The 70708-nt window shown below is 34.4% G+C and overlaps 3 protein-coding genes and 2 pseudogenes across 4 annotated transcripts; 3 read left to right on the forward strand and 2 right to left on the reverse strand.

The window, feature by feature from the left end:
* Nucleotides 1–19520, forward strand: part of LOC112005458 (cytochrome P450 704C1-like) — a 24241-nt pseudogene extending 4721 nt beyond the window's left edge.
* Nucleotides 19521–34372: 14852 nt separating this feature from the next.
* On the forward strand, nucleotides 34373–37973 carry LOC112031822 (cytochrome P450 704C1). Its single transcript, XM_024064532.2, has 6 exons — nucleotides 34373–34771; nucleotides 35765–35980; nucleotides 36064–36354; nucleotides 36437–36757; nucleotides 37091–37294; nucleotides 37551–37973. Exons 1-6 carry the CDS (start codon nucleotides 34472–34474, stop codon nucleotides 37737–37739), a joined length of 1521 nt encoding a protein of 506 aa, XP_023920300.1. The 5' UTR covers nucleotides 34373–34471; the 3' UTR covers nucleotides 37740–37973.
* A 3059-nt stretch (nucleotides 37974–41032) lies between these two features.
* Nucleotides 41033–43550, forward strand: LOC112031816 (cytochrome P450 704C1-like; annotated as a pseudogene).
* Nucleotides 43551–51089: 7539 nt separating this feature from the next.
* On the reverse strand, nucleotides 51090–52361 carry LOC112027182 (bark storage protein B). The gene is made up of 3 exons (XM_065774711.1): nucleotides 52347–52361; nucleotides 51728–52015; nucleotides 51090–51616 (listed from the first exon to the last, which is right to left on the reverse strand). The coding sequence occupies exons 1-3, from the start codon at nucleotides 52359–52361 to the stop codon at nucleotides 51281–51283; spliced, it is 639 nt and encodes a 212-aa protein (XP_065630783.1). The 3' UTR covers nucleotides 51090–51280.
* Nucleotides 52362–55902: 3541 nt separating this feature from the next.
* LOC112027173 (uncharacterized) lies at nucleotides 55903–62899 on the reverse strand. Of its 2 annotated transcripts, none has more exons than XM_024059844.2 (10): nucleotides 62761–62899; nucleotides 62019–62113; nucleotides 61823–61937; nucleotides 60722–60758; nucleotides 60516–60585; nucleotides 60185–60289; nucleotides 58038–58188; nucleotides 57823–57905; nucleotides 56514–56607; nucleotides 55903–56382 (listed from the first exon to the last, which is right to left on the reverse strand). In XM_024059844.2, exons 2-10 carry the CDS (start codon nucleotides 62047–62049, stop codon nucleotides 56292–56294), a joined length of 777 nt encoding a protein of 258 aa, XP_023915612.1. In that variant the 5' UTR covers nucleotides 62050–62113; nucleotides 62761–62899; the 3' UTR covers nucleotides 55903–56291. The 2 variants fall into 2 exon arrangements, with proteins under 2 accessions (XP_023915612.1, XP_023915613.1); XM_024059845.2 differs by lacking the exon at nucleotides 62761–62899 and adding an exon at nucleotides 62624–62690.
* Between the last annotated feature and the right edge of the window lie 7809 nt (nucleotides 62900–70708).

Raw genomic sequence — 70708 nt, forward strand, 5'->3', positions numbered from 1 at the left:
TTACAAAACCCTATGGTGCAAATACACAGCAACTTCTTGATGGAAGATGAACTAGGTCAAGAACTTCGTCTGTTGATCACAATTTGCTTAAACAGAGATTGCTCAATGATAATGCAACTTGTGTCACCCAAAACGGCTCTTAAAATAATCCTTTTATATGTTTAGGGTTAGAAGAAAAGAAGACCCAAAAACATATTCACGGATCCCAAGAAAATCAGATTGGAAATCTGACTTTTTAAATCTCGACAGATAGCAGGTGTCGAGGTAGCTGTCGAGAGGTGTCGAGCTTTATAAATTTTGCACTTCAACTTGCTTTCTCTTGGACAGACTTGATGACTTCAACACTTGATCTTGAAACATTGTTTCTTGAAGTATTAAAAACACCTAGAACTACCCAATTACAAGCAAAATGCGTTTTGTCAAAGGATTAGCCAATTTACATAACTAAGTAACATATGTTCTTAAACAAGTTAAAACATATATGTCCTAACAAATGCATCATGGGTTTGTTGGACATGCAATTAATTTTTTCACTACTCTTAATTGGTTGCGTGTTCGAACGATCATTTACTAGTTAAATGTTCATTATGGTCATTTCTTAATGATTGTTCTTGTATGATCAAGCTATGCTATATGTTCTCATATCTCTTGTTTTATCTTGATCGAATTTTACTTGTTCTTTATACATGCCTTATATTCTACTTGTCTCGTGCTTAATGAAGTTATTTGTTATGTGCAAGTGTTTCAAGATACAAATGTATATGGTTCAAGTGCTTCATAGGTTTTAGATTTAGGTGTGAGTGAGTTTTGCCTCTGTTCTTAAACTCACGTTTAAATCTAGAGTTTGTTTAGGTGTTTTGTCATGGAATAGACAAAGGAGGAGATTGCAAAGTTGTGATTCCAACTAGCCTTAGTTGGCTTTAATTTCGTGCCAAATTTGGTTGTAATTCAGTCAATCATTTCCCTATATTTATGAGGGTTTAATTGTAAGGGATGAGTGTGAGAGATTGGTAAAGAATCAAGCATGCAATGAAGATCAGTGTAGTTTCACGACTAGTTTGCGAAAAGCTTGTGAGTAAAGGAACTTGCAAAAAGGCCACATGTGAAGCACATGACTAGAAACTGAAGAATCATGCTAGCTGTCATTTCGCGAGTACTTCGCAAGAAAGGCCATTTCACAAGGTACTCGCGAAACTCTCTGTTTGGCAAAAATAAAAAGGGCTTTCCTAATTTCTTTACACACACTATATATACCCTTATTACTCACGAAATTGTAAGGAGTCATTTTCAGAGAGAAAACCCTAGCAAAACAGTTAAGAGTTAGAGATTGTCATACCCACAATCAACTACACAAATTCTCTTAATTTTCCTCTACTCCTACCTCTCCATTTCCATATCCTTGAGAGGTTCTTAGCCCAAACACTTACCTCACACATTATGAGTGTTCAGAGAAGTTTTGGTGCCTTTGGGAAGCATTGGAAAAAGCCATTGAGTGGCGGATGCAATCAGACAAGATTACGAGATCCGAAAAGCTAGTGAAGACAAGATTCCGAGAAGTTTGTTGGTACTAGGAGCTTGGAGGGTTCAAGTACATTGGGTAGATTAGGCTTGAAGAATTTTTTTTTGATATTCATATACTCCAACTTATTCACTAGTAGATCGATTTTAGCTTGAAGGGCTACGGAGAGGTTTTCACCCAATAATTCGGTTTCTTCTTCGATAACACATCTTGGTGTTATCTTGTGTTTGTATCTCTCTTCCTTACTCTTTAAGTTTTACATTTATTGCTTATTGTAGTTGCTTATGGCTTAGAGTAGTGTTACCGGTTTATTGCATGTGCTTTACTCTTGTTCCGCACTTAGATAAGTTAAAGTAAAAACAATTAAACCGTAATTTAAAATTGCGGGTCTAAACAAGTATTAGTGTTTTCACACTAATTGAGCTTTCTTTTATGATTTTGCATGCAAGCACATTTTATTTTATTTTTTATTTATAAAATGCATGCAAGCACATGGTATATATATGCCTAACAGCGAAAAACTTGAACTGACTTTAGACTAAGATTATTTGCCCCAATACATTGATTACATCATTCTAGTTGGAACCTTAATTATGGTGTAAATTAATTGCCACCCCTTGGTTTTGCTTTATAGAATTCATAAATCCCACAAGGAAAAAAAAATTATTAACATGTTATAATTGTGAACCCGACCTTGCCATAATTGTCAAAGTTTGTCTTGAGTATATACTCAATATTTGCAGGATCCGAGGTGCAAATCTCGTTTCGAAATGGGCTGAGCAGCCTGTAGGTCTTGTACTTTGGCAGCTAGACAGGGGTGGCACCACCTTAAGGCCAGGGGACCACCTTGACCTTAATTTATATATATATATATATATAATAATAATAATATAAAACTTTTTATTTGTCTACCCTTCAAAAAAATTTTGGGAACACCTAAACATATAAAAGGATTATTTTAAGAGTCGTTTTGGGTGACACAAGTTGCATTATCATTGAGCAATCTCTGTTTAAGCAAATTGTGATCAACAGACGAAGTTCTTGACCTAGTTCATCTTCCATCAAGAAGTTGCTGTGTATTTGCACCATAGGGTTTTGTAACCAAGCATCTTCCTGCTATTCATCAGAAAGGATGATCTGAAGAACTTTGCAGCCAACCATTCTTCCTCAGTTGGTGTTCTGAAGTCGCGTACTTGGATCCGTGCATTGGTTAGTCACGTACTTGGGAGCCGTGCATCAAAGGTGGAGACTGTCACTATAGATCAAGTCTAATTAGGTATTGGGGTAAGGGTTCAACTGTAGGTTGGTAAGGTACTTGGGATTCCTTTACTTGTAACCACTTGATTTGATAATAATGGAGTTTCGGGAGTGGTGACCTGAAAATCACCCGGTGGGGTTTTTGCCATTAGGGTTTTTCCCATTCGTAAACAAATCACCGTATTATTTATTTTCCGTTGCATATTTAGTTGATTGGTGATTTGTTTGTGCTTCCATAAAATTGCATGATTAATTGATTAATTAATTACTTGGCTAAATTAATTAATTAGGGTTAATCACAAGGGGTCATTCAGTTTGTGACCTATCAGCATTAAAGAAACTAAGGCACAAAGCAATAGAAAAATAAAAGCATCAAGAAACAGCTATAAAAACCAAGGTACACATAGTACTAAAGATAAGCTGAGTTTTAATCTAAAGTATTGAAAACTTGAAAATAAAGCACTATAAATAAACCACCAAAAATGAACTAATGAACCAATGGTTTCTACTCCCCCTTAAGCTGTACTCCCCCTCAAGTTGTACTCCCCTTCAGGCTAATCTACTCCCCCTTTTTTACCGGAATCGCCAAAGGCCCTAGAATGTATCGGATTTTGAGTCTTAGTTCTACAAATCTTGGATTTAAGAAGATAGGGAGGTGATTTGCCCTTGGAGGTTCGTAAACTGGCTCCTAGAGTAGGCAATGTGCTCACTCAATAGACTATGCATTTGTTCTACCCTATCTAGTAGATAATCAAGGTAGTCTAAAGCTCTAGCTAGTGCCTAAGAAGATGACCGTGGAATGTCTTCCAGTCCATGTGTGAACTGATCAATCTCATCTTCGGTGTTGCCACCTTCAACTTCAGCTTCAGTTTCTTCCCTTTAAGCTTGTGCTTCACGGGCTTCTCTCTTTTGACCTAGGATTTGAGCTTTACTCTTGATCATAATGTAAGCATTGATTGGATCTTCCCTTGACAGCACAGGAAGTCCACTAGGAAGTTTCATCCTTGCCTTGAGTTTAATGACATGATGAGGCTGAGGAATGGAAGAGTTATCCTAGTCTTCCTCTTCCAAACGCAATTGATAAGAAGGTGGTAGATGTGACCACATATATCAATCTCCTTGTAAGTGAAGAGACCATGAAGAAAAATGGTCCTTAGCTATGACAATGTTGTCAAATTCTTCATCGAATAGAGATTGAAGATCATAATGTGCGCCAATGCTCTCATTTGAGGAGAGAAGTCTATTGTGTGCAAGGACTTCTTCTTGATCTGGCCTCCAAGGATTGGTACAAGAGACTCAATTTTATCCTTTTTCTTATCATAGTGCAGAGAGGAATCTGGAGTCATTGGATGTATCTCAAGAAGCTCTTGGATTGACTCCTTAGATATGGTGAACTCTTTTCCCTAGACCAAGCAGTTGAGATGATCATCTTCTACAAAAGCATTTGCAAAGAACTCCTTGATGATATAGTCATACACATCCCCAGATGGATTAAGCAATTTGGTCTATGTCCTCTCCCTGAACACCTCCAGAATGAATGTGTTCTTCAAGGATTCAAGGTCCACACCCTTTCCACAATGATTTAGACGGTATTAGCATCCTCATATTTGAATGAATCAAAGGAATGGCGAGGACACTTTGATGTTTTCTTGGCAACTGTCTTACGAGGAGACATCTACAATAATGAGCAAACACACAAACCATACACAGAATGGCAACAAACTTGATTGGATGCAAGTTAGTCCAATAATAAGCGAAAATAAAAGAAAAAAAATGCCCTAAAATAGAAACAAACAAGCATAACATAGACACAAGAACATGTTAGATGAGATAAAAGGCCTAAAAAGACTTAACTAGCATGAATGAATGCAAAACATGTCAAGTGATAGGGTGTGCGCATCAAGGGTGCATCAAGTGTGCATGTGCAATGCATGACCAAGCACTCATGGGCCAAAGTGTGTAAAACACAACCAAGGATCAAAACATGTTAAACATGTATAAATAAGGTAAACCCCAAAGTTTGGTACTCATCGGAATCCAAAAAATTGAAAAAAAAAATACCATAAAGGCATTTTATCAAACACCTAGTATGCACACACTACAAATATGTGATGAACAATGCATGAACATGTAAAAATCTTGCCTTAATATATATTATTTTGCCACAAGGGGCCAACATTTTCATCAACAAAACAAATGGGACACAGCCCAATCTAGAAAAATTCAAAGATTTTGACAAAAGTTAAGTTTTCTCAACCCTATTCAAAATCAGCCCAACCCTAGAAGTTTTAGGAATCTAACACTTAATCTAAGGATTTGAAAGATGAAAAGAGTTAAAACATAAGTTAGAGAAGTCTTAGGGATGAAATCCAAGAAGATTTGGTTGAGGTTTGAGAGAAAATGATATTTTTGGTTGAGAGAGACACGAGGGAGGCAAAAACAAAATTTTGAAAAACTGTCATAGTGAGCCTCTTTTAAAAACTGAAATTTCGCTCATTTCGCGAGTTAGTGACTCGCAAGTTACTTGTGAAAAGCCTCATTTGCACAGGGCAAATTTTGTGGGTAAGCATAAATCGCAAAGGACTTATGAGGGAGTCAAAAGATTCTATGTGGAGTTATGAGACTCTTTGTGTAAAATTGTGAAAGAATTGGCAATTCACTTCCTCATTTATGCAACTTGGGTATGGGAAACCTTACTTGCAAAGCACTTGCGAAAATGTTGACAAAGAAGTTTTTCAACAAAACTGATTTAGCTTTTTGGAAAAACTTTCAAAACACAAGTGACAAATAAAAACTCTTCCAAAACACAAATAAAATACTTATAAATCTTTTTGAATTTGATCATCAAGCAATTGAGCATACACAAATCACATTTGAACATGTACAATCACACAAATGAAATAAGTATTCATTGAACATTAGACTTGTGTGTTGTGTGTGAAACAAGTATGAACTAGTCCATTGTCTAGTATGAAATTTCAATGATCAATTCAATCAAGTCATACACAAATAGTATGAAGTCGAGTGACCTATCTCACTAGTAAAAATGAACATATATAACCCCTCACCAAAGTGTTTACAATGATTGAAAATTTTTCATTTGGCTTCCATTTTTCATACTTTTTTATCAATACAACTCAATTTTTGAGTAATTTTTTAGCAATGATGCCATGAAATTTTTTTATATTTTTTTGAGGAATAAGTCTTGGCTTTGGCATCGGCATCATACATTTGGAATACATTTTGCTCCACCTTTTCCTAGTCAAATTAGTTTTCGAAGTAAGGCTTTTTCAGCTCTTTCTCTTTTTAGAAATTGACATTTGAAGAGCTTTTTAACATAAAAGAATAAATGTGAGGAGATATATAGGATCAGATCTACGCATGTATCAAGATCAAACAAGACTATTGGCTAGAAATTCATGTCAAGCTTGAAGATCAATTTACAACAATTAAACATAGATTTCTAGATTTCGCTCACACTTAAAAATGTGCATACATAACAAGTTAAGCTCGTAAATGTATTACGTCATTAGTACGAAAGTACTAGGCCAAATTCAACATGTGATATGACACAACACAAGCAATCAAACTTTTTGAGATTTTATACTTTTTATGAATTTTTGAATTTTTACTCACTCAAAACAAAACAATAAAGTAAGATCAACAAAACAAAGCAAACAAAGCATAAAGCATTATAAGAAACATTATAATGACATGAGTGACCCTTTCTAAATGAATGCACCAATGATAGAAAAGTGAGGGCCACACTAGAGAAATGAGTCAAGGAATGATACCGACATTGATGGTCTTACAAAGAGACACCGAGGACCATTAAGGGGTTTAGTGAATATGTCAGCCTTTTGATTATTAGTGTTCATGAACTCTAGCCATACTACTTTCTCTTCCACCAAGTCACAAATGAAGTGATATCAAATTTCGATATGCTTTGATTTTGAGTGTTCAACAAGATTCTTGGATAGGTTAATAGCGCTTGTATTGTCACATAAAACGCACATGATATCTTGAGAAATCTCATAATCATGAAAAAGCTTCTTCATTCATAAGAGTTAAGCACAACAACTACTCGCAGCAATGTACTCCTCTTCAGCAGTTGATAATGACACTGAGTTTTGTTTCTTGCTCATCCATGACACCAAATTGTTTCTGAGATAGAAACATCCTCCCAATGTGCTTTTTCTGTCATCTACACACTCGATCTAATCAGCATCCGAGTACCCGGCTAGGCAATCATTTGAATCTCTTGAGTACCAAATCCCATAGTCGAATGTTCCATTGACATAACGAATGATCCTTTTAATTGCCGTCATATAGGACTCCTTTGGTCTTGCTTGAAAATGAGCACATACTTCAACATTGAAGGCTATGTTCAGCCTACTTGCGGTGAGATATAAGAGGTTGCCAATAATGCTCCTGTAAAGGGTTGGATCAACTTCCACACCGGCTGGATCGGAGCTAAGTTTGATGGACGAACTCATTGGAGTGGATGCAATTTCTTTGAGTCTAAACCAAATCTCTTAACTAGATTTTTGGTATACTTCTCTTGAGATATGAAAATCCCATCTCACCATGCTCATTCCAAATTCTTTCTTCATTTCTTATGAAAATTCTTGAGCAAGTGCATCGATTGATGAACCAAACACAATGTCATCAACATAAACTTAAGCTACAAAAAGAGATTTCTCATCTCATTTAACAAAGAGAGTCTGGTTGGCTTGACCTCTTTTGAAGCCACGATCCAAAAGATATGACATTAAACAATCATACCATGCCCATAGTGCTTGTTTCAACTTGTATAGAGCTTTCTTCAATCAGAGAACATGGTCCGAAAAATGAGGATCTTGAAACCCTTTTGGTTGCTTAACAAATACTTCTTCTTGGAGAAGCCCATTCAAAAATGCGCTCTTCACATCCATTTGGAAAAGCTTGAAATTCATGATACATTCTATGGATAGAAGAATCCGAATGGACTCAAGTCTTGCTACTAGAGCAAATGACTCATCAAAGTCTACACCTTCAACTTGAGTATATCCTTGAGCCACTAATCTTGATTTGTTTCATACAACCTCACCATCCTCATCGGTCTTGTTCTTGAAAATCCACTTTGTGCCAATCACATAAGTGTCTTATGGTCTTGGAACCATTTCCCACACATCGTTTCTAATAAATTGATGAAGGTCTTGGTGCATGGAGTTTACCCAATTTTAATCTTTCAAAGCTTCTTCCACATTTTTTGGTTCAAATTGAGCAAGGTAACAACGATAAGTCACATGATTTACACTATAGCTAGGCCCTCTTCTTAAACGAAGGCCCTCATCCAAATCTCCAATTATATTACTTTTGGGATGATTTAAACTCACTCTTGACGATGGTTTCTTTGATATAGAAAGTTCATCATCACAAGATATTGGAGGTTGCACTTCTGATGGAGTGAGTGGACTTGATGGCACTTGGGATGACCTAGTTTCCTTTCTTGATGTGATAGGTGTAGTTTCCTTTTCTAGTGATTGTTTCTCAACATCATCATTTTGAGAGGTGAACGGTTTTGGACCCCTTAAAACAAAGATTAACCTAGTTAATTAGCCAAGTGATTAACTTAGTCAATTTAAGCAATTCTAGGTTATTACAAACATACAATCATATCAAAAATATAAAGCAGGGAAAATATAAAAGACACAATGATATGATCACCCAGGAAACCACACGGTAAAAACCTGGGGAGGATTTGACCTAGCTATCCTCAAGGTAAACCTGAATCCACTATGAAAGAATCAAAGTTCACACAAAAGGACTTACAAGTTCCCCGCTTGACTTCCTAATGCTACCCACCAGTAGAACTTACTGACATGACCACGTGCACGCTCCGAATCTATGGACTTCTTCTTTCTTGGATTCTCCAATCAGCTACAAGCACCCACGCTTAATATTCTTTAAACTTCAATGGTAGCAACCGAGTTGATCATCAAGATGTTGAAGTAATCTCTACCTTGAAAACCCTAAGTTTTGTATAAAGGAAAGCTCATCTAGATCTCACAAGAGATTTACACAAAACAGCAAAGTATGAGCAACAATACAACTGAAGCAACTCTAAAAACGTGGCTAGGGTTTTTCTTTATATACCTAGGGTAAAGAATGTTTTTCTGTAGAATTTTCCAGCTCAGCCTTAACTCATTAAACGTTTTGGGTTTTTCTTTATATACCTAGGGTAAAAACATAAAACCCAAAACGTTTAATGAGTTAGGGCTGTGCTGGAAAATTCTACAGAAAAAACATTATGCCCGAGATTCGATCAATTGAGCCTTTCCTTCGATCGATCGAGCCAGGCCGAAATGCACAAATGCATCTGCAGCCTCTCGATTCCAACTTTACAAGAAAGACCCAACTTTGAGCAAGCCTAAACAAGACTAAACAACCTGTTTTGATCATAGTTTGCCAACAATACAAATTAGAGTTCTAAATACATAAAATCCTAAATCTTTAGAACCTAACAAACTCTCCCTTTGGCAATCCGTGACAAAACACAAACACTAAGCTCAAAGTTTACAATTAAAAAACCCTTTACAAACATAATGCTCATAAAACCAAAATTCAATCTTAACTACTATCCATCAATTGCAAGTGTAGACAGCAGCTCAATTGAATTAACTTGTATATTCCTAAAATACTTAACAAACGCATAAACGCATGTGTGACAGAAAATAGTATACAAACAGGTATAACATTCTTGTATGATTCACATAACACATAATAAAGACATATATCAAATGAATAACTCATAGAATATAAATCAATAAACAGTGAATCCAAAGAAACAATAATCAAAAAGAAAACATGTATATTAATCAATGTTACTCCCCCTAACATGAATATCCCCAAAAAAATGATATACAAGGTGAAGCGCCTAAATACAATCTAACAGCTCCACTAGCTCCTCAAGAAAAAAAAAAAAAAAAAACTCTCCCTAACTACAAAACTCCTCTACAAACTCTACTCCCCCTTTTTGTGACGGAATGCCAAAGGGCAATCACAATCTATCATCAAAAGGAGGTGGTGAGGGTGAACGATGATGTGCTAGATCAGCTTGCAACGCACGGATCTCGTCAAAAAGGTCCACCAAAAGCTGACCATGAGCCGCCTGAACGGTCATGACAGTCTCCAAAGTACGACGAATATCAAAGTCATTCGATGGAGGTGGAGGAATAGCAGCAGCAGTAGCAGCATCAGGATCAGGAACATCCTCACTAGTAGGACCTGTAGAAGAAGATGAAGGAGGTGCAGACCCAGAAGGTGTAGACCTAGGGTGTTTAGAGCCAACTCGAAGGTGAGCAGCCCTCTGTCATGCACAGGCCAAGGTGTAGACCTAAGGTGCGGACCAGGTGTAGACCTAGGGTGCAAACCAATGACATGCACAGGCTCCGAGGAAGGGAAATCACTAAGATCAAGATAAAGAAGAATCCTATGGATAAAAATAGGATGAACAAGGGCATGAGAAAAAGATGAACTCCTATACACTTCATTCAAAGAACGAAAGAACAAATGGGGAAAACTAATAGGAGCATCAGTAACTAGAGCATACAAAAATACACACCTCTCGAGAGGAATGGTGTGCAGATGAGAAATGGGCCAAAAACAATGACACGCTATCCTAAAGAAAAGTAGTATAGCTCAGAAAGCTCAGCAGTGGTGATCCTAGGATCAGAATCGCACTGGATAGATGACCCAGTGATGTAAGACATGACATCACTCAAAACTGGAGACTCATCATAAGGGTAGACAGGGTGCTAGACCAAGGGTACCCCTAGAGCATCAGCCACTACTGTAGGAGTAATGGTGTACTCTACGCCTCGTATCCAACTCTTTACTAAAGTATTGGAATCATAGACGTGGATCGAGATGTTCAAGTAGAACTCTCGAATCAAGGTAGCAGGTGGAGGAGGATCAGAAATATCCACCAAGGGTAACCAGCCCCTACGCTCTAAGTTTGCCCTAATGGCAGGATCTAACTCATCTAGAATGACAGACCGCTCAGACCATATCTTACGCCTAAGGTTCAGCTTCTTAAAGATTTCCTGGTTTTTCTCACTAAGAAATTTCTCTTGGTCAAAAGATGGAAGGGAAGGAGTAGGTGCAGGGACAGACTTACGAGCCCTAGTTTTCCTAGGCATGATGCTAAGGAAATGACAGAGACACAAGAGAACACCAAAAGAGAAACAATAAAAACCAAGGGCGGGCTGCAAGTTAGCACTAAAAAATATAGAGCAAAAACACTATATGATGCATAAATAGTTAAAATATCATGATGCATGTACTAATGCAGTAAACAAAGTTCAATTTTAAGTTCAATTGCACAAAATTGGCTCGAGTATAGAGTTTCTAACCAAAAACCCCAAAAATTTGAAAACCACTTGAAAATTTTTGAAGCACATTGATGAATTAAGCATTACAAAACACAATACAGAGATTATAATGTCTTATTACATCCAATCAACAAGCCAATTTCATCAATTTCATCCTAATTGAACAAAATCCCCAATTCGGAACAAATAAAAACCCTAGAAATTTCAATTTCTCACAAAACCCAAAATTGATCAAATTAAACTATCAAGATCATGTTTATAGCTTGTCCCCATAAAAACCCATTGATCAAGTTCACAAAATTGGGCTTGAAACATCAAAAATCCCAAAAAAAGAGAGGTCCGAAAATATGAGGAAAAATGCAAGAAAAATGCATGAAAAATGCAAATAAACTCTAAAAATGAAGGGCAAAAGAGACTTACCGGCTTGAGGAAAGAGAAATCTTGCTAAAATTTTGAAGGAAAACGACAAAAAATCACTGTAGATCCTTGCCTAGTTGGAGAGAGAAAAGAAAGTTTGAAAAAACTTTTGAAAAAGTAAGTTGAATTAGTCAAAGAGTACTGTTTAAAAAAACCTGATTCACGACTTTCGATTGATCAAAAATTACTTTTGATCGATCGAATCACTCCGAAATTTTTAAAAGGAATTTTAAATATTTTCGATCAATCGAAAATCAGAATGGATCGATCGAAACAAGCAACGGATCTCAGTATTTTGAGAAAAATTACAGTTTTGAAAAACTCAAACCAAATTTTTTGTTTTTTGTTTTAAAAAAAACTTCTCAAAGTATTAAAATCAATGAACCACAATGCATGAGTATGAGATGAAACGGAATGCTTTTTCAAAAACCCAAATTTGTAATCTCAGTTTCTCCAAGGAAAGTTTCAGCTAGTTCTTCCTTTAAATTCACAAGCAAAAAAAATGTTTTGCATCATACTCAAGGTATTTTCAAACTTGGTTGGTCAGACCAAAAACACACACAATAACATGTACAGTGTTTAGCAAAGAGTAACTTGTGTAGTGTGTGCAAACTAACAAAAACTTGAGATACATGTGAGGTGATATGTGAATAGAAATCAATCACAAAGTCTACAAAATTCATCACACAGAATTTAAAAGAGACTATCGCCTAAAGAATTACATCATATAACTCCCACATCTCCTAGAACATAAGCTTGCAATCATGTAAGTTTCTTGAATTTTTGCCTCATAGTTATGTGAAATAGCATCAAACCTAATAGTACACACCAATTTTAATTATGTGAGATGGCATCAAGCCTAATAGTACACACCAATTTTAAGCATTAAGCAATTAAGCCGAGGCATCACCTTATGTTCTTTTTGTGCATGTGTAACAAGTACACAAAATCTTATGATATGCACTAAGGTGTTCATGATTGGCTAGTGAACAGTGGTGAGATGGTTATTTATGCCTTTCTCAAAAGGATTAAGTCCGATAATCAAATAACATGTGACTTCAAGATTAAGACAAAAAGATCAAAAATCATAAACATCTTTCCCACACAACATGCACTACAAAGCTTTAACTAGTCAAGTGCAATAAATAAGCTTATCAATGCTAAACAAGGTACATAAGACATGTTATGTGTAAATAAATTGACCAACCTTGTTTTCAAAAACCAAGAAAGCTTGGGGGGGGGGGGGGAAAAAAATAATTTTCTCTAAACAAATAAATTCTAGAATGAAATGCATGAAAGTAATGCAATGCAAATCCTAGAACAAAAAAAACACAAAAAACACAGAAAACCAAAGAATAATGGTCACAAAGGAATGAGCAATGAAGCACAAGGACCATGTCAAAAAGACTCAATTAGATCGAGTCTTTTGCATCCAAAACCTTTTAGATGCACCACGAGCATTTGAGTTCTTATTCACATTCAAGTGATTTTCAACTCCAGAATTAGAATAAAGGTTCAATGCCTTTACCAATTCACCAATGAGTGCCATAGGATCTTGTGCTTGAGGCACATGCACCTTTGGTTTGTTTGCTCTCTTAGCAGCTTGAAGCTTGTAACATTTAGGACGAATGTGTCTAGACTTTCCACAATAGTGACAAACCCAAGCAGGTTTACCATGTATCTTGTCCTTAGAAATGGTAGAATCCTTAGGTTTAGACTCTCCTAGATCAACCCTATTCTTCCTAGATGGTGAAACTTCTATGGATTTAACTACCTCACTCACAGGGGGGTTAACAGTTTCACTCACAACCTCACTCGCAAAAGGTTCAGAAGAAGATTAAGGAACAAAGTTTGTGGAATGTGGTGCAGAATCAAAGATGCTTTCAACATATCCTAAACCAGATTTATCAGAAGGATACTTTTGAACATTCAACATTTGATCAAATTTAGAACTAATAGATCTAGCAACAGATAAATCATGTTTCAAAGTTTTAACTTTATCAAGCAAGAGCATGTTCTCAGATTTAACATTGTTCAAAAGATCATTAGCATCAAACAAATTAACAAGCAAATTCTTCTTTTCAAGCTCAAGAGATTCAATTTTCTTCGGGTCAAGTTCAACATTCATAGCATCTTTTGCAGCAATTTTGCAAAGTTTATTGTAGGCCTCTTGAAGATCTGCATCCTCAGAGAGTTCCCCATCGGAAGGGTTCTTTTCAACAGATATACTTTCATTTACTACAGCAGTAGTAGTGAAAGCAATGAAGTTTTTATCCTCGTCACATCCAGACTCATCATCAGAAACCTTATTATCACTAAGGGTTACAGCCATAGCTTTACCCTTAGATCTCAAGAATGTAGGACATTCAAATTTCACATGACCATACCCTTGACAGCCAAAACACTGAGCACCCAAAGGATTGTTTGAAGATTGACCAACTTTTTCTCTAGGTTTTTCAAAATTATTAACCTTAATGGGATCATTGTTCCTAAAGTTTCTAGGTTCAACAGTGTTTGTACCTCTTGCCTTTCTATTGTTATTCCTAAGAAAGTTTCTAAAGTTCTTGGCAAGGTATGCAATCCTATAGCAGAGAGTTCATCATCAAATCCACCAACATCAACATCATCAACTGACTTAAGAGCCATTGATTTGGATTTGTTCACTTTGGGTAGGTCAGACTCATAGGACTGAAGAGATCCTACAAGCTCATCAACGGGGATGGTGTCCACATCCTTGCTCTCAGTAATGGCAATCACTTTGGGTCTAAAGTCTTCAGTTAAAAATCTAAGTATCTTCCTAACAATTTTAGGTTGATCATAGATTTTACCTAAATTAAAATCAGAATTAACAATATCATTTAATTTAGCATAGAATTCATCAAAAGATTCATCATCGGACATTCTAATGCTTTCAAATCTAGAAGTCAATTGCTGTGGTTTATTAATCTTAACTGCATTTGTGCCTTCATGCACAGTTTGGAGGATTTTCCAAGCAGTGTGAGCAACCTCAACATTAGAGATTCTCTTAAATTCCTCCATAGAAACAGCATTAAAGATAGCATTTATAGCTTTGCTATTGAAGCCTGCTGCTTCTTTTTCAGAAGTTTGCCACCCACTCACAGGAGTAGTGGGCTTCTGCCATCCGTATTCAACGGAATTCCAAACCCTCTCATCAATAGATTTCAGGAATGCTTTCATCCTTACTTTCCAATAAGCATAGTTGTTCCCATCAAAGTGAAGAGGAACAACAAGAGAGTGTCCATGCTCTATAACAACAGGGGTCAAATATCAGCTCAGAGATCAAAAAATCTCTAACAAGAGAGCTACCCGCTCTGATACCACTTGAATGGTTTTAGACCCCTTAAAATAACAAGATTAACCTAGTTAATTAGCCAAGTGATTAACTTAGTCAATTTAAGAAATTCTAGGTTATCACAAACATACAATCATATCAAAAGTATAAAGCAGCGGAAATATAAAAGACACAATGATATGATCACCCAGGAAACCACACGGTAAAAACCTGGAGAGGATTTAACCTAGCTATCCTCAAGGTAAACCTGAATCCACTATGAAAGAATCGAAGTTCATACAAAAGGACTTACAAGCTCCCTACTTGACTTTCTAATGCTACCCACCAGTAGAACTTACTGACACGACCACGTGCAAGCTCTGAATCCACGGATTCCTTCTTTCTTGGATTCTCCAATCAGCTACAAGCACCCATGCTTGACATTCTTTAAACTTCAATGGTAGCAATCGAGTTAATCATCAAGATGTTGAAGTAATCTCTACCTTGAAAACCCTAAACTTTGTGTAAAGGAAAGCTCATCTAGATCTCACAAGAGATTTACACAAAACAGCAAAGTATGAGCAACAATACAACTGTAGCAACTCTAAAAATGTGGTGAGGTTTTTCTTTATATACCTAGGGTAAAAACAGAAAACCCAAAATGTTTAATGAGTTAGGGCTGAGTTGGAAAATTCTGCAGAAAAACATTCTGCTCGAGATTCGATCGATCGAGCCAGGTCGAAATGCACAAATGCACCTGCAGCCTCTCGATTCCAACTTTACATGAAAGACCCAACTTTGAGCAAGCCTAAACAAGACTAAACAACCTGTTTTGATCATGGTTTGCCAATAATACAAATTAGAGTTCTAAATACATAAAATCCTAAATTTTTAGAACCTAACAAGAGGAATTCTAGTCATCATCATTTTTCTTGAGGCTTGACGCATCTCCACTTTCATAGACACTCTTTTTTGGAATAGCATCATCTGTGACCACATTTATTGACTCTATGACCCTCTTGGTTCGTTTGTTATAGACTTTATACGCTCGGCTATCCATGGAGTACCCAAGAAAAATTCATTCATCGCTCTTGGCATCAAACTTCTCAAGATTTTCGCTATCATTGAGAATGAAATATTTGCTACCAAATACCCAAAAATATTTCACCTTAGGCTTTTTTTTTTTTATTACATATCTCATACGATGTTTTCTTAGTACCTGCTCGAAAGAAGATTCTATTCCCAATATGGCATGATGTGTTCACGGCTTCACCCTAAAACTTTTGAGGGATATCCTTGTTGAGAAGCATTACTCTTGCCATTTCTTGTATGATGTGATTCTTCCTTTCGACAACTCAATTTTGTTGAGGAGTTTTTAGAGCCAAGAATTCCTTCCTTATTCCATGTTCATTGCAAAATGCTTCAAACTTTGCATTCTCGAATTCCTTCCCATGATCACTTCTTATTTTGATGATAGGAAACCCCTTTTCATTTTGAAGCCTCTTGCAAAATTTCTCCATCTTCTCACATGCTTCTGATTTCTCTCTAAGGAATTTCATCCAAGAGTATCTTAAGAAATCATCAAACACAACCATGATGTACCTTTTGCCACCCAAGCTTTCCGTCCTCGTGGGGCCTATTAGATCAACATGAAGTAACTCCAAAGGTCGAGATGTAGCAATGACATTCACCTTAGGATGACTTGACTTGGTTTGTTTTCCCAATTGACATGGTCCACAAACGTTCTTCTCAACTTTTTCGAACTTTGGTAAGCCAACCACCACTTTATGCTTCGAGACTTTTGCCACTTGCTTGTAGTTAGCTTGCCTAAATTGTTGATGTCATAGCTCTAACAAGTTGACTCGAGCACTTCAACATGACACATTTGGTTTGAGAACCACACCATAACAATTGTCGGTAGTTCTAAGTCCCTTCAACACTTGAACACCATCTTCACTAAGAATGACACACCATTTCTTTGAGAATTGAGCAAAAAATCTTCATCACAAATTTGAGCGATGTTCAACAAGTTAGCTTTAAGCCCCTTGATGTACAAGACATCGATCAATAATGGTACTCTCAGAATATCAATCGTTCCTTTTCCAAGAACTTGAGAATGACTGCCATCTCCAAACGTGGCATATCCATCTTCCTTTTCTTTAAGACTTTTGAAGAGAGATTTATCACTGGTCATATGCCTGGACCATCCACTGTCAAGATACCACAAACAAGAGTTAAACACTTTTAATTCAGTATGAACAAAAAGGAAAGCATGAGATAAGCATTCTTGTTTTTCAAAACAAGATTCATCTTCCTTTTTATTGTGATCGGATGAGTGAAATTTTCTTTTCAAACTATCAAGCTTATCATACAAGTGTCTATTCATTCTCTTATATTTTTCAATCAAGGAATTTGACTCACACAAACTATTATAAAGCATGTGATTCCTATGCTCTAAACATTTTAGCATGTGTATGAAAATTCTAGCATGTTTCTTTGATTTTAATAACTCCATGAGTTCATTACTAGGACAATCTCTAAAAATGCTCATAGAGTCATTATCACAAACACATGAATCACAATTCATGTTAGCTTTTTCCATTGCCATATCCATAGCAAGGAGGGCTCTAGGATCATATAAGGATAATGAAATCCACAAAGTGTACCTACTCTGATACCAATTAAATGCTTAATTAGTATGAAAACACTAATGCTTGTTTAAACCCTCAATTTTAAATTACGGCTTAATTACTTTTACTCTAACTTATCTTAGTGCGGAACAAAAGTAAAGCACATGCAATAAACCAATAACACTACTCTAAGCCATAAGCAACTACAACAAGCAATAAATGTAAAGCTTAAAGAGTAGAGAAGAGAGATGCAAACACAAGATAACATTGAGACGTGTTATCGAAGAGGAAACCAAAGTATTAGGCGAAAAACCTCTCCGTTGCTCTCCAAGCCAAAATCGATTCACTAGTGAATAAGTTGGAGTACACGAATATCAAAAAGACCCTCCTTAATCTATCCAATGTACTTAAGCCCTCCAAGTTCTTGCTACCAACAGACTTCTCGAAGTCTTGTCTTCACTAGCTTTTTGGATCTCGCAATTTCACCCGATTGCATCTACCACTCAATGGCTTCTTCCAATACTTCCCAAAGGCACCAAAACTTCTCTCAACACTTAGAATAGGTGAGGTAAGTATTTGGGCTAAAAACCTCTCAAGGATATAAAGATGGAGAGGTATGAGCAAATGAAAATCAAAAGAATTTGTTTAGATGATGGTGGATATGACAATCTCTAACTCTCAAGTGTTTTGCTAGGGTTTTCTCTCTAAAAATGACTCTTTACAATGTTGTGGGTAATGAGAGTATATATAGTGTGTGTAAAGAAATTAGGAAAGCACTTTTTATTTTTGCCAAATAGAGAGTTTCGCGGGTACCTCGCGAGATGGTCTTTCTCGCGTAGTACTCGCAAAATGACAGTCTGGCATGATTCTTCAGTTTCTAGTCATAGTCATGTGCTTCACACATGGCCTTTTCGCGGGTTCCTTTACTCTTAAACTTCTTGCGAGCAAGTCGTGAAACTGCACTGATCTTCATTGTATGTTTGATTCTTCACCAATCTCTCACGCTCATCCTTTACAATTAAACCCACATAAATACAAGGAAATGATTGACTAAATTACAACCAAATTTGGCATGGAATTAAAGCCAACAAAGGCTAGTTGGAAATCACAACTTTACAATCTTGACCTTCATAGCCTTCTCACTATTCCTTCTTTTCCTAAGCATCCTTATTCTTGTACTCAAAGTTTTCACTGAAAAATCAATCAAGAACCTAAACTACCTACCCGTACATGGCACGGTCTTCTACCAACTCTTTTACTTCAGCAAAATATATAACCACCATACCAAAACTGCAAAGAAACATCGAACCTTTCGACTCCTTAGTCTGGATTAAAGCGAGACATTCACAGCAAACACATGAAACATCGAGCATATCTTAAAAACCAAATTCAATAAGTATTGTAGAGGTCGTAAGTATAAGAAGAATGTTGTTGTTGATCTTCTTGGTCAAGGGATATTTAACGTGGAAGGGGACGAGTGGCGGCAGCTGAGGAAAATTGCGAGCTTGGAGTTCTCTACTAGAGTGCTTAGAAATTATAGATTTGCTATGTTTAGAGGAAACGCTACTAAGCTAGTTAGAATTGTTCACAACTTATCGGATGATGGTTTGGCTTTTGATATGCAAGTAAGTACCTTAAAAGATTTAAGGAACATTCCGAACATACAAAATAGCCTTTCAAGTGGAACACAAAAATTGATATTTTTGCTTTCGATTTTATAGGAAATACTAATGCAATGCACTTTGGATTCAATTTTCAAAGTTGGGTTTGGGGTAGAATTGAATTGCTTGGAGGGGTTAAGCAAGGAGGGAACTGCATTCATGAAGGCATTTGATGATTCAAATGCCTTGGTCTTTTGTCACTATGTTGATCCATTCTAGAAGCTGAAGAGGTTTCTTAACATTGGCTCTGAAGCTGCCCTTAAGAAGAAAATCAAAATCGTTGATGATTTTGTGCATGGAGTAATTAGCATTGTTATTAATACCGTTCTGTTTTGGGGAACGGCCGGAAAATTTCGTACCAATCCTTAAATCAGTACAAATCACCCTCTTGTTCCACCTCGAACCAAATTTCGGTTCGTTCTGGCCCGTTCTCACCATTTCGGCTTGTTTCGGTGAAATTCGGCCGGTAAACATATTTCAACCGGTGCTGAATCTACTAATAAATGCAGAAAAATTTTACATTTTCAAGTTTTAATAGCTATTACCTAAATAGAGCCACCCATCACAGTTCATCTCACTTCGTCAGTAGCATTAGCAACTTGGCCTTCTTCAGTTCTTCTTTTCTTCTGCAATTTGTCCTCTTTGTTTTCTTCTTTTCTTTGTACATTTTCTTAGTTGTCCGCCCATTTGTTTACTTAGTTACCCTCCACTTTTTTCATTGAGCTTTGTATTTTGGCATTTCTATTCCAATTTTTTTAGTTTTGTGAGCCACTCCACGTGAGTACCATTATAATAATACAATTTAAAAGGAGAGTTAATAGGTTGTAGGCTTTGTGTCTTTTCCATCCTCTGTGAATTTTTTTTTTTTTTTGGGGTCTTGTAAATATTATTGTTATTATATTTTAAAAAACTTGTTAGTTATTATAATAATTATTATTAATATTAAATATGGGCTTATAACTTTAAGATTCATAGTAATTTTTATAGGTTTGACCAAAAATATATATCAAAATGGTAAATATATATATTATGATCGTACTTTCGAAATAGTACTCCGGTATTTACCGGTATTGACCGGTATCGAAATATTTCATTTCAATAAACAAACCAAAACAGGATCCAAAACAGTATTCATAACATTGGTAATTAGTACCAAGAGGAAACTACAAGAAATGCAACAATATTGTGAAGTTTTAAATTTGTGACAATAATGGCTAATTGGGGAAATCCTGGGATGTATTCGACTATTTGTAATTTCCTATGCTATCTATCTTGAAAATGACTTTGGTACAACTGGATGTGCCAGTTGCTTTGATAGTCCGGATTTTTGATTACTTGGATCTTGATGATTTCCAGAATGACAAAGAGGATATACAAGGGACATAATTCTGATGGAAAGCAAAATGAATCCAGAGAAAATGAATGATCAATATCTAAGGGACATAATTCTGAAAAAGATGGTTAATACTTAGTATCTTAAGCATTTTCCTATGTTTATTAATATGTAATTACCAATTAGGGATTCTTTAATAAGATCTAATTTACTTTTTTATTATATTCACCTTTCCTTTTCTTTTTTCCCCTACTTGGTCATCAACTCTAAAGATGCTTTTCATGATAATAATACTTTTCTTTTTGCTGAGCCATGATGATAATACTTTTGATAGATTGTAATGTGATCCCTTTGGTGTACTTCATGGATGGGAGGTGTACAAAAATGGATGACATTCTTCCCGACCGGCATAGAGTGAAGAAGGGGGATGGGGTATACTACATGGCTTATGCCATGGGCAGGATGCCTTATAATTGGGGAGAAGATGCAGAGGAATTTCGTCCAGAAAGATGGCTCAATAATGGAACCTTTCAACCTGAATTACCATTCAAATTCGTAGCATATCACGTTTATATCATCATTTAGTTGAGTGCTTACCACTTGTAAACGTGGCATCATTTCTAATATTTTTACTTGTGCTTATATATGCAGGCTGGACCACAAATTTGTATAGGTAAAGACTTTGCTTACATGCAGATAAATAAGTCTCAATTGCTCTTCTCTGCTTCTTCCGGTTTAAACTAGCTGATGATACGAAAAATGTAACTTACCAGACAATGTTCACACTTTAAATTGATGGAGGCCTCCATCTTTGTGGAACTTCTAGGACACTGTCATAAACTCTAATAGGTGAAACAAAATTACAAGCACTTGCACTTATATAAATAAGTCTGTGCTGTTCCTGAAATGTGTAACATGGCGCTTGGATTGATTTAGAGGTGATTGGTACTGGAAAAGTTTGGCTTTTCAGTGCTTTCTTGCTGTTGTTGAGAGATGCTAGTCTGGTGTTATTGTGAACAGTTATTTGCTGCAGGTTTTAATTGTTGCCCTGCTGATGCAAGATATTTTCTTTGGTTTGAAAAAAGCTACGTGTTGATCCAAATAAAAAAAAATGTTAATAATTGAAATTTGTAAAGAATACATTTCTACTGATTTAAAAACCATCAATTTCTATCATTTGACCTTTTTTCTCCTGCACATTTTTATAGTAATTTGGGATGACTGGCATGATGGGGTTTAAGTTTTAACTACATCATTTTCTTCAAAACTTGACTCTGTATTGTTGACCATCTTTTCTCAATGTTGAATGTTAAATTGATCAATATAATTCCTCGTGTATGAACTTTTCAATTAGTAAGCCTGCCAGTTTGGCTTGTGTATAACAATATCACATCATAATTAAAGGCAAAAAAGAAAAAGAAAAAAAGAGAGAGAGTCAATTGTAAGCTTTTATTTTATTTTTTATTTTTTTCATCCTTGGTTACGACTTACGACCAAATTCTATCTTGACGTCATTGAATTATATAAAATTATGTTGATTCCCACCAACATAAGGCATTTCAGACAAGCTTATACAAAATGAATTTAACTTTTCTCTCCCCAGAAATATCAAATATCCATTTGACCAACTTTTCTCTCCTCAAGAATATCCATGTAGTGAAAGAAATCATCTAAATCAAGTAATCATCAATAAAATCTTCCTCATAATAATTATCATCAAAAGTTGCAATTCTTTCAAAAAAATTATAATCCTTATGAATAGTATTAGTACAAAATAAAATGTGCTTACCATTGGTTGCAGGGGCGGAATTAGGTGGGACCCAAGGGGTACCGGGGCCCCTACTCTTAAGAAAAAAAAAAATATATATATATATATATATTTCAATTTTATATTTGGGCTCCTCTTTCAAAACTTTTGAGAACTTCCACTCTAATTTTACATTGATTTCAATGTAATAGCATTTGTATTAATTGCCAAATTTGTCAAATCAATCTTAAAATGCACTCAAGTATCATTGTGCAAAAATATATTTGTGTGCAAAAATATATTTGTGGTATAATAACTATGTAAATTTACACAATTACTATAACACAAATTTATTTTGCAAATTTACACAATTACTATAGGACAAATGTATTTTTGTGCAATGATAATATGTGTATTTTGAGGTTGATTTGAGAAAATTTACACAATTACCGTAAGGTCCGTAACTATACAAATAAATGTTTTAGAAATTATTTAGACTAGCCGTGAACCCGCACGTTGCGCGTGATAATTATTTTTATGGTAGTTTTATTAAATTTTTTTTTTTTACAATTTAAACTAACCTAATAATGAGTAATGTATTTCATAATTATATTTTTATTTATTATAAGAACAATCATAAATGTAATATAGGATCAATGCAAAGCACCAAAAAAACATAAACTAAAAAAAATTAATAAAACTTAACAATGATTAATTGAACCAATATTAGGATAAAATTTTGTTTTTGATAATCTATTAAGGTTATTTTCTTTGTAGAAATTATAATTTCAGCCGCCCAAAACATATGATCAAATAAACAATTATTAGCAAAATCTAAGAATTAAATTTCTATACATGCATTGTTATAAAATAATAATAATTAAAATAAAATTGCAAAAGTTAAAATTTGTCACCTATCCGATTACTTTTGTTTGGCTAACCTTTGCTTTTCTTTCGTTTGGCTAACCTTTGTTTTTTTTTTTTTTTTTTTTTTTTTAAATAAATGGCCTTATAAAGTACTTCTATTACAACTATTAAGAGTAGTTTGTCCACTACAAAGGATTAGAAAATAAACAAAAATTAGTAAAGTCTCATAGTTTAGCATCTAAATTGAGCACTAAAAAAATCATGCTATGTAATCAAATAAATACCAAATTATCCAAATCATGCTATGTAATAGAATAATATTATATTTTTATATGCTATATTTAATTCTTTAGAATGTAATAGGATAACATATAACATTCAAAGAGAATAAAAAATAAATAAAAAAACAACAACAACAATTTAGAAAACAAAAATAAATCACAATTTAAAAAACAAAACTAAATTGCATTAACCCAAAATAGAGTTTTAAAGCATATAAAAAATTATCAACCTAAAGTAGAGATGCAAGAAAAATAAAAAAATCCACCAAAAAATTTAGAGAGAGAGAGAGAGAGAGAGAGAGAGAGAGAGAGAGAGAGAGAGAGAGAGAGAGAGAGGGAACCTTTATTTATTTATTTATTTATTTATTTTTGTGAGGGAAAACTATGCATAGAATAGAAGAGATAGTGACAAATTTATAGTAAGAGAGTGTGAATAAGAAGAGACAAAAATAAAAGAAGATGAAGGAAAAGAGGAAGAATAATATTAATGTAGAGGGTAGTGGGAAAATGAAAAGGTAAAGAAGGGAGATGAAATGGTAAGGGAGAGAGAAAGGTTGGAGAAGTGTAAATATTAAAAAAATAAATGTTAAAAGCAATTATAGGAAAATTGAAAAAAAAAATCCCCTTTAAGCTAAAAAGGCCCACACAAAACTCTAAAGTTGAACTGAAAAGGTTTTGAGTTGGACTTGATAGTGGAACTAAATAAATAAGAAGTGGGCTGGATTAATTATACAGATTTATTATAGAGTGATAGTGGAAGTAAATAAATAAGTAGTGAGTTGCATTTATAGGGCTGAAATTTGTAAAAATCATTTTAAAATTGTAGGAAAATTATATTTTAAAAAAGAAAAGAAAAAAAAAAGAATGACGTGGCAGCTGATGTGGCGGAACGTGAGAGCAGCAGCATTAAATGCTACGCTTCAGCTTTTAGTAATATATAGATATAGATTGGGGCAGTGGTTTCATGAATTTTTTTTTTTTAACTTATACTCTGCCCCCTAACTCGAAATCTTAGTTCGGTCCATGATTGGTCACCTTTGTGATCATTATTCCTAATAATACTAAGCAATGAAATATATCTGTGTTGTTAACAGTATTATGATTGGTATTCAAACTTTGGCAGATAAGCATGTCACGAGTTTCATGTAGTCCACGAGTTACACCATTAGCTTGAATGTAGCCTTGAGGGCCTGAACCCACAATTACTGTTCATAAGTTGATTGTCTTCATCTTTGTCTTTCATCATATTTGGAATTTAGAATGCTAATGACTTTTGTCACAATCTATTTTAGGAGTGTTTACCAAACCACAAAAACCACACCAAAACCGCCCATAAAATGGCATAATCGCACCGCATCGCACCACACCGCATGGTGCAGTGCGGTTTGCGGTTTTATAATAAAAAAACTGCACAAACCATACCGCACCGCACCCTCTCTATATATTAATATATTTATTTATTTTTAATATTAAATATATTATTAATAGTTTAATAACCCTAGTTTTCAAAAAAAAAAAAAAGTTTAATAACCCTAGCAAGTGTTGACTAGAAAAGCCAACCAAAAATAAAGAAAAACTAGCTCAATAATTTAAAACTTGGCCCAAAAAAAAGAGAAAAATTAGTTTTGGGCTAAGTAGGAAAAGCCCAAAATTTGAAAAATATACCGACTTTAAACCACATCTTATACATAGTGTCGCACATGTGACCACAAAAATGAGATGTAGTGCGATTATGATTTTGGCTAAACTCTAAACCGCACCACACCGTACCGCACCGCACATGTGACCGTAAAAATAAAGTGCGGTGCAGTTATGGTTTTAGTTAAACAGCACCGCAAAGTGTGGTGCTAAAAATGACCCAAAACCACACCGCACCGCGAACACCCCTAATCTATTTTATAATCCGTAGTGAGTTTAATACCAACTTGCCTTAAAATATTAATAGAAAAAATGGTTTGCTTAAAAGCCTAGTCAAGTTTTTTGTTTTACGTAAAATTGGTTGACTAGACTTAAATTTTTTTTTTTTATATAACTATTCGTAATTTTTGTTGTTAGACTAATTTTTTAGACTTGTATATTTTGTTTTAAATTTTAGATCTATAAATTTTTTAAGGTCTTTAAAATAAGAAAAATGCTAGAACTACAAAATTTTTTACAAATTTTTGATGTGGTGATTGATTATTGGTAAGTAAAAAAATATTGTAAGTGGTGGGGCCAAATGCAAACTAATTAGAATTTCCTACCTTAACAGTTTGCAAAAATATTGTAAAAAAATTTGTGACTATAAAAATACTCTTAAAAGAATCAATGATATTGTTAAGGGGTAAAAGTGTAATTTTATAAAACAAAATTGTTAAAATTAGTACCTTATATATAATAATATTTTTTAAAAAAAAATTGGAGGGGTCATTGCCTCCCAAGTCCAACCATAGCTCCATCCATGCTTGGCTTCATCTATAAGCCCTCCTAACTATCAAAATTATTAATGATGTAGCAAATTATGAGTGGTGGAAAAACAATAATGAATCCATATAAAAGTGATATACAATATTATTGCCACTTCTCCTCCGTCTCTGGTCACTATCATCTTTGGCGATGGTTTCAGTGGTGTGGTCCATAATTACTCACTTTTCCTTCAAGGATTTGTTAGTATGCAAGCCAAAATGGCCAAATACCATCTTTTGTTTAAATATTTAACAACCTACCACTATTTGCAAAATATTTAGTAATCTACCACCTTTTTAAAACTCGAATTCAAAAAACACAAGTTTCAAAAACTCGAGTTCCATAAAAAAAAACTACCACGATGGCACCCGTTGACCTAGATTATTTTAATTAAAAAAGGCCATGTGGAACCTTGTAATGTGTTGCTCGAGTTTATGAAACTCAAGTACCATAAAATTGATGTACATATCTCTAAAATGGAGGTCTACATCTTTAATGGCATTTTGAACTAAACATTGAACAAAGAACTTTTATTGAAAACTGGACTCTTTGAATTACAACACGTTACAAGTACAACTATTACACCAGTGCACACACGACACAACTTCTTACAATTCACACACTAGTTATTTATTTAATGCACTCACTCACTCAATACACTTGCACACGCATGACACCTTACTTCTAAGAGTTTAGTTTACCTCCAGTACTTTTTTAACTAGACGTGTCATTTTGTTTAAATATACAATGACAAGTAGTAGTGGGTTTTAATCTCTATATTTTATTTAGTTAGTAGGTGATGTGGCAGTCTCTTATTAAAATAAAAGAAAATTCCAGTTAAAAAAGTAATGGAGATAATTCAAATCCTAATTCAAGACACCTACAAACTATGACTTTTAGACTTGGTGCTTTTTACACACTTCACTTCACCTGTCCTTCACTTCACAAGTCACACGATATTGGCATCATCCTATCTATATATACTAGATGTAGGTTGGTTAAGAAACCGACGTGAAGCTTCCTGCTTCATCTTTTATAGGCAGTAAAATAATTACCAACCTTCTAGACATTTTGTGAATTTGTGGCTGATTAAATTATGTAGGGAAGCTCTAGAGAATTCTGGAGAGAGAGAGATAAAGAGAAAAAAAACTAAAAATTTCTAGAGAGGCGGTGCTTGATTTTTAACATGGCTACATAGTAAATTTATTATAAAACTTCTCCTCACCAAAGTGGTCGAATATCTTCTTCTTCTTTAGTCTATTTCATTTCTTCTTTTCCTTCATCTTTTCTTTTTCACTTCAGCGTGTCCTCCGCACCTAAGGCCACATCTTTGACATGAAGTAAATCTTGTGAGACAAGCTCTTTAAATGAGTCTTTGACTTGTCTACTCTAGTGCATGGCCGACTTAACAACTTTGGGAGTTTTAGGCAAAAATTTTAAGTTGGATCTTTTTTATATTTAAATATTAATCAAATAATATATATTGAATTTTCTTATTTAAAATCTATTTTTCTTACTTTTTGAGATGCAAAATTACTAATTAAGTTTTTGTATTTAAGTCCCTCTAATATTTCTTTTTCAATTGATAATATAGCTAATCCACTTAATCTTTCTTGTGACATAGTAGACCTTAAATAAGATTTTGTTAATTTTAATTTTAATATAGCTAATCCACTTAATCTTTCTTTTTCAAATAAAAATTAATTTATTATATGGTTCAATAAATTAGTGTCACTATAATATAAATGAGTTAATATGATACACATCAAATTATTAATTGATACGATAATTTATAATAATTGATAAAGTAAGAAAATGTGTTGTCCTATGACTGTGGGCCACTGGGCTATGCAGCCTATGTAGCTTGTGTAGTGTGCATTGCGCAATTGTGCAACCTATGCTGCTGTGCAATATGCAACTGTGCAGAAAACGTGCTATCCAGCCTAAATTTAATTTTGTTAGCTGAACTTTGACTATTTTTGTTTTTTTTTTTTTCTTTTTAATCTTCTACATTTTAGGATACAGTGGAGTCTTTTTAATGCATTTTATTGACCAATAAAAGTACTTAAAAAAAATTTTAATTAAAATATATAGATAAATATATTATATATATATATATTTTTTTTTTTTACAAGTGGGGGGCCTTCTTTTATTTGGGGGCCTTAGGCAATTACATCAATTATTTCTTATAACTCAAATTAAGATTGATGGTTTTTTTTTTTAATTATGTGTTTTAGGATTTTTTTTTTTTTATTTCCCTTTTATAATTTTGATTGAATTTTGGTTTGGATTAATACTTAGTTGTTTTTGAAAATAGAAATTTGAATATGCCTGCCAATTTTTTTACTTATAAATTATTATAAAATCTATTTTTTTTTTATTTCTTTAGTTTTATTTTAATTTTGGTTAAGTTAACATTGTAATTTTGTGATGATTTTTTATTATTATGATAATTTCCTTATTCCTTAAGAGATGAGTTGTATATTAAGCAAATGTAACACACTACAACAAAGTTAGAAGAATATGGTTCACCTTAAAAATTATTAATGAAATACACAAAAAAATATTAAAATGATATATTTGTAGAGATAAAAAGATTTAAAAAAAAATGTAAAAATCTTCTCTTTTTTTTTTCTTTTTTTTTTTTAAAAAAAAGACAATGCTCGAAGTAATTGTTACTTTTTGTATATTACACTTCACTGCATAATATTTATATTCCCATGCATCGTGTGAGCCTGCGGTTAGTTTCCTATAAAAACTAAATGATTCTACAAGTCTTCTATTGGGAATAAATTCTAATCTTAGGTTGCTAAATGCAAATGTAGTAGAAAAATGGTGAGAGAGAATAATGGGTTGTGCTCATGGTTTGTGTAATAAGCATGTGATATGATTGTGGGCTTCCTTTATAATAGGATCTTTTGTTACTCTTAGAGAAAAAAAAAATGACACCATTATCCCCACCCAAAATGTTTTCCTATAATGACAAGCTTTATCTTTTAACCTCTAAGAAATACAATGCAATGGCCCAAGGATATGCCCCTTTAATATATTGTCTCTAATCAAATAAACAAAGGCTCCTGTCCCCTTTAGGTACAAGTTTAAACAGAATTCAATTGTTTACAATTTTTTCTTTTCTCTGTAAGAAAGAACCATCAACCTTAACTAACCAAAAAAAAAAAAAGAACCATCAAAATTAATTAGAGTTATAAGAAAGAGCAAAAAAAGGGTAACATTTAACAATTAAAGAGAAAAAAAAATTAAAAAACAAATCTAAATGGCATTAACCAATGTGGAGTTTTAAAGAACTCTTGGTTTACCTAGAACATAATAGAGAAAATAAAAATGAGACTAATACTAATTCTAGGAAACATATATAGAGAAATAGAAATAAGGATGCTAATTAAAGAACATTGGCAATACCATCAATCCCATTTGAAGCTTAATCATAGTTCCACTAATTTGTTGACTTTCAACTTTTGGCTGGTATATATTTAGGCGTTCTCCAATGCTGTAAAATTCCTTATTGTCTAACTTTACTTGAATTCCTACAAACTACCCGGTTAAATTAAGTGAGAAAATTAGCATAATGATTCTAGAATAGAGAAAAAATAATAATAATTCCCAAAGATTAGTAATTTGGCATAAATAGAAGAATGTATAAAAAATTCATCGAAAATTGAGAGAGAAAGAGAGAGAGAACCTTTTTTTGAATTCCTGCAAACTACCCGATTAAATTAAGTGAGAAATGAGCATAATGATTCTAGTGTAGAAAAACAAAGAAGAAAAAAAGAAAAGAAAGGATTCCCAAAGATTAGTAATTTGGCATAAATAGAAGAACATAAAAAATTCATAGAAAAATTGAGAGAGAGAGAGAGAGAGAGAGAGAACCTTTTTTATGAGAGAAAACCATGCATAGAATGGAATTGATAGTTACCAATTTATAGTAAGACAATGTGAATAAGAAGAGACAAAATAAAGGAAGATGAAGAGAAAGAAGAAGAATAATAGTTATGTAAAGGGTAGTGAGGAGATGAAAAGAATAATAATAATATTTATGTAGAGGGTAGTGGGGAGATGAAAAGATAAGGATGGAGAAAGGTTGGAAAAAGTGTAAATATTAAAATAAAATAAAAATTAAATGTTAAAAACAATTATAAGAAATTGGAAAGAAAATGATAATGAGGTGGACGCTTATGTGGCTCAACTGGAGCGTAGCAACAATAAATACTACACTTCAGCTTTTAGTAATATATAGATTTGGGATGACTGGCACGATGGGATTTAAGTTTTAACTACATCATTTTCTTCAAACTTGACTCTGTATTGTTGACCATCTTTTCTCAATGTTGAATGTTAAATTGATCAATATAATTCCTCGTGTATGAACTTTTCAATTAGTAAGCCTGCCAGTTTGGCTTGTGTATGACAATATCACATCATAATTGAAGGCAAAAAAAAGAAAAAGAGAGAGAGTCAATTGTAAGCTTTTATTTTATTTTTTATTTTTTTCATCCTTGGTTACGATCAAATTCTATCTTGACGTCATTGAATTATATAAAATTATGTTGATTCCCACCAACATAAGGCATTTCAGCCAAGCTTATACAAAATGAATTTAACTTTTCTCTCCCCAGAAATATCCATTTGACCAACTTTTCTCTCCTCAGGAATATCCAAGTAGTCAAAGAAATCATCTAAATCAAGTAATCATCAATAAAATCTTCCTCATAATAATTATCATCAAAAGTTGCAATTCTTTCAAAAAATTTATAATCCTTATGAATAGTATTAGTACAAAACAAAATGTGCTTACCATTGGTTGCAGGGGCGGAATTAGGTGGGACCCAAGGGGGACCGGGGCCCCTACTCTCAAGGAAAATATATATATATATATATATTTCAATTTTATATTTGGGCTTCTCTTTCAAAACTTTTGAGAACTTCCTCTCTAATTTTACGTTGATTTCAATGTAATAGCATTTGTATTAATTGCCAAATTTGTCAAATCAACCTTAAAATGCACTCTTGTATCATTGTGCAAAAATATATTTGTGCTATAATAATTGTGTAAATTTATACAATTACTGTAGCACAAATGTATTTTACAAATTTACACAATTACTATAGGACAAATGTATTTTTGTACAATGATAATATGTGTATTTTGAGGTTGATTGAGAAAATTTACACAATTACCGTAATTATACAAATAAATGTTTTATAAATTATTTAGATTGAGGCAGTGGTTTCATGATTTTTTTTTAACTTATACTCTGCCCCCCAACTCGAAATCTTAGTTTGGTCCATGATTGGTCACCTTTGTGATCATTATTCCTAATAATACTAAGCAATGAAATATATCTGTGTTGTTAACAGTATTATGATTGGTATTCAAACTTTGGCGGATAAGCATGTCGCGAGTATCATGTAGTCCACGAGTTACACCATTAGCTTGAATGTAGCCTGGAGGGCCTGAATCCCACAATTACTGTTCATAAGTTGATTGTCTTCATCTTTGTCTTCCATCATATTTGGAATTTAGAATGCTAATGACTTTTGCCACTATCTATTTTATAATCCGAAGTGAGTTTAATACCAACTTGCCTTAAAATATTAATAGAAAAAAATTGTTTGTTTAAAAGCCTAGTCAAGTTGTTTGTTTGACGTAAAATTGGTTAACTAGACTTAATTTTTTTTTTTTTTTAATTTATAACTATTGGTAATTTTTGTTGTTGGACTAATTTTTTGGACTTGTATATTTTGTTTTAAATTTTAGATCTATAAATTTTTTAAGGTCTTTAAAATGAGAAAAATGCTAGAACTACGAACTTTTTTACAAATTATTGATGTGATGATTGGTTATTGGTAAGTAAAAAAATAATATAAATGGTGAGCCCAAATCCAAACTAATAAGAATTTGTTACCTTAACAATTTGTAAAAATATTGTAAAAAAAATTGTGACTACAACAATACTCTTAAAAGAATCAATGATATTGTTAAGGGGTAAAAGTGTAATTTTATAAAACAAAATTGTTAAAATTAGTATCTTATAGATAACAATTTTTTAAAAAAAAATTGGAGGGGTCATTGCCTCCCAAGTCCAACCATAGCTCCATCCATGTAACTATCAAAATTATTAATGATGTAGCAAATTATGAGTGGTGGAAAAACAATAATGAATCCATATAAAAGTGATATACAATATTATTGCCACTTCTCCTCCATCTCCGGTCACTATCATCTTTGGCGATGGTTTCAATGGTGTGGTCCATAATTACTCACTTTTTCCTTCGAGGATTTGTTAGGATGCAAGCCAAAATGGCCAAATACCATCTTTTGTTGAAATATTTAACAACCTACCACTGTTTGCAAAATATTTAGTAATCTACCACCTTTTTAAAACTCGAATTCAGGAAACTCAAGTTTCAAAAACTCGAGTTCTATAAAAAAAATGCCACAATGGCACCCGTTGACCTGAATTATTGTAATTAAAAAATTCCATGTGGAACCTTATAATGTGTTGCTCGAGTTTATGAAACTCAAGTACCATAAAATTGATGTACATATCTCTAAAACGGAGGTCTACATCTTTAATGGCATGTTGAACTAAACATTGAACAAAGAACTTTTATTGAAAACTGGACTCTTTGAATTACAATACTTTACAAGTACAACTATTACACCAGTGCACACACGACATAGCTTCTTACAATTCACACACTAGTTATTTATTTAAAGCACTCACTCACCAAATACACTTGCACATGCATGACACCTTACTTCTAAGGGTTTGGTTTACTTCCAGTACTTTTTTAACTAGACGTGTCATTTTGTTTAAATATACAATGACAAGTAGTAGTGGGTTTTAATCTCCACCTTTTATTTAGTTAGTGGGTGATGTGGCAGTCTCTTATTAAAATAAAAAGAAATTCCAGTTTAAAAAGTACTGGAGGTAAGCAAAACCCAACTAGACGTGTCATTTTGTTTAAATATACAATGGCAAGTAGTAGTGAGTTTTAATCTCTACCTTTTATTTAGTTAGTGGGTGATATAACAGTTTCTCATTAAAATAAAAGAAAATTCTAATTTAAAAAGTACTAGAAATAAGCCAAACCCTAATTTTAGACGCCCACAAACTATAACTTTTAGACTTGGTGCTTTTTACACTTCACTTCACCTGTCCTTCACTTCACAAGTCACACGATATTGGCATCATCCTATCTATATATACTAGATGTAGGTCGGTTAAGAAACCGACGTGAAGCTTCCAGCTTCATCTTTTATAGGCAGTAAAATAACTACCAACCTTCTTGACATTTTGTAAATTTGTGGCTGATTAAATTATGCAGGGAAGCTCTAGAGAATTATGGAGAGAGAGAGATTAAGAGAAAAATACTAAAAATATCTAAAGAGGCGGTGCTTGATTTGTAAAATGGCAACATAGTAAATTTATTATAAAACTTCTCCTCATCAAAGTGGTCAAATAGCTTCCTTTTCTTTAGTCTATTTCATTTCTTCTTTTCCTTCAGCTTTTCTTTTTCACTTCAGCGTGTCCTACGCACATAAGGCCACATCTTTGACTGTTTGACATGAAGTAAAGCTGGTAAGACAAGCCCCTTAAATGAGCCTTTGACTTGTCTATTTTAGTGCAGGACGACTCAATAAATTTGGGAACTGGGATCTATTTTATATTTAAATATTAATCAAATAATATATATTAAATTTTTTTATTTAAATTTTTTCTTTTAAATACAAAATTATTAATTAAATTTTTATATCTAAGTTTTTCTAAAAAAAATTTTTCAGTTGATAATATTTTATAAACAACAATAAATCACTAAATATTTCACTGAAAAATGGTATTTGGCTATTTCAACTTTGGATTCATGAATCAAGAGACTTTTATTTGTGTTTCTTAAGGAAAGTTTGGATTTACCGAAAAGGGCACATTGCTCATTGAGAATCCGAAAACTTACTTATTGCTGGAAAGATACACGTCACAACACATGGTCCACCACAGCCATTATCCGTGCAGCTCAAAAAGTCCATCACTCCATTCGTTGCGTTTGGTTTTTTTTTTTTTTTTTTTTGGCTGAATTGTCCATGTACATATGGTGTATCTCTATAAGCAGACCTCTTTATCACAGGCATAACCTTTGACCATCACCAACCTTACCTCCATGGATTTTCTCTCAAAGCCCATATGTTTAGCTGCTTTGGCTCTGCTCGTATATCTTCTAGTTCTCCATATCCTAGCCAGGAAACTGAACAAAAGTACGAGAAAGAAGAAGTACCATCCTATTGCAGGTACCGTGTTTCACCAGCTACTCCACTTCAATAGGTTGCACCACTATATGACTGCTCTTGCTACCAAGTACAAGACCTACAGGCTGCTCAGCCCACTGCGAAACGAGATATACACCTCGGATCCTGCAAATGTTGAGTATATACTCAAAACAAACTTTGACAACTATGGCAAGGTTTGTCCTCATCGTCTCTTACTGGGTTTACAATTATAAAATGTTACTTAATATGAATTTTTTTTTTTTTTTTTTTGGCTGAATTGTCCATGTACATATGGTGTATCTCTATAAGCAGACCTCTTTATCACAGGCATAACCTTTGACCATCACCAACCTTACCTCCATGGATTTTCTCTCAAAGCCCATATGTTTAGCTGCTTTGGCTCTGCTCGTATATCTTCTAGTTCTCCATATCCTAGCCAGGAAACTGAACAAAAGTACGAGAAAGAAGAAGTACCATCCTATTGCAGGTACCGTGTTTCACCAGCTACTCCACTTCAATAGGTTGCACCACTATATGACTGCTCTTGCTACCAAGTACAAGACCTACAGGCTGCTCAGCCCACTGCGAAACGAGATATACACCTCGGATCCTGCAAATGTTGAGTATATACTCAAAACAAACTTTGACAACTATGGCAAGGTTTGTCCTCATCGTCTCTTACTGGGTTTACAATTATAAAATGTTACTTAATATGAATTTTTTTTTTTCCTTTTCCTTTGGAATTTATGAATTCTATAAAGCAAAACCAATGGGTGGCAATTAATTTACACCACAACTAAGGTTTCAACTGGAATAATGTAATCAATTTATTGGGGAAAATTATCTTAGTCTAAAGTCAATTCAAGTTTTTTGGTAGACATACCATGTGCTTGCATTTAAAGTAATTAAAACTGACAGATAGTTTTTTAGTAGTCATATACCATGTGCTTCTACCAGTATTGCTATGAGAAAAAATTTAGGAACACACCCTTTTATACCATATCTTTGCCACAACTCTGATGTGGATGAGCGGTAGAGAAAAAGTGGCAGTCCATGTGAAAGTGATAAATAGCCAGTCTGCCACATAACATAGTTGTGGAAAAGTGTGTGGTAAATGATGTGGTCGTAGAATTACTCTATTATAATTATCTAAATTCTTGCTAGGTCCATTATAAATTTACCATGGCAATATAGATTAATAGCAAATCATTTAAAAACTTGTAACCAATTGTCTGCATTTGGTGAGATACGATATCAAGGACCACTTTATATATAGTACTAAATAACAAAAGCGTTAGAAAGAGCAATGTAATTTTGTTAAGACGTGAGATTAGTCTTTCATTGTGAATGTAAAATCAATAAGCTATCCCTTTGTAAAAATTCCATGACACGATGTTAATGAAACTAAAAAGTTAAGCATATTTGATATTTCCAAAGAAGGTTAGAGAAATCCACTTTCCACTTTTGTGCTGAAAGAACAACAGTGATTTGTAAACTTTCAACATGATTTCTGTGACTTATTTTCCTCAAGCACTGCATATGGTATGTTACTATATTTATGAGGATTGAAGTTCAAATTTTGGCAATGCTTGAGAGATAGAATACGTATTTGGGATTGAAGGCTAAAGTTCTGTATCTCAACACTTTCTGCAGGGGTCGTATAACTACATGAATCTGAAGGACCTTCTAGGTGATGGGATTTTCACAGTTGATGGTGACAAGTGGCGCCAACAGAGGAAGGTATCAAGCCATGAGTTCTCCACAAAGATGTTGAGGGACTTTAGTAGTAAGATTTTCAGAAAAAATGCAGCAAAATTTGCTAATATAGTGTCTGAAGCAGCAACTGCCAACCAGATATTGGATATTCAAGTAAGTCTTGGACAATTCAGTGTTCACGAAGAGACTAATTCCTTATGGTATTGCGCATTGTCTAACTCTAATTATTCATGTAGGATCTATTGATGAAATCAACTATGGATTCATTGTTCCAAGTTGCATTTGGAATTGAATTAGACAGCATGTGTGGATCAGATGAAGAAGGCAAGAATTTCAGCAATGCCTTCAATGATTCAAGTGCAATGACCCTTTTTCGTTATGTTGATATCTTTTGGAGGATCAAGAAGTTTCTAAATATCGGATCAGAAGCAACCTTAAAAAGGAGCACCAAACTTGTTAACAATTTTGTGTTTAAGCTAATCCACAGCAAGATTGAGCAAATGAAGAATTCTGAGGACGAATCTTCTGTGAGTAGACTTCAGCTAAAAGTCCCTGTTTTGTATTAGTTTGTACATCCATGAGATAAATTTTTTATCATGCACAATGCAGATGAAGAGAGAAGACATTCTATCAAGGTTTCTACAAGTGACAGACACTGATCCAACATACTTAAGAGATATAATTCTTAACTTCATCATAGCTGGAAAAGATACAACAGCAACCACAATTGCTTGGTTTATTTACATGGTCTGCAAGCATCCTGCTGTGCAGTTGAAAATTGCAAAAGAAGTGAAGGAAGCTACTAACATGAAAGAGATCACAAACCATGCTGAGTTTGCAGCCAGTATTAGTGAAGAAGCTCTAGAAAAGATGCAATATCTCCATGCAGCGATTACTGAAACTCTCAGACTCTATCCTGCAGTTCCTGTGGTAAGGAAATCTGACTATATCTACTGTCAGCATTTCATAACTGCATATGAAATACTGCATGTCTTTTCTTCATTATTTCCTCTTTAAGACCAACATGTGCCATATGCATGGGCCAGAGTAATGGTTCACCAAATTTTTCAATATCTAGAATCACACTATTCTTCCTTTTACTTCAAGTAACACTGCATATTCATTGGTTGTTAACTAATAAGGACATGTACATTGCCACCATTAGTTTCCCAAATGTCTGAGAGCAGCTTCCTAGTAGGGTCCCACTTATTTGACATGATTCCCCAAAATGTAATTCTAAACCTTAGATTTCTTTGCTTACAGGATGCAAAGGTATGCTTTTCTGATGATACTCTACCAGATGGATACAGTGTGAACAAAGGAGATATGGTGGCTTACCAACCTTATGCCATGGGTAGGATGAAATTCATATGGGGTGATGACACTGAGGAATTCAGACCAGAGAGATGGCTCAATGAAGAAGGAATATTCCAGCCCGAGAGCCCTTTCAAGTTCACAGCCTTCCAGGTTAGTGAAAATTGTGTTTGGACATATTGCATTTCTACTTTTTCATGCTTTAGGCTCATCTTCATCATAGACATTTAATTGTTGTGGCTAAAATTGAATTGTCTTTGAAGTAACGTAAACATGTAGCCGTACAAATTTACTGCAAAATTACATATATACAATTTTCCTTTGATGCACAGTCACCTCTAGTGTAGAAAGTTAAAGTCTGTTGTCTTCTTGTTGGAGAAACCAAAATTAAATTTCTACTGGTTTGCAGGCAGGGCCACGAATTTGTCTAGGAAAGGAGTTTGCCTATAGGCAGATGAAGATCTTCTCGGCTGTCTTGTTAGGCTGTTTCGAGTTCAAAATGGCTAACGAAAACAGAACTGTCAATTACAGGACAATGATTAATCTTCACATAGATGGAGGTCTCGAAATACGAGCCTTCCACAGGCGTGGAAAGTAGCATGGTATCTTATGAGCGTTGAAATAAATACCATCTGACATATATATATATATATATATATTCTTTGTATTCAAAATATTCATTGTTTAATGGCAATTTTCTATTGCCAAAGTCCCTAAAAGGAAAAGGTGTATTGTAATATACAAAGATTGATGTAAGACTTTTTATGTGATTATATATCCCATGATCAATGAGTCTAAGCTTGCCATTATAAATAAAGAACTGTTCAAATTATCAAGGCGCACTATCATCATGATATCAGTAACAATTCTAGAGTGGATTTGTATTGTTGTTGTTATCTTCCCCTCTCTAGTTCACAACTATAATCAATTGGTGAGTGAAGGTGGGTTAGGCAGTGGTGGTGTTGGCACAAAGGAGCAGGGGAAGGGATGTAGTTGTAGCAACGCAGGGGACTAAAGGGAGGAAGGTGGTAGTGCTGCTGATGAAGAGGAAGGTGGTGGTGTTGGTGATGACTTGGAGAAGGGGGAAGGGGATGAAGGTGGCAACACAGGAGTGGGAAGGGTGATGGAAGTTGGGAGTGGGCATAGACTTGGTTTAGAAAATTAATTATGTTTCTATAAAATGCGAGCTGTTAATTATCATTTTGGTGTAATCTTCTGTTGTTTTATGAACATGTTTTCTATTAATTAGAAATTTCCAATTACAATAAAAAATGTGAAGAAAATTTTTTTTCCAAAAATATTATATGCCCAAACAAATGGAGTCTAGGAAGATAATTTTAAATTGCCATAAATTGGCCATTGTCAACCTTCACGATGGACATAAAATGAGGGAAAGAGGTTCAATAATGATGAGAAAAGGAGTGATTTTGAGTAAAATTTTAATTTTGATATCAAATTATAAAAATATTGTTGTTCTGAAATAATTTTTATGATATCACACTTTATGAAATTGTATTCTCAATTTAAGATTTTATTGAAATGCAGTTTCATGCTTACAAAATGGTATCTCTAAAACAACTGCAAAATGGCAGGTATAGGGCGCATTAGTTGCATAAAATTGCAGGCATGATTTTTACTCCATTTAGTGAAATTGGGTGTACCCACAATTTCACCCCCACAGTGAAATCAATTGTTCAACCTATGATTTCACTATGCAATCGATTTTCCTTTTTAAAAGAAATTCTACCAGGCCAACCAAAGTTTTTTATATTTTATTATTACTTTTATACAGTGATAAGGTTAGGCAAGATCTAAGATTCGGGGGGCTATTATGTGCTTCTACTTCATATTTTGATTTTGCAAGGGGGGAGGGTTCTAATTTATGTGCCCGTTTGGTTAGAGTTTTTTGGACCAAAATCTTGTTGGCAGTTTGAAAACGTGAGCATAGGGCATTTGGTGAAATTTTGAAATCATGCCTTTTTAGTCTTGTAAATGTGAATAAGTGCACTTTTGCTCTGAGTAGCAATTATAAATTGCCATTTTTTCAATAAGCCCCAAAACTAAAAACTAAACCAAACTCTAATACTCACCTTATATCTATAGTGAAATGACGTTGAAGATGAGATTTCTCTCCTAGTGAAATAACATCTTGAAGATGTAGTTTTATATTTCACTAAAATTACCTGTTACAATTTTAAATCACAGTAAAAACTCATCTTTAACATGTGATTTCACTTTGTATACATCATGGCAATTGCAAATTAGATAATGATTCTGTCATATCCACTTTCATGTTTTCAACATGGATATTTCCTTTTCGCCTCTTAAAATGTGTATATCAGCACATCAATTGTGAATATTGTATATATCAGCGCATCAAAATGAGTGGAAGAGAGTATTTTCCCTTGCTAACTAAGCATGAAATTCATCTTCAACTCATGGTTTTAAATGAAATGACGGCTTGAAGATGCAATTTTTGAAGGTACTACTGTCAAAATTTGTTTTAAAAACAGAAATATTAATTCTTCAACTCATGGTTTTAAATGAAATGACGGCTTGAAGATGCAATTTTTGAAGGTGTTGTATTGTCAAAATTTGTTTTAAAAACAGCAATATTAATTGATATTAAAATTTCAATTTTGCTCTGAATCACTATGAGAAATAAGTCCCCTTTATACCTAGTTTACAAGTTAAAAAGGAAAGATGCAGGAGGCTTGTTTTGGCATTGAGGAACCCACAATAACCTTTTGAAAATCTACTCCTTTCTCTAATTAGATTAGTTTTTCTTTTGCCAAATAATTTACATTAGTTAGATTCTTAATTTCTTACTAATCCGAGATGTGTACCTTTTCAAAGCGTCACTTTCACATAGGATACATCACTATTGATAATTGCTAGAAGATTTGAGTGAAACGGAAGAACATGTAGAATCTTTTTTTTTTCCCTAAGAGAGGAGTGAACGAGGCCCATTAAGCATTATTTCGACATTTCATAAGGTTAAACATGAATACATGATCATTGTTTGATTATGCTTCAGTAAGACTAAGAGAAGGCAGATTAAACACATATAAGTGCATAAAGTGAATTATACTACTGACTCTTATTTCCATTAATTTAGCCTCATATATAATTTCTTCGGTCCTCTTTGAAGACAGAAAATAGTAGCCATATTGGAATCCAAATACATAAACCAGCAACACTTTTGGCATTTTTTTACCCAATCTGCCAGCGAATCTCTACAGCCAGGGAAGTCCAATGCAAGCACTGACACCAGTTTCCTCAATAGAACCAATTAACAACCCTTTCTTTGTTATCCCATATAGTTTGCATGGATTTCCTTTCTGACCCCATGTCATGGTTTGATTCTAGTTCAACAAGGGTCAGATTTTTCCTCCAAGCCAATTTGGGAAAAGTTCCTCCAACACACTTTTGGTAACTCAAAGAAATATTCATATGTGCTTGTGGTCACATGAGTCTCATTAGCTATTTAATAGTCATGTGACTTATTTAAATGAGCTATTATATTATGTGATTTAATATATGTGGATGGTCTTATGAACTATCATGTAATGGTCTCAATGAGATTCTTCTAACCCAGTTCGGAGGAAAACTTGTCTTTCAGGAAGAGGATGATTTAAACATGTGAAAGTGCATAGAGTGAATCATAGCACTGACTTAATTGGCGTGTTATGGACTTTCTTCTGTCCTCTTTGAAGACAGAAGAAAGTAGTCATTTTAGAATCAAATCGGTATGCCAACAGCATTTTTGGATTTTTTTTCTCCCATTCTGCCATCGAATCTCTCCAACCGGGGTAGTCCAATGCAAGCACTGACACCAATTGTTCTATAAAGTTCATGAACAACCCTTATTTGTTATCCAATACAGTGTGCATGGATTTTCTTTCCAACCCCATGTCCATAGTCTTAGCTATAATCCTACCTCTTCTCTTAATCTTTATTTTCCCCAGGAAATTGCAGCAAAAGCATGGGAAGAAGTATCATCCTATTGGTGGCACCATATTTAACCAGCTTCTGAATTTCAATAGGTTGCAGCACTATATGACTGATCTTGCTGGGAAGTAAAAGACCTACTGGCTGCTCAGCCCTTTTAGGAATGAGATCTATACGACTGACCCAGCAAATGTTGAGTATATACATAAAACAAATTTCAACAATTATGGCAAGGTATAACTTGATTCACAAAATGCATGACTTGCTGACAGAAATAAAATTATTGTAAGATGGAAGGTGTATTTATCTACGAACAGATATAGAAAGACAATGCCGCTTATCACATTACATATTTGATAGCTGGATTATCAATACTAACGTTGGCATTGGCATCGGCATCCTGAGCTGGTTGAAGCTGGCTAGTTCAGCCTATTCCCTAAAAAATTATGGCATCTCCAGTAAATGATAAAGGAAGGTATATAATATTAAACATTTTCTGAAACTTTGTGCAAGGTTGTTACCATAACAGCATTCTGAAGGATTTGTTAGGTGATGGAATTTTCACAGTTGATGGCGATAAGTGGCACCAACAAAGGAAGGTATCAAGTTATGAGTTCTCCACAAAGATATTGAGGAACTACAGCAGCATATTCTTCCAAAAGAATGTGGCAAAACTTGCTCATATATTGTATGAGCCATAAGGTTGCTAACTCCAACCAGATAATGGATATTCAGGTGAGTATGCTATACTCAAGATTTGCCGCATATGAATCCGATGATCCCATCTGAGTTCCAACCAAATAATGACTGCAGGATCTCTTTATGAAATCAACTCTAGATTCAATTTTTAAAGTTGCATTTGGAGTAGAGCTAGATAGCATGTGTGCTTCAAGTGAAGAATACAACAATTTCGGCAAAGCTTTTGATGATTCTAGTGCACTGATCTTTTGGCGATATGTTGATATCTTTTGGCAAATGAAGAGGTTTCTGAATATTGGATCAGAAGCAGCACTAAAGAAAAATATCGAAGTAGTTGACAGTTTTGTATATAAGCTAATCCATATTGAGGTTCAGCGTATGCATGATTCAGAAAACGATTCAGCTGTAAGTGAATTACACCATACCTCAATATCAGTTGAGGGTAAAGCCTTGATCTTAGTTTGTCAATTTATTTATCTGTGCAGATGAAGAAAGAAGACATTTTGTCAAGGTTTCTGCAAGTGAGCGAGACCAGTACAAAATATTTGAGAGATATTATTCTTAACTTCATATCTGCTGGCAAAAGACACAACAGCAACAACTCTTTCCTCGCTCATTTACATGATCTGCAGGCATCCTAGCTTGCAAGATAAGATTGCACAGGAAGTGAAAGAAGCAACCAAAATGAGTGAAATAGATAATTTTGCTGAGTTTGCAGCCAGCATGAATGAGGAAACTCTAGGAAAGATGCAGTACCTCCATGCAGCTATAACTGAAACTATCAGACTTTACCCCCCACTTCCAGTGGTAAGGAAAAAATTGACCATATGCATCAGCATGTGACGAATTTCCTCCTTGGAAACCCATGTTGGTTAATTTAACAGAGAGGATAGACAAAGTTCTTCTAATCTGAAAATTTTTGGCATCCAAATAGTGGAATGAAATACCAAGCTATGCATAACAATTCCTGAATAATGTAACATAATTATTTAAATTTTAAAATTTTTTAAATGGATGGTAGAGTGGAGACAAGGTTCAAACTTTGGATCACTTACCTTGATACCATAATAAATTATCAATTATTCCAAGAGTTTAAGTTGTTAGGAAATAGTAAATTTAATTATCTAACTATAATATTAACTATGGTCCATGCCTTTACGTTATCTTCCCCATTTGGATACAGGATGCAAAGCTTTGCTTTTCTGATGATACTCTGCCTGATGGTTTTAGCGTGAGGAAAGGAGATATGGTGGCTTACCAACTGTATGCAATGGGCAGGATGAGATTCATTTGAGGTAATGATGCAGAAGAATTCAAACCAGAGAGGTGGCTTGATGAGGATGGTTTATTCCGGCAAGAAAGCCCTTTCAAGTTTACTGCATTCCAGGTTAGTAGATGTTTTTTCTGTAAAATTTCAAACTCATGAATCATGCTTCAAGCGCAAGCTCACTACTAGCTCTTCTGGCCAATGTTTGACTTACTTAGAAGTAACATAAAGCACATCAGAGCGCTAGTATAGCAACAATGACTAGTGGTACTAAACTAAGTCTCTCATGGTGCTGGTTAACAGGGTGGCCCGAGAATATGTCTAGGAAAGGAATTTGCTTATCGGCAGATGAAGATCTTCTCCACAGTCCTGTTAGGCTGTCACGTGTTCAAATTAAGTGATGATAAGAAAGCTGTTGATTACAGGACAATGCTTAATCTTCACATTGATGGAGGCCTCCATGTTCGTGTCTTCTGGAGACATGGAAGTTAACTTTGTATCAGTTACAAAGGAAACAGGTGCTCAGTTGGTTTTCACTGTATAAGTCTTCATGTAGGCAAAAAACCAGCCTACATTATCCCTAAATTGGATAATAATACGGGCTTTCATAATCGCCAAGTTATGCATATAGACTGATTATTCAGTTTGAACTCTTTCACCAGACCAGCAACCTCTGATTCTCTATAACTGCTCTTTTGTCTAAGCGCTTTCATGTAAAGGTCAACCCGTTAGAAAGTGAAAAATCTGTTGGGCCACATATGCAATATATATTTTAAATCAACAAATTTTTTTAATAAATTTTTTAAAATATTCTAGCTATAATTCCCAGGCCAATATCTCAAACCAATAAGAAGATAACTAATCACACACAAAAACAACAATATTTGCCTAGAAACCATTTCTTCTTGAAAGGAAAAACTAAGGGACCAACTCCAACCAAATATTCACTATTATAAAACCAATTACAATGTCTTCTCAAATGTATGCCCAAAACTTGAGTGCACAATAAATACAAAAATCAACAATTCTCTAAGAATTAGTAAAAACTCACCCTAACTGGGAACTCAACCAAGCTTAGGGAGAGCTGGGGCTTACTTGAGGAGAAGAGGGAGTGAGTAGCCATGCACCCTGTTGGATAAGGATAATAGGATACTGCAACGCCAAGGTAAACCGAAGGAAGTTATAGATAGGAGACTTGGTGATAAGGAAGTTCAGTCATGCTACAAGGGATTGCTTAGGCCGAACTAGGAAGACCCACACAAGGTAACTAGTAAGAACAAGCAAGGGACTAATCACTTGGAGATATTAGAAGGCAAGTCACTGCTCCACGCCATACATGGCATACTGAGAACTTGAAAAGATAATACTCGTGTGTAAATGTAACATCTAATCACTGCCATTATTAAATAAAATTACTTCATTTTTTCATAATTCTTGTGTCTATAGGAGGAGATTAGGTCATTCACGTAGCAAGCCAAACCATTTTAAGGCCATGAGACTTCTCCTTACAGAATGAGGACAAATATCCTAAAGCCATGAGAGTGGTCCAGGTCATGAAATTGACCTCACTTCAAAGAATGAGGAAAACGTCCTAAAGCCATAAAATAGGCTGAGCTCATAAGACCGATCACCTCACCTCAAAGAATGAGGAAAAGGCTTTAAAGCCATGAGACTGACCGAGGTCATGAACTGATCTCACTTGAAAGAATGAGGAAAATGTACCGGTTGAGGATTTGAGATTGAACTCATCATAAAGAATGAGGAAAATGTTCTATGACCATGAGATTGACCAAAATCATGACACTGGATTGAAGCTAAATATGAAAGCTAGACTAAAATCCAACCTAGCAAAGATACTTCACCAAATGCAACAAAGAATGTGACCTACATGAACTCAGGACAAACATAGAGTAGGCACAAGTTGTCAAAAAGACACTCAGTGAAGCCAAATTGTTTAACTACAAAGGGGGGGACTCAAACATGACCCCCAAAGTCCACACTGGCTTAGAATCGGCACCCGTGTTTGGCCTGCCTAAAGTACCACCGTCTTTATCATTCCTCACCTTGAAAGCAATAAACATAGTGTCTGTCGTTAAGGTGGAGAACTGAACCAACAAACTATCGAGGCATATAGGAGCCGCAGGGGATGGGCTTCAAGGCCAGGGATTCAACTTCCTTCTCCAGTGACTACACCAGCACTTTAGTAGGTTCAAATGATGCATGCCCATGTTCCTATAATCCATGTCTTTTATGTTTGCATGACATTTAGGTGTGTATTTATTGTTGAGGACTTGAGGGCTCGCACTCTCACAAATTTTGTTATGAATGGAAATGAAGAAAGGTGGTGGATCATTTTCTCTTGTATTATTGTGGAATCTAGTCTAATTATGTATACTGAAAAGTGAAAACTAACCCAATGTCACAACAATATATATATATATATATATAGCAAATTTTTTTTGGGTCTAAAGATTAATGAAAACGTCATTTTAGTATTTTTTTTCCCGCGAAGTATCAATCATATCTTTTATATTATGTGGATAAACTTTCCAAGAGTGCTTGGAAAGCTTAGGTTTCATGCTGTCTTCCACCATTCTAGGAGGCTGAAAGACTTGTAATAAAGACTTGGCAAAAGTTTGGTCTCATCATATAACCTAAGGCAATTTTTGTTTTTGTTTTTTATTTTTTTAAATTTTACTATCTTGTATTTTATTATTTGATCTTACTTATATAATTGAAATATATTCTTTAAGTTACATATAATTATTTATTAAATTTTGCATCCCACAAACATAATACAAATTAATTTTTGTTTTCTCTAACAACGATGCATCTGCCATACTCATGAAAAAAAAAAAAAAAAAACAAGGATGCATCTGTGGTCTTTGATGGAGGAATTAAGGAAAGTTTTATTTAGTGTGATTCTAGCACTCAAGGAGTTTTTAAACGGTGCATATGTTCATTAATTTTTTGAACCATTTCTGTCATCTGATGTAATACACTTGAAGTAAAAGTCATTATATATATATATATATATCTGAAGGGACCAAGGGGTGATAAAAACACCTTTTGCTTCAATCCAGTCATTTGCTCATGCATAGGATTCAGTTCATGATTTTATGCTTGGCTTGTAATCCAACATGTTACAAATTTCATTGAGATATCAACTTGAGGAATATCTTGAAACCCTTGCTGGATAAATCATGAGTCCTTAATTTAATCCCATCGCCTAGACAAGGTTTTAGGCTGAAACTGAGACGAGCTGTTTGATATAGAAAATGGATTCCGAACGACCAAAACTATGAGGTATCTTTCGTAGACTTAGCAGAAATCAGAGAACAAACAAAATCTGCAGGTCTTTTACATTATAATGGAACAAGTTGAGCAAGAATTCTACAAAGTTATAAAGGATATTGGATTAGAACAAAAGTATCAATTTCAACAATAACAAGAGAATTTTGGATATTAGCACAATTTTCTTTCTCGCTTCCACTTCGTCCACCGCTGCTCTCGTGGGTGCTTCCCTCTAAGGCGGAACGCTCCCTATAGATGCCTTTTTACATCCCACAGCTTCGGCAGATTGCTTAGCCCTGTTCATCTTCAGTGTAAGAGTGCTCAATTAGTGAGCTATTACGCACTCTTTCAAGGGTGGCTGCTTCTAGGCAAACCTACTGACTGTCTTTGCACCCCTACCTGCTTTATCACTGAGTGGTCATTTAGGGGCCTTAGTTGGTGATCTGGGCTGTTTCCCTCTCGACGATGAAGCTTATCCCCCATCGTCTCACTGGCCGACCTTGACCTTTGTTATTTTGAGGTCATATCTAGTATTCAGAGTTTGCCTCGATTTGGTACTGTTCTCGCAGCCCGCACTAAAATAGTACTTTACCCCTAGATGTCTAGTTAACTGTTGCACCTCAACGCATTTCAGGGAGAACTAGCTAGCTCTGGGTTGAGTGGCATTTCACCCCTAACCACAACTCATCCACTAATTCTTCAACATCAGTCGGTTCAGACTTCCACTTAGTTTCACCCAAGCTTCATCCTGGTCATGGATAGATCACCCAGGTTCGGGTCCATAAGCAGTGACAATTGCCCTATGAAGACTCGCTTTCGCTATGGCTCTGGTGGGTTCCCTTAACCAAGCCACTACTTATGAGTCACCGGCTCATTCTTCAACAAGCACACGGTCAGAGCCCTGGCTCCTCACACTGTTTAGGATTTTACAGTTTCATGTTCTATTTCACTTCCCGATGGGGTTCTTTTCACCCTTCCTCACAATACTACTTCAATATCAGTCACCTAGGAGTATTTAGCCTTATAAGGTAGTCCTTGCTGATTCACACGGGATTCCACGTGCCCCATGTTACTCGGGTTAGAGCGTAAGCTAGTGATGCTTTCGGCTACTAGACTCTCACCATCTAGGGTGTGGCACTTCACCGCTTCGCTTAGCAATGCGATGCTTGTATTGCTCTCCCACAACCCCGTTTTCACGGTTTAGGCTGCTTCCATTTTGCTCGGCGCTACTACGGGAATCGCTTTTGCTTTATTTTCCTCTGGCTACTAAGATGTTTCAGTTCACCAGGTTGTCTCTTGCCTGCCCATGGATTCAGCAGCAGTTCGAAAGGTTGACCTATTCAGGAATCTCCGGATCTATGCTTATTTTTAACTCCCCGAAGCATTTCGTCGCTTACTACGCCTTTTCTCGTCTCTGGGTGCCTAGGTATCCACCGTAAGCCTTTCCTTATTTGAACCTCACCTTAACTTTAAGGCTATGCCATCCTAAGGTGCTACTAAATGGAAGGATCTTATCAACGTCCATGAATGAGAAATCATAGATTGAATTGCCGAATCAGAAAAATTGGGTGCTATCATATAGCTTTGTATCGGTTAAGTTCACGAGTTGGAGATAAGGGGACTCGAACCGCTGACATCCACCACAGGTAAACCGCCGCCTCTCAGGCCCCTGACTGATTCTACCATAGAGGCCAACAATAGATGATAACTCGCCCCTGAACACAACTTACAACTTTCATCGTACTGTGCTCTGCAAAGAGCAACTCTTCTCAAATCTCAAAAAAGGATGTTGAGTTGGAATCCCATTCTAACTAAGGATTCTTGTGGTTTCGGAGGATCTAGCTACAGGAGAACCAGGAACGGAAAGCCCCCCTTTTCTCGCAACTCTTTGGTCTAAGAATGCTTATTTTAAGAATGAGTGATTGCCCTTCTCCGACCCTTGCTGCCCAACTTAGAACGGACAGTTAATGTGTTCCACTTATTGAACAGGGTTCTATGGTCGGTTTACGACCCCTGGATGCCAAAGGCGTCCTTGGGGTGATCTCGTAGTTCCTACAGGGTGGAGACGATGGGGTCAGCCCATGGATTTTCCTTCCTTTTGCCGCATTTCGCTCAAAGGGTTGAAGGGAGATAGTGCATTAAGCTGTTCGCAAGGGCCAACTTAATCCTCTTCCCAAGGATCCCTTATGGGATCCCTAGGAGAGCCGCCGACTCCAACTACTATCCATGTACGATCCATACTAGATCTACCAACTGCCCATCCTACTTCCTCTACATTCTTGACAGCTCATCTTTGTCTCAGTAGAGTCTTTCAGTGGCATGTTCCGGTCCTTTTTCCCATTATTTAGAAAAAGTGAGCCACCGGTTCAGGTACAAAATACTATCATTATCGCCTGGACAATTAGACATCCAACCTATAGTCGCAACGACCTAATTGCAAGAGCGGAGCTCTACCAACTGAGCTATATCCCCTCGAGCTAAGTGGAGCATGCATAAAGGAGTCAGATGCTTCTTCTATTCTTTTAGTTAGCGCAGCTGGGCCATCCTGGACTTAAACCAGAGACCTCACCCGTGAAGTAAATCATCGCACCTATGGTCCAACTAATTAGAAGAGAATCAATAAATTCCTTTTCAGGAGCGATTCATCCTTCCCGAACGTAGCATACAACTCTCTGGTGTACTGCGCTCTCCAGGTGTGCTTGTTCCCCTCTTCCTTACCATGGCAAGTCTTTGTGAAATAACTCCGATGAGAAGAAAGAAGAAGGCGTTAAGAGGACCCTCCTGGCCAACCCTAGACACTTTAAGATCCTTTTTCAAATCAAACCTACTCCTATTTCAAGTCAAGAGATAGATAAATAAACACATCCCATTGCACTGATCGGGGGCATTTGTAGTGATTGAGGGGGTCAAAGACCAAGAAGTGAGTTATTTATTAGCCAAGCATTCTTCTTATGGCTAGATCCAATCTCCTGTTTCGATTCTTGAATAATCCACATCACTTCTGCTTCGATTGTAACAAAAGATTCCCTTTTATGTGGAAAAGGCCCGTGTCAATAATTATGATTTTACGTATGGATAATTCCTCAATATCTTGTTCATTCGCAACAAAATATTTTCTTTGCGCAATAGTAAAAAAAAACATGCTTTTTTGGAGAGAGATACTATTTCACCAATTGAGTTACAGGTATCTAACATATTCATACCTAAAGATTTTCCACAAAGTGGTGACAAAAGAAGGTATAACTTGTACAAATCTTTCCATTTTCCAATTCGATTCAATCCATTCATTCTTAGAGCTATTTACTCGATCGCAACCATTTTTGGAACACCTCTAACAGAGGGACAAATAGTCAATTTTGAAAGAACTTATTGTAAACCTCCTTCAAATATGAATTTATCTGATTCAGAGGGGACAAACTTGTAGCAGTATCTCAATTTCAATTCAAACACGGGTTTGATTTGCACTCCATGTTCTAAGAAATATTTAGCATCCGAAAAGAGGAAAAAACAGAGTCTTTGTCTAAAGAAATGCTTTAAGAAAGTGCAGATGTATAGAACCTTTCAACGAGATAGTGCTTTTTCAACTCTCTCAAAATGGAATCTATTTAAAACATATATGCCATGGTTCCTTACTTCGACAGGGTACAAATATCTAAATTTGATATTTTTAGATACTTTTTTAGACCTATTGCCAATACTAAGTAGCAGCCAAAAATTTGTATCCATTTTTCATGATATTATGCATGGATCAGATATATCATGGCGAATTCTTCAGAAAAATTGTGTCTTCCACAATGGAATCTGATAAGTGAGATTTCGAGTAAGTGTTTACATAATCTTCTTTTGTCCAAAGAAATGATTCATCGAAATAATGAGTCACCATTGATATCGACACATCTGATATCACAAAGTGTTCGGGAGTTCCTCTATTCAATCCTTTTCCTTCTTCTTGTTGCTGATATCTTGTTCGTACACATCTTCTCTTTATTTCTTGGGCCTATAGTGAGTTACAGACAGAATTCAAAAAGGTCAAATCTTTGATGATTCCATCATACATGATTGAGTTGTGAAAACTTCTGGATAGGTATCCTACGTCTGAGTTGAATTCTTTTTGGTTAAAGAATCTCTTTCTAGTTGCTCTGGAACAATTAAGAGATTCTATAAAAGAAATACGGGGTTATGCTTCCGGCGGCAACATACTATGGGCGGTGGGCCCGCTTATGGGGTCAAATCAATACGTTCTAAGAAGAAATATTTGAATATCAATCTCATCGATCTCATGAGTATCATACCAAATCCCATCAATCGAATCGCTTTTTTGAGAAATACGAGACATCTAAGTCATACAAGTAAAGAGATCTATTCATTGATAAGAAAAAGAAAAAACGTGAACAGTGATTAGATTGATGATCAAATAGAATCCTGGGTCTCGAACAGTGATTCGATTGATGATAAAGAAAGAGAATTCNTTGTGGACAAATATAAATATTATACAAATAAATAAGTATTATATGTAAGTCTTAATATATATAAAAATAATTTCAAATGAAATTATAAAGTAGCTTGTGCATCGCGTGGGACATCATCTAGTACTCCTAATGTTTCCCTTTTAGAAGCAAAGTTAATCCTTGATGCTAGAACTTGATCTCAGCATGCAAACCACAAAGGCACAAATACAACATAGAAGGTGCCTAGCTCAGAAACTTGCTTAAGTTCAGATGACTTAAAGAATAAAAATTATCTCACAGCACAAGCATTATGCAGATATGATTAAATGAATTCCAATGTTCAAACAAATTAATTCAAGTACATTTACACGTGGTAATCAATTATTGATGGAGTGTCAAGTTGTTAAATGAGAGAATACCTTTTCGTGCACGAGAAAAAAAAAAAAAATATATATATATATATATATATTGCATTTATGACTATGAAAGCAGGGCAATGAATCTAACTACAGCATCAACTGCATTTTGAGCTGCCAATGAGGAAAATATACCGGCTTCATTGGACAATGCAGACCCCCCACCAGCTAAATCAGATAGAGACCTAATTGCAATAAAAGGCGTCTTCTGTTGAAGACAGATCAAAGCAACCGCAGCACTTTCCATGTCAATCGGAGTCACATTAAATTTTGTATTCAAGAATGATCTGTAGGCACTATTGTCAACAAAAACATTAGCACTTGCTCCCCTTTTGACTCTCACAGCAATTGGTGTTCTTGGTAGACAAGTTGTGTTGACACAACTCCCCAACTTTAAGTTCTGATGAGAACATTGGATTCAGTATATTTTTTGTAGTGAAAAACTCTTGCAACACTCGCTAGTAAGGTAAAAAATCATATGGAGATGGTGAGTAGGAGCTAGATTAATTACCTCGAGTTTCTCTGCAACTGTGAAGTAATGCTTGTCAACAGGAACCCAAAAGGCATGCTGTCTAACTTCAGGTGTTCCATAAACAGGAAAGATCTCTTCTGGTTGATACCAAACATTGTTCAAAAAATTTGCTACAGGCTTCCCATTTTTACTTACATTGTTATAGTCAGAAAACTCAAGGTAACCAATTTTTCTGGTGTAGTCTCCACTAGATTCCAATGCTAATTCGTCATTGGGCCCATCTCCATACCTCTGATTACATTTCAACCAAAAAAGGAAGATGAAAAGCTACTAATTTGATGTACTCTATTGCAGAAATTGTAATACAGAAAAGTAGAATTATGCTGTGTCATGAGGCATATTAGAACGACAACGATAGCCTGAGTCTATGAAGTGTGAAGAAACATAAAACAGGACATTAAAGCAGTGTGAATTGCCAATATACTTGAAGGGAAAACTAAGAACCACACAGAAGAGGGAAATATCATGATCATCCTTCACATTATAGTAAAGAATTGTGTTCAACCTAGCAATGATTTTTTTTTAAGCATGAAGAACAGGTCATTTATAAATACATTATCTAGAAAAGAAATATTGTGGTATCTAAGTATTAGTTTACTAGAATGTACGTCATTGCTGGTTTACTTGCTGTCAGTCAACATCGAGAGATAGATCTACTAACAATCAGTCTCTTCCAATATTTGAACATTCAAGGTAGATGGAATAAGATTTTTTTTTTTTTTTTTTTTTTGGGCAATTTCAAATGCTTCTATGGTGTATATTAGTTAAGTTGCGTGGTTATTAAATGTCATAGTGAACTTTCTTTGCCCTTGTGCCGTACAAGTTACTCAGGGTTTGAAGTCAAAGCCACATGACAAGCTACTAGGGAGAAATAACATGGCCAAGAGGGTGCGTTATTGAACCTCAAAATCCAGTAACTTATTTTAACATACCACTTGTTTAAAGTTTTAAGGAGAATGAGCATTTGAAATATTTATCAAAAGCCATTCTTCCTTGAATGTGTTCCCCCTAATGTAAAGTTGAAAAAAGTCATCATTCTCTTTGATTCTCTTTGTTACCAAAGTCTACATACTAATTGCCAAGAAGATGAAGGAAAAGTATAGTAAGATCAAGATTCAAAATTTTCTTTTTTTTTTTTAATTCATTCTTCTGTATAATATTTATATTTGTCCACAATATTGTTGAATACTTTGAAACTTGATTTTCTTAATTCATATTTTATTTAAAAAAAAAAAAAAAAACTATATAAGACTATAAGACTATAACATATTATAATATCTATGGTTAAAAGTAGATTTTATTTTTTAAACTAATTAAATGATTTTGAAATCTATAAACAAGAATTTAAAGCATAAAATACTTTTATATCCTACAATTACATAAATTTAAGTAAATTCTCAAACACTTCCTTAACTACTCTATTTTCACAACCAAATATAAAGACCTCAATCACAAACACCCAATTCATTATCTCAATAAAATTAAGAAAATCATTTGTAAGTATCAACATAAAGAGAGCGTGATTAAACAAAGAGAAATTGGCTAAAAACACATTCATTTATCAAAATTTAATTGTCTTTAGTTAGATTTCCGTATAATTTAAAAAAAATGAAAATACTTTGAAATCATCATCAATTTTTATTTTTATTATTGTGGCTCATATCACACAAAATAATAGTAAAAAACGTACAAAGAAACCTACAAAGTATGAGTTCTAACATAAATATATAAAAAATAACTAACTTTATAAATAATCAATTAAAATGTTTCTTTTTCTTTAATTTTTTTAAAAAAATACATTTAAAACTTTCCCAAACCAAAATCTCAAACACCCAAAAACTCAAAACGAATCACAACATTCACAAAATCCACTATGTCTGACTTCAACATCAAAACGTAAGCTACCATCACTGAATAAAAAATGTAAGCCCCCTTCCTTGGTCATAGCCTACTTGTACGGGCTAGATACAAATAGTACTGCAATGTTGGAGTTATGTAGGTGTCGCTAGAAGGTTGAAGGCAAATGACATCATTTTTTGTCTAAGTGTATTTAAAAGGAGATGGCATGAAAGGCTGTAAGTATGTGTATATAAAGGAGTAGAACTGTAGAAGTGAAAAGTGTGAATGGAAATGCAAAAAGTTTTTTGTGTATGAGAAAGAAGAAAAGTCTTGAAATATTGAACCAAATGAAACAAATAGTAGTCTTAAAATATTAAATAAAATATGTAACAAAAAGTATTCTTGAAATATTGAACCAAAGGAAATAAAAAGTCTCTATTTTTAAATTTGTTCTTATCTCTGATGTGGTTTAAGAGTATTTCAATTTTCTTTATAGAATGCGCCACATGGTAGAACCTCATGCTTTCTCGCATAAGGTCTCTACTTATATATATTTATTTATTTATATTGATTGATTGTACTATAAATGATGTAACACCCAACATTGAAAACAAAGGGGGCAAAGATAATGGCGGACTTGAAGTGGATTGGTTTTACGTGAGCATGACACGCACTTGGATTTGTGGTTGGATTTTGGGTTGTTTTAGGTCCTTTGCTATTGAACAAGCATTGGAGATTTGTATACTTTCAGTTCCTAGATCACTTGGGATACAAGCTTAGGGGCGTTGTCGCATAAACTTGGTAGCATTGTAAGCAATGTTGTAAGATCCTTAATACTTGGTGGAAAAATTATATAATAATATTAATTTCATATATATTTTGATGATTTTCACATGATCTCTTAGAGCTGGTTAATACTTGTATTATTAGTTATGTTCACTCCATATACATATATGAATATTATGTTTCTTTCTTATGAATGTTAAAGGCAATCTGAGTTGTGGTTTTATTATCCCTATAAATTTGTGTATAATTCTTAGTTCTGATCAGTTAAAAGCAATATACAATACACGATCCCTAGTTTTTCTTTAAGATCTCGTAGTGATCAATTCGTGAAGTCTCAAATCTCAAAGAAAGAGAAGTTTATTCATAATATTTATAACAAATTCAAAGGCAAGTGGATTCCTTGCAAATGGTTCGCCATTCAGATATACAGAAAGAAAGAATCAATATAAAAATAAAGAATTGTTTCTCTCCTAATCGCTCTTGGAAGCGTGATATCAACTGTCAAAGATTCCAGACTCTAAGTCTTCATCATTCTTCAACCAACTGTATCAGTATTACCACTTGCTTAAGCAAAAGTTATTAAAATAAGCCTTTGATCACCTGGATTGCACATCAAAATTTTATGACCATTTTGGTTCTTATAAATAATAAAATTATTCATTTAATATAAACACCACTTCTTCAAAAAAAAAAAAAAAAAATTGGGTTTGATAATCAAGAAAACTTGTAGGGGTTTCTATTAGCTTACCTTCTCACCCAATTGAAGGAACATGGAGGGAAGCCTAAGGAGAAACATTTTGCTTCAGCTATAATGCTGTGAATTCACCAATGATCGAAGGACTAGCGCATCAAAACGGGATTTTGATTTGCTCTCATCTTCAACCTCCACCAAATTATGGTCTTTTGCTAGCAACACTGTCCAAAGTATAGCCTTTACTTCTGCTTGGACAGGGATACTGGTGTAAGCCTTTTTTGTAAAAGCGAACACTAAGGTCTCTCTCCAATCCCTGGCAATAACCACAAGCACGAGTAGTCCTTGCCAACAACAATGTCACAGTTGAGTTTAAATATACCGGGTTGTCTTGTTGCTTGATCCACTTGTTAACCCCTTTGGACCTACTCAAGCTTGAAATGTCCAGCTTCGTCTTTGAATGGTCAATACTTATACTATTCCTTTAACTTTGAATCATCTACCTTATTGACCTTGGTATCCTTTTGGGTTTACCATTCCTCATACGTCAAACCATGGAGATCTAAACTAATGGTGAGCTTTAAACTATTGGCGTTTCAAGTTTTATATTGGCACCTGGGCAATCCAAAATTTTAGAGATTACTCTTACTCTTGGAACCTGGGAAATTTGGGACAAAGCTATTTGAGCTGGGTGGCAACAGCTTGGGTCGAATACGACCTGAGCTTGAGACTCTGGTTTCCCTGAGCAACAAGTTTAGAATAGCTCAACTGCATCCCATAATTTCTAGTATTTATTCTGCATTTCAAAATACATCACTTCTATGCAAAATCTCAAAGATACTATGAGTTTTTCATAATTATTTAAAAATAAAAATAAAAAACAAAATTTCCATGACAGAGATTCATGTAGACCCAACCTCCCTCCAGTATCCCTCCCCTGTTCCTCTCTTTACTCTTCTTTTTTTAATTCTCCGGAAAGAACCCCCCACTCCCTGCGTAACAATTACAACAAAAGAAAATAATAATAATGTAATAAAAACAACAACACAAAACCTTTAGTGACCAAGAAACCAAATACAAAGAGACTTGGTTAAAAATTTTATTTAAGAGAGATCACATGGGACTAGGAACTCAGCCTTGCCACTAATTAATCATATGATAAACTCCATCTATTCTAAGTACCACTTTGAACCCTTATTTTGTATGCATAGCTTCCAGCTTGCCCCTCTAGTATGACTGGGATCCATCGAGCCCCAAAGTCGCAGTCAGCCAATTACAAACTTCATCAGTTTCTTCAGGAATTGTATAGTGACCTAACCTGCATGCGACATTGAACAATAAGGAGACTTTAACTCTTTTTCTTTTTGTGGGGGAGGAGGATAGCTAAAAAAAAGAGACTATATATTGAAAGAAAAAAAATTGTAGTCTCTTCTAAAGGTGTTTAAATACCCATTGTAAGTTCTAAATGTCAGATTTCGAAATCCAGCAGAACTTAAGTTCTCCGCTGATCTCTTCCCATGTTCATATGCAACCACCTCATCACCTGCAGCACGAAAATAAAATATCTTGATTTATATGAGAGCAATTCACTTTCGGTTTTTTCCCAACTGAGATCTTTCTTATAATCCTTTTTATAATTCTAAGGGTCAGGAGTCCTTTGAAAATAGCAGTTCAACCCAAGAAGCATCTTTTATCAATCAACAAATGAAATCGTGGTTCAAAAAATAGAGAATTAGATGTCTACTACACAGATTTATCTTTACCAAACCTAGAATTAACTACATGATAGGTCAAGACAATCTATTCCATCCCCACAGGTCAATTAAGAAAATTATTTTAGTCAGAAACTTTTTACAATGGAAACGCTAGAACTCTTTCTGAATGTATGTAGGAAAGGAAACTATATGGGAGCCCAATACTAGAAACATTCTATATATCAATTATCATGAGTGCCAATAAAGCCAGGTTGACTAAGTTGTCATGTATATTTAAGTTGCAATTTTCTCTCATATTGGGTGGACTTAACTAAATAAAACCACTGTGATTATGACCCCCCATCCCCTCTTTTTTCTTTTACTAGAGTCGCTTGACGTGCTTTGAGGAAAAACAATGCCATACTCAAATTACATGTTAAAATTTGACAAAAGCCAAAATACATATGCTGAACTGTATGGTCAAGGTATATCAAGAAATTTTGCTTGATGAAGACCAAGACATATGGAACATAATTTTGCACAATCAAGATACATCAAGAAATTTAGCTAGATGAAGACATTCAGATGGATTACTGAGTGAAAAAACTGGCAATGAGACACTCGTGATAACTCAACTATATGACTTTAAAATGAAAGCTCCAATAAAGGTACATGCACATGCATCTGTGCATACTTGTGTGCATCTATATCTGCAGGTCTATTAGAAAGAGAGAAGAGAGAGAGAGAATGTATTCCCCCCCCCCCCCCCCCAACATACAGAAACAGTTCCATTATAAAGATAGATTATTTTTAGTATTTGAATCTGAGATTGACCCCTAAGCACATTAACAAGTCACAACTTTAAAAGGTTGAAACTGATCTTTTACATTATCAAAATAAGTGTCTCAGCAGCTTGGTGGCTCCTCAACATGATTATAAATGGTAGGAATGACTAGCTTAAGTGTTTCCATTACCATAAATTAACAAAAAATAGTATAAAAAAATTCCAATTCAAAAATGAATTGAAACCATATTACAGAAATCTGATTGATGAATATGTATACCTAGGCCATGGCAGAGAAAAATGGGTAATGATGCTGCACGCCTTGCTGCCTCATGTGATCCCTCAATTCGGTTCCTCAAGTTCCTAGAAAACATTAGCTGATACACTGAATATATTGCTTACTAACAAAAGAGCATGTGGATGATTGAGTTTACAAGCTGGTGTCTTGGTGTGTTACGTGTTTTTCAGTGTACATGTATATGATAGAAGCCAAACCTTGAACATGGGAGCCAGCCACTTAGACCAACAATTGCGCTTAGATTGACAGGATAAAGGTTTCCATTCCCATAATTTCCTGAAACAAGGCATATAGCAGAATAGAGCGCAGTTGCAGCACCCATACTGAAGCCCCCAACACCAAGTTTGACTGTCCAGTAATGATAAAATTACATAAGCTTGAGTAGTAGTAATACAACAACAACAGAGACTTAGTCCTAAATTTTTTGAGGTCAGCCATGGATATGATAGCAAGACTTTTTTTTTTTTTTTTGATAGGTAAGAAAGTAATAAAGGAATCAAAATAAAAATAGAAAAACAGAAATAAAAGATAAACAGAGTTCACGGTAGTGAACAAAGAACAACATAGCAACAAAAAGAAATAAAGGAATCAAAATCCTATTCTAAGAGACAAAAGAAAATCAATAATAGTAGAACAATCCGAAAGATCCCAACACCAAGACCAATCGAAGAGAGTCCGTTGGCACAAATCTAACAATTGGGCCATTGATTTCTTGATATCCTCAAAAGAACGCCGATTATGTTCAGTCCAAATAGTTCACATCAAATAGCCTGGTACCAAATTCCAAATATCAGAATTATATTTCCCAAGCCAATGGTGCCAACAACAAAGTAAGTCTGCAACCAAACTTGGCATGACCCAATCAATCCCAAAGTTTATATAACAATACTCAGCTCCAATCTATGTGCTTCTCAGAAGTACAAACCAACCCAGTATTTATCCCCCAAATTTTTTATTTTTTTATTTATAAAAAGGGTACAAATACACTGAAACCCACCCCTACCCTTCTTTCCATCCAGGAACTCACCTGAAAGGTTTGTGATTGCACACCTACCCTCCCTCAAATTGTCACATATTAAATAACTGTTTTGCCTCTAGTCTAAATATTATGTTGAAATATTATAGTAAAAGACTTAAGGATTATTTTCTTTTAATTGGTGACAGACTGAAGGATACAACAGTAACCCTGTAGCTTTCACCTATCTGGACAACCTTGACAGACAAAGTAACATTTTCATAGGCCTCTCAAATTATAGAGGACAGGACTAGAACGCATAACAATAAGAACAGTGGAAAAGGTTGAAAATGATAAAGTGGTTGAAGTATCTTGTAATAGCTAAAAACTTAAATTTTTATTGAAGATTATGCCTTGTTATAAATTTTAGAAGAGAAAAACCCTTGGGGAGAAAAAGACACAAATATACCAAAAGTAAATGAATTACACATGAATCACGAACAAGAAACTTTCTACACTCTTGTAGCATGCTAGGCTTCAATTTATATTCCCTAAATCACCACATCCAAACATATCTTTACAAATTTCAGGACTATCTGGACAAAGAAGTGTAGCCAAACAACTAAGGAAGTCATAGAGTATGATTCCTAGACTCATCAAAAAATAAAAAATAAAATAAAGATTCCTATGAAAGCCTAATAAACCCTGATTGTGAGGAAGATTTTCAATTTGTTAAGGAGTACAATGGAGGAGTACAATGGACACCCCCATAAAATTTATTCAAATTATTTCACTTTAGGTTTTACATCTGGTTTTAGCAGTAGATAGGCATTATGATATGGAGACAACACAAATAAGAGAGAAAGGAGAGGAAGGGGGGGAGGGTTTCCTGTTGAAAAAGCTGACACTAAACCATATAGGCTCATCCACTTGGTGTAAAAACACTGCTAACGTATTTCAATGCCACTAAAAAATGACATGTACTCATAGACAACCAAGATTAACACCTGAAAGCAGAAAACTAAGGAGCATAATCACAATTTATTATTAATGCATGACTTGCGCAAATGCTGATAAATGAAAAATTAGACAAATAAGGTCACCGATATACTGCTATAAAACTGTGGGGAACCAGGTGATAAAATGATAAAAAGATCAAAGTAATTTGAACTTGACTTTCTTACACTATAAGGGGAGAAAGTGAATGAATTTTTCACATAGTTCTCCCAAACTTCAGAACTCTTTGTTTTTCCAGTCTACTGAATACATAAAATATTATACATGCATACATACATACATACATACCTCCTTAAAATCCTTTATGTTTATTTCATATAACTAAAAGAAGAGAGCATTCAAAGCTAGTGAGGATTTAAAGGAGAAACCTACTATCAGCAGGCTCTGTTGACAATAGGTTGGCAACATGTGCTGCAGAAGCATCTAATCCCTCCAAATCATCAGGGGCGTCTTCTGAAAAATCTCCTACGTCAAACCCTGATATAAATCACCAAAGCACTTTAAATTGTATTATTTAGAGTTGCAAATAGAAAAGGGAACTGAATCAGACATAAAATTCTTGAGACACAACTAACATAAGTTACTGGATAACTAATTTTTTGGCACACACTGATGGAATAATAAAATTTGCAATCAGCAAGAATTTAATGGTTTGTTTTATCATAAGAAAAAAAAGTGAGGTTTCTAAAGCTGTAGATCTTACAAGCAGTGCAAGGAAATCCACCAAATAATCGTACTGGCCGAGTAGGAGCAGTGGGGCAAATCCATTTTATCTAAAACATTAATTTGAATAGAAACAAATAATTAGCACTCTTCTAGATGTTCAAAGAATTAGGGCTGCTATGCATGTTTCATTTGCATACGTTTAGAAACTACTAAAAAAATTGAAAAAGCATACTTATTTCTTACATTTGGAAGAGGAAGGGTTTCCAAGAGCTGGGACCAGCTGCAAAACAAAGCAAAGATAGAAAATTCACCTTAGCCACTATTGGCTACCTTCATCTCAACTGATAACATACTTGATAGAATAACAAACTGATAAAATTCACTTGATAAGAGCATTTCCAGAACATCTCAAGAAATTTGAAAGCCATACAACCATCTAATAAAAACCCAATAAAATCATATTAACTATCTAACCATGGGACCACTTACAAAGTTGAGAACAGGCCTTAACAAAAAAATGTTATAAATCAGAATATATGCCAATATAAATGCTTCAGGTCAATCTGGTTTCAACATATTTTAGAAATTTAAGAATTATTTACTAAAGCATTAGAATTATACATACCATTAATGAATAATATATTTATGTAAGTTTAAAAGGACAACCAAGCTAGTGAAGAAGTGGTCCCCGTTCTAGGCTATGGCATATATAGTTTTTGGATTCAAGGCTTCCCTGCATAGCTTAGAATCAAAAAGAGACAACAGAAGAAAACGACAGCTAGACATTTTTTTTAAGTTGATGGCACCATACAACTCCCCCATCAAATCAATCAGAACGAGAATCTTCTAAAAAGGAAAATTGAACTCAAAAACTTAATAAAACAACAAACTTTCTTCAGCATAACAGGACAAGACATTGACATTCTCTTACTCCCTTTGATTTTAGTACAATACAAGTCCGCCACTATTAAAAAATGGATGACCCAAACCAGATGCTACTAAAAAGCATGGAATAAATATATTCATATAGACGATTATTAAATCTCAAAAATTTGAATCTCATAAGTATTGATCCATGCACGTTCGAAGAAGCATTAATGAGCAAAAGCCTGATAGTAATACCACATGTATAACGTTGAAATGACAAGCCATAACCCATTTACATGTATGACTTTCAAATCCACCTATTAAACAACTTATAACACACTAAGTGTTTCCTCAACCAAGAAGAAAAAAATTTTGAAAAATTGGAAACTGGTAAAGAGAAGGACAATCTCAAAACCATTATTGCATAATTGATACCGTGAGCAAGGATAGATTTCAATATAGAACTAACTTTAATACCTTGAGCCCTTATCACCAAGGCCATGTAGCCAAACTATAGTAGCCTGGTGCCTCCCTTTGGGCCTGACCACATGGGTCCTTCCAAACTCAAATGTCCTTGTAGCAGTTCCACTAACTGAGACATTGGAGCAACAAAGTTAAAACTAACAAACATGTTTGATTCATTGGTACACATTAGCAGGTGAAGAAAACTGACCAGAACCTATACTGGAGCTACTGTTGCTCATTATTCTTTATCACTCAAATGTTTGCACAGTGCAAGCCACTTGTTGCAATGGTTAAGATAAGCTCCTGCAATGAAGACAATCAACCTTGACCACCTCTACTTATACCCAAATGGGAGGGTGAAAATGGAAATAAATCCCATCAATCAATCTGCATCAACTATTGTTGTTTACGCCATTTCTACTTCTACACCATCTGAAATCTATTAAAAAAACTAATAGAAAGTGAAAGGCACCCAAAAAAGGGGCAGAGATAAAATAAAGTGGCCCAAAAGGCATGGAGTTTTATGTGCAAAGAATCCACAGCACACCAATGCAGCAAAATAAACTAACAAAGCTATTAGTTTGCAATGCACAGAGTGAGGGAATCTATTCTGTAGACAGTAAATAAAGTAAAGCACTTCACCCAAAACAAAAAAACCCAAGAATAATATCCCATATAATTAAAAAAACAAAATTTTATCCACACTTCCAACTCACATACAAACACAAAAGCATTTAACTTTTATAAGTATATTTTGATGAATGACAGATAACCATTAAACCAAAAAAAAAAACCAGAAATTGAAATATTTACAGGGCCAATGAGATAATGAAAGTGGCATGCATGTAAAAGATCTAATTAAAGAACAAACATATATAGTGAGAGAGAGAGAGAATATAGGAGGTGAAAAGGTAAAGTGGGGTTTAAGCTTTTTGAGTTTTTGTACCAACCTGGTGTGGAACCAACCTTAAACCATATGGGCTTTTTATCTTTTCAGACTTTGATTTTTGAACTAGCTTAGCTTGGCTTCCCACAACTTTTCTCTCACCTCTTTTTCTTTTGTTTGTTCTTGTTCATACTACTTCACCAAAAACCCCTACAGCTACAGGAACAGGGCACATAAAAGCTAGAAATTCCAAAACACAAGGTCATTTTCTTACTTGTAACCATATGACTAAACTACCCTTCCTATATGGTCATTTTAGGACAACTACTCTATCTGTATGCCTAAACTGCCCTTCAGATATGTGCACGTTTGCAAATCTTTATTTTATTTTTTTATTTTATATAAATATAAGTCCCATAGGGCTGAGGTGTGGCTAGATCGGGGGTGAGCCTCTCTGTCTCACTTCACTTCTCTCGAAATACACCATTCAGGCATTCACCGACTCCCACCGACCAGTAAGTGAGATTCAATGCAAAGATTTGAATTTCGTCTTGGAAACCGTTCTCTAAACAAGAGAGGAATATTTCGGTACTGATGTGTATTAGATACTGTTTCAAGATTTCCGTTATGTATATAAGTAAAAGATTTAGGTTTTCAAATTTCTAATTAGATCAATTAGTAAAATTTAGTGTTATCAAATAAAAGATTTATGATTTAAACCTTGCTTATAGAAAAAACTGGTTGTTGGTTTTGGCCTCAATGAAGGAAATTATTGTGTACTCCAGGAGTACCTAATAATTTTCGCCTCAAGGGCAGAAGAAGGTGGGGCTAGCGGACTGTGGCACCCTTAACTTTATAAAAATCTTCCCTACTTCTTGTATTTTGGGTAATACACACACATATATATTTATGGACATAAATTTAAATAATACTCTTAAGATTTTTACTAAAACATGTAATACATTTATATAGTTAACTAATGCATTTTTATTTCCTTTAATTACTCTTATATTGCACATAACTCATTTAAATCAAAATGTATATAATATATACAATACGTAATATAATTTAATTATGTTTTATTCTTTATTAAATTGATTTGTATATTCTTAGACATGATTTTTTTTTTTTTGGCAAAGATGTAAACATTTACTTGATGTAAATATTTTTGTTTATGTAAGAAAATATCATATGTTAAATCAAAATTACAAACATTCTTCATATATAAGCAATAAATAAATATAATATATATATATGTGTGTGTGTGTGTGTGTGCGCGCGCGCGTAATTCTTTGGATTTAATTTTTATTATATATTTAGCTTGGCCTTCTTTGAAAAATTTTATTGCTTTGCCATTGCTTCACCTGATAATGAAGAACAATTATCATGGAATGGAATAGAAAGAACAAAATGGAATTCAAAAGATTGATTCGATCTCAAAACATGTGAAGTCATCAACATGGTACTCAATTTTCTCACATAATAATAGATAATAGATCTCACTAATCAAATTAATGATGAGATCCACCACATTTATGTGAGAAGAATGTACATCATGTCACCTTACTCCAAAAATACTATGTCATTATATTCTAAGAGTACCTAATAATTTTCTCATCCTTTTATATAGTTTAGGATGGGCTTGTAAATAATTTCTTAGCTGCTGAATTCAATCCTAAGGCACTTATAATATCTCTTAGTTCACACATGATAAATATGAGTTATCCAGATCAAGTTAACCAGGGATGGAACCACCCTTGGACTTGCCTCCCCCTAGATTTAAAAAAAAAATATTATTATATATATGTATACTAATTTTAGCAATTTTGTTCTATAAAATTACATTTTGTTTCCTTTAACAATATCACTGATTCTTTTAAGAGTAATACTTACAAACATTTTTATAACATTTTTACAAATTTTTTTGGTAACAAATTTTTATTGGTTCGCATATAGGCACACCACTCACATTATTTTTTTTTTTACTTACTAATAACCACTTATTACATCAGTAATTTATAAAAAAAACTTGTAGTTCTAGCATTTTCCTCATTTTAGTGACCATAAAAAAAATTTATAGATCTAAAATCTAAAACAAAATATACAAGCCAAAAAAGAAAAAAGAAAAAAAAGCTCAACAACAAAAATTACCAGTAAAAATAAAAACAAAATTATGCTTAATTAACTAATTTTATCCAAAATAAATAACCTTACCCTTTAAAAAATTCAAAACAAAATTAATTTTGTTCTTACCTACCAAAAAAAAAAAAAAAAAAACCACTTAACAGCAAAGTAACAAAATCAGAGGTTGAAACCGCCACATACAGCCAACAATAAAACCGCCATCTTAACTCAAAGTTCTGGCTCCATCCCTGAAATTAACCATAATAAGAAATAACTTTATCTTCGATTCATTGCTTAAGTAATTTCAATATCTCAGCTTGCTGTTTTTCTAGCAGTAGAGCAAAGTGTAGCAATCTTACCCAGAATTCAAATTAGAAGAAATTATGTGGTTCACATGCCATATTAATTATGTCATTTCAATTGTTTTGTTGTAGAGATTTGTTAGACATCTACATGCAAAAAGTGGCAAACAATTGAAAGATTCACTGATTCACTTGGCAATCAATGCTCGACAAATTGTGGTGCTATATTGTCATTTGACAAGATATTTTTTTATATGATTACCGAAGCTTTATTGGTTCTCATATTATAAAATGGAGATCACGTTTTCTAATTTTCTTTCGACCTTGAAAAGAGTTATGCTTGCATATAGGAAAGAGAGGGAAGGCTTTTTCAAAATTGGCTTCCTCCTCTTTCATTTTAAGTTGTGGTGAGAATTATGAACCAGTGCTCCACTTCACAAGTCACAACCCAAATCCCAAATAGCTCCCCCACATCCCCTCTCTTTTTATTAGAATTAATTGTTTTTCGTAAGATTGAATTGTAAAAATTTGTAAATTACAAGTTCATAAATATTAATCATTATTTATAATTTATTAATAATCTAAATAGCCTATTTTTAATAAAAATTATATCTAACTTAAATTATATAACTTTAACTATTAATTAGTTATTAAATATTAACGTAGATTTATAAAGGATTAAAACAAAAAAAATAAGCATATTATTTATTATATATGGGAAAAGAATAATTTAGCAAAAAAAAAAAAAAAAAAGGTTAATTCATGAACATGTTCGAGTTTGTTCGGTATGAAAATGAATTAAATTTAAACATATAATCTAATTTGGTAATAAGCTCGAACTCAAGTCATATTCAAAATAAAATAAAATAAACAAATATAAATTATTAATATTTGGTTAAGCTCGGCTTATATATGGCCCTATTTATTTGTGAAATTGTTCCAACACTATCTTAAGATTTATAGTTTAGTTTTATTATTAACTAGTGTATAACCTGTACATATGCACGGTACAATTAAAAAAAAAAATTACAATTATACACATATATGGATTCAAATTATCTCTCTCTCTCTCTCTCTCTCTCTCTCTCTCTCTCTTTTATTTTATTTTTTTAATTTCTTTTGGATATACACATGAGTTTACTCTTTCTTTTTTACTTTTTTGGTTTATTGAGTTTTTGATGATTTATTTATATTAGACCATTCGTTTTTTTGTATCTCATTAACTCACCTAGAACAAAAAATTTAAAAATTTAAATAGGACACGTGGCGCAAAATTAGACAACAATTGGAATCCAATTTAAAACTTAATTGGATCTTCTTTCAGCTTTACCTATGCATGGATACACTTATGACTGTGCAAACCTTCAACAGAGCCGACAAGACCGACCGACACTGACCTTCCCGCATTGCCACTGCCATCGACCAACGGAGTCGATGTTGGCGATTGGAATGCGAACAGAGTTTCGATGCCATTGCAGTGAAGACATCAAAGAAGGAAATCCAGCACCGAGTGAGAACCAAACCAAACTGATGAACAGATATAGTTTGCTTCTGCTGCTTACGGCATTGTTTACCCACTATCCTTTTTAATTTTTTTTTTTTTACTAAAACGTTGTTGTATTGGTATTATTATTAAAACACACACACACACACACACACACAGAGAACAACACCATTTTATGTTAGGTTTTTAGATTTCCCTAAGTATAAATTCACTCTATTCTCTCTCATAACCCTTAACTCTCTCTCTCTCTCTCTCTCTCTCTCTCTCTCTCTCGCCTCTAGCCTCTTGCTGGCTTGACGCCTTGCCTTTGAGCTCTTGCCGCTCGGCTCGGCTGGCCTTTGCAGCAGCAGTAGGTGCTCACAGTCACTGGTTCACCGCAGGCCCACGGCAAACCACCGGTAAGCCATAAGCCCCTTTCCTCTCTCACCTCTCAAATGCACACATATAAAAACTAAATCCTGTGTTATAGTTTTGCATAAACCATTTTGGCAATGTAAATACAATAATAAATAGTTAAATACCAAAGAACATGTTTATGACAGCAAGTTTTGCAAAAACCATTGTGGGATAAATGAGTTTTATTGAGTTACATTAATTTATGATTTTGGTACTCAACAATCCAAGAGCAAAAGTTGTGCACATATGAAGTCATCTGAACTCTAAAGCCCATGGCATAACAAAACCGGATTCCTTCTTGCTCTCTTGCTTAGAGTTATAAAGCTTGTCATCTGAACTTCTAGTAAAGATATTTATCCAATTAAATGTTTGTCATCCATCTTAGATTGTGAGTAAAAGTAGCAACTTGCAAAAAATTTAGAGGTATTGTTGACACCCTATTTTGCAACCCGCATTTAACCTCATTTGGAGGGTAAAAGGGTAATTTCGCCTTGGGAATATGCATCTTGATTTTAGTCATTAGATCCTTAATCTCATTTCATCAAAATGATTTTGATGTTGTAACGATCAAATCAACTGGTCATAAGCCCTAATCGGACCACCAGATTGAAAGTTATCATCAAATCAAGTTTTAATGGCTGAGATGCACTATCACAAATTGAGTCCAACTATATGTGATTATGAACAATTGATTTCAATTGGTTATAAGTGTAATCAATTGGAGATCAATGATGTGTCATAATTTAATTGGTTAGGACTACATTTTATGGTGAGGTTGCATACACCTAATTAATTAGATAGTTAAACATTAATTATTCAATGAGTAATTTGTGTAATTATCTTTTAATTAGAGTAAATTTGGAACCAATTAATTCTGAAATGGGCAATCAGTATTTAACCGTGGTAAATGTATGATGCATGTAGATAAAAATGCAGAATGTCATGTTGTAGATCAAAATGTGGACCGAATCTCAAGGAAGATTGCCTACGTACCTCTTGGTGGAAGGATCAGGTCCAAACATAGTTCATGCATGCAAATTTTTTTTTTTTTTTTTGAATAAGTGCAAGACATGCTTACCTGAGGTCAAAAAATGGAGGACCAAGGATCCTGGCTCATGTTTTCAGAGAACTTAGGATTTTTGGATCTTGGCTCGTGTTTTTAGAGGACCAAGGGTTTTTGGAGGCTTTCGCTCATGTTTTCAGAGGACCAACGATTTTTGGGGCTTTGGCTCATGTTTTCAGAGGACCAAAGGTTTTGGATCCTGGCTCATGTTTTCAGAAACCTAGGATTTCTGGATCTTGGCTCATGTTTTCAGAGGACCAAGGGTTTTTGGGGCTTTGGCTCATGTTTTCAGAGGACCAAAGGTTCTGGATCCTGGCTCATGTTTTCAGAGACCTAGGATTTTTGGATCTTGGCTCATGTTTTCAGAGGACCAAGGGTTTTTTGGGCTTTGGCTCATGTTTTCAGAGGACCAAAGGTTTTGGATCCTGGCTCATGTTTTCAGAGACCTAGGATTTTTGGATCTTGGCTCATGTTTTCAGAGGACCAAGGGTTTTTGAGGCTTTGGCTCATGTTTTCAGAGGACCAAAGGTTCTGGATCCTGGCTCTTGTTTTCAAAGACCTAGGATTTTTGAATCTTGGCTCATGTTTTCAGAGGACCAAGGGTTTTTGGAGGCTTTGGCTCATGTTTTCAGAGGACCAAAGGTTTTTGGAGGCTTTGACTCATGTTTTCAGAGAACCAAGTGCTTTGGCTCATGATTTCAGAGGACCAAAGGTTCTGGATCCTGGCTCATGTTTTCAAAGACCTTGGATTTTTGGATCTTGGCTCATGCTAATGTGTGTGGGCTTTTACCCTAGTACCTGCAAAATAGATATTTTCTATTAGTAATAGAGTCATTCATTGAAAAGAATTCAGCATACCTGGCGAATGCCCCTAGTTTAGGACATATTCCATGCTTCGATGAATGCTGAGGGTAGACAGTCGACTTGATGTTGCACCATTGGAGAATGTGGAAGAGGGTCATAGCTTTTTGTTCCTGAAGAAGAATTTAATGAATTTTTTTTTTTTTTTGAAAAATTTTGAAATCTTGCTTTTTTTCAAAGAATTGAAAATTTTGATTGATGAATTTTTTTTTTTTTGAAAAATTTGGAAATCTTGAATTTTTCAAAGAATTGAAAATTTTAACTAATAAATTTTTTTTCTTTTTTTTTTTTGAAAAATTTGGAAATCTTGAAATTTTTTTTTTGAAGGAATTGAAAATTTTGATTGGTGAATTTTTTTTATGGTAACCTAAGAAGTACGAGCCCAATGCCCCTAGTCCCAAGGCTTTTTGAAAATTCTCTCTTTTCTTTTCTCTTTTTTTTTTTTTTTTTTTTTTTGAGATTTGAAGATTTTTTTTCATTATCAAAAAGTGATAAAGATTTATTCATGATGATTTTTTTTTTTTTTGAAAAATCTATCCTTTGAATGAATTAACTTTGGCTGGAAGTTGATGCAGATTGCTGGATAAGTCCTTTCTTAATTCCTACAAAAAGATAATTTCAATTAGTAATGGATTTATTTATTGAAATGAATTGGAAGTACTTACCCAATGCCCCTAGTTTGGGGCATATTCTATGCTTAGATTGAAGCTGAATTTATTTGATGTTGTGACCATTGGGGTACATGAAAGAAGATCATGGTCTGCCATCCTTGGTTCCTGCAAAGAGACTTTCTTTCTCTAGCTTGTTAGAAACCAATTATTGTGAAAACTTGCACACAATATAAATAGGCCAATACTCCAAGTTTAAACATGCTTAATGCAAACAAATAGGCATAACCTATCATGCACCCAAACAATTTTGTCACATTGTTTTGATTTTGCTTCACAAGGTTGTTTGATTGATTGGGACTGGGCCTTTGAAAGGCTGCCTACGTACCTCTCTCATAGAGGATCAGGTCAAAACGTAGTTCAAGAGAACTAGATTCTGAAAAAGAATGATTTTTTTTTTGAACAAGAGGTGATCCTTTGAACAACCATTTTAGCAAATCAAAGTGTCTAAGAATCAAACAAATCTCTTTGATTGGAAAGGATCAAGATCATTAAACTCATGTAATCAAAATTTGCTTCTTTCTTTTGAACATTGTCAGATTATGTTTTCAAAGGCAATCAAGAAATAAAATGTGATAATATTTAGGAATCACATTGTTGGGTGCAAACAAGGAGAGTGCTCCAGGTTTGGAAGTTCTTTTGAGTCATTTTGAGGATTTGAGAATTTGAGAAATTTTGTCCTCGGACATATAATCCTGTGGGGTTTGAAAATCTTAAGCATTTTTCCTTTTTAATTCAAGAGAAAATAATATTAGAGTTTAAGATGTGCCTACAACTAGCAATACTTCAAGAAGGTCTTTACTCATGGGTTATAATGTAGGCCGGGTTTGGGTAATGAAATGAAAGATATAAAAGGCTCAAAATTCCCTATGATGTTTCCCCCAAGTATGCATTACTCAAAAATCAAGTATTGGAAGAGTTTTACCATTTCTTGTTTATCATCTTCTCACTAGTCTTCATTGGTCACTTGTATCAACAATCGTTTTTATGCTCATTCCTCTTGAATCATACCTCTAGACTTTCATCTTGTAAAATTATTCTCTTTTTAGGTTGCATATTCAAGTTTCCAACTTGGTAGGATCTTCCAATTTTTT

Source organism: Quercus suber, unplaced genomic scaffold (genome assembly GCF_002906115.3).
Source record: "Quercus suber isolate HL8 unplaced genomic scaffold, Cork oak 2.0 scaffold_97, whole genome shotgun sequence".
Taxonomy (NCBI): Eukaryota; Viridiplantae; Streptophyta; class Magnoliopsida; order Fagales; family Fagaceae; genus Quercus; species Quercus suber.

Excerpts from the sequence above, each read along its gene's own strand:
- LOC112031822 (XM_024064532.2), top strand. The coding sequence starts at position 34,472 with ATGGATTTTCTCTCAAAGCCCATATGTTTAGCTGCTTTGGCTCTGCTC. Across the intron at positions 34,772-35,764 it reads ACTTTGACAACTATGGCAAG|GGGTCGTATAACTACATGAA; the intron begins GTTTGTCCTCAT and ends CACTTTCTGCAG. Across the intron at positions 37,295-37,550 it reads TCAAGTTCACAGCCTTCCAG|GCAGGGCCACGAATTTGTCT; the intron begins GTTAGTGAAAAT and ends ACTGGTTTGCAG.
- LOC112027182 (XM_065774711.1), bottom strand. Across the intron at positions 51,617-51,727 it reads CAGTTGCAGAGAAACTCGAG|AACTTAAAGTTGGGGAGTTG; the intron begins GTAATTAATCTA and ends TGTTCTCATCAG.
- LOC112027173 (XM_024059844.2), bottom strand. The coding sequence starts at position 62,049 with ATGAGCAACAGTAGCTCCAGTATAGGTTCTG. Across the intron at positions 61,938-62,018 it reads TAGCTCCAGTATAGGTTCTG|TTAGTGGAACTGCTACAAGG; the intron begins GTCAGTTTTCTT and ends CCAATGTCTCAG. Across the intron at positions 56,383-56,513 it reads ACATTTAGAACTTACAATGG|GTTAGGTCACTATACAATTC; the intron begins GTATTTAAACAC and ends TGTCGCATGCAG.